Source organism: Corythoichthys intestinalis, chromosome 2, assembly GCF_030265065.1.
Source record: "Corythoichthys intestinalis isolate RoL2023-P3 chromosome 2, ASM3026506v1, whole genome shotgun sequence".
In the NCBI taxonomy this organism is placed as follows: domain Eukaryota; kingdom Metazoa; phylum Chordata; class Actinopteri; order Syngnathiformes; family Syngnathidae; genus Corythoichthys; species Corythoichthys intestinalis.
The window spans coordinates 54809720-54866179 of NC_080396.1; the positions used below are offsets into that span (position 1 = coordinate 54809720).

A 56460-nucleotide genomic window follows, 5' to 3' on the forward strand; every position below is an offset into this window, starting at 1 on the left:
TTGTTTACCGGCATCCCAGAGGACTTAGTTTTAGAGCTCTTTCGTATTACTTAGTGCTGTAGTACGTGACAAAGGTTTGTCAGAGCAATCTTCAGCACATGCGCTTGTATTGGGTTTCCATGTTTGAAGGTTCTGAGTGTAACTGTGAACACAGGTGTTTAGTATAGGCTCTGCTTGGTGCTTGTGTCACAATCCTGTCCCAACTTTCACACTACAAAGAATGAGGTTACATTTTTATTTGTGTATGTGCACTTTGTTATTATGTTAACCCCAAAACAACTTACTTCTAATTAACTTTTTAGAAGGGTTGGCTTGTACTTTATACAAGAACATAACAGAACATAACTTGCTAGAGCCTGACCACGTGCTCACTGTTTCAAATTACTTTTTATGTTTGTGCATCGCCATCTTAAAACCTCCACCCACATGTCCCTTCCATTACCCTGCGTTTCGTATGTATTGATGTTTGTTACCATGTAACTGCCATCTTCTTTGAATATTTTTTTAATATGACAGATTGATCATAAAATACAGTGGGGCAAATAAGTATTTAGTCAACCACTAATTGTGCAAGTTCTCCTACTTGAAAAGATTAGAGAGGCCTGTAATTGTCAACATGGGTAAACCTCAACCGTGAGAGACAGAATGTGGAAAAAAAAAAAACAGAAACTCGCATTGTTCGATTTTTAAATAATTTATTTGCAAATCATGGTGGAAAATAAGTATTTGGTCAATACTAAAGGTTAATCTCAATTCTTTGTTATGTACTCTTTGTTGGCATTAACAGAGGCCAAACGTTTTCTGTAACTCTTCACAAGATTTTCACACACTGTTGCTGGTATTTTGGCCCATTCCTCCATGCAGATCTCCTCTAGAGCAGTGATGTTTTTGGGCTGTTGTTGGGCAACACAGACTTTCAACTCCCTCCACAGATTTTCTATGGGGTTGAGAGCTGGAGACTGGCAAGGCCACTCCAGGACCTTGAAATGCTTCTTACCAAGCCACTCCTTTGTTGCCCTGACTGAGTGTTTGGGATCATTGTCATGCTGAAAGACCCAGCCACGTCTCATCTTCAATGCCCTTGCTGATGGAAGGAGATTTTCACTCAAAATCTCTCGATACATGGCCCTAGTCATTCTTTCCTTTCCACAGATCAGTCGTCCTGGTCCCTTTGCAGAAAAACAGCCCTAAAGCATGATGTTTCCACCCCCATGCTTCAAAGTGGGTATGTTGTTCTTCGGATGCAATTCGGTAGTCTTTCTCCTCCAAACACGAGAACCTGTATTTCTACCAAAAAGTTCTATTTTGGTTTCATCTGACCATAACACATTCTCCCAGCCCTCTTCTGGATCATCCAAATGCTTTCTAGCGAACCGCAGACGGTCCTGGACATGTACTGGCTTCAGCAGGGGGACACGTCTGGCAGTGCAGGATTTGAGTCCCTGGCAGCGCATTATGTTACTGATAGTAGGCTTTGTTACTGTGGACCCAGCTCTCTGTAGATCATTCACTAGGTCACCCCGTGTGGTTCTGGGATTTTTGCTCACCGTTCTTGTTATCGTTTTGATGCCATGGCGTGAGATCTTGCATGGAGCCCCAGATCGAGGGAGATTATCAATGGTCTTGTATGTCTTCCATTTTCTAATAATTGCTCCCACAGTTGATTTCTTTACACTAAGCGTTTTACCTACTGCAGATTCAGTCTTCCCACCCTGGTGTAGGTTTACAATTTTGTCTCTGGTGTCCTTCGACAGCTCTTTGCTCTTGGCCATAGTGGAGTTTGGAGTGTGACTGACTGAGCTTGTGGACAGGTGTCTTTTATACCGATGAGTTAAAACAGGTGCCATTCATACAGGTAATGAGTGGAGCCTCGTTAGACCACGTTAGAAGAAGTTAGACCTCTTTCACAGCCAGAAATCTTGCTTGTTTGTAGGTGACCAAATACTTATTTTCCACTCTAATTTGAAAATAAATTCATTAAAAAATCAAACAATGTGATTTTCTGTTTTTTTTTCTCCACATTCTGTCTTTCATGGTTGGGTTTTACCCATGGTGACAATTACAGGCTTCTCTAATCTTTTTAAGTAGGAGAACTTGCACAATTGGTGGTTGACTAAATACTTATTTGCCCCACTGGAGTTGTTCTTGAAATTCATGTGCTTTTTTTGGTATGGTGTTTTCAGTCTTGTCTGTCAGTCTTGTTTTTTTCTGTGTGAATACAAGTTTATGCATGCCTCTTGCCTCCAGCATAATGACCACAAAACAAAAGAAAGTACAATCAAAATGATTCCCGTTAGCTTGTAAAGGGCAACGATAGCAAAATTCAAGGTTAAAATTGATACAGTACATTCTGCTTTTTTTTTTTTTTTTCGAGCTAATACAGATGAAACTGATTTTCATTTGATTTGTGAGTGTACCTATATTCACATCTTTTGGGTTGACCTGAACAATTTTATCAACTCCAAAGCTGAACCCTCATTGAAAATATATATTTTAACGTTTTGTTTTGGCGTATCTAAACTGTGACAAAATAGGAATGGAGGCTATGTTGTGAATCTTGTTTTAATTTGGCAAAGTTTCACATTCACTGTGTGATGTTTAAATGTCAATGCTATAAGGACCAAAAGACTGAAAGGAATACAGCTAGTGTTGAAAGAAAATAAGACTGCAAACTACTTTTATTTGATTTTGTTCTATTTTGATTTGGCTGAATGTATGTAGACCATTCCCCCTGATTTTTGTATGTGTTTTTGTTAATAATTATAATAATAATAATAAAATGACCACTGAAAGTGGCAGGTGGCAACCATATGTAACGTCCCAGCTTCCAAATTTGCTGTGAGCCCACCCTAATGTTATTGGGCATGTGGTAATGGTTCTGTCTGCATACACAAGCTGACCCACTACCTAGATGTATGGCTGGAGAATGACCACATACAGGCCAGAGAAGCTGCAATGAGATTTTTAGCCTTATATACTGTATAGCATACATAAGTGTTTGTTGGTGTCAGTTGGGGGTTTTCTCTGCTGAGTTTGCGTGTTCTCTCGATAATCTTTGGGTAGTCCACTTTCCGACCACAGTGAATATTAGGTCAGTTATTTTAACACTTGTAAATGGCCTGGAGGTGTTAATAGGACCGTAAATTGTTTTCTGTCTACACACACCACCATTGTGATTGACTGGTGGCGTCCAGGAAGTGCCCCGCCTCATATTCGAGTGCAAAAACAGATACTGCCAGGGGCTTCCCTTGCTATATCTATGTGTTATGAAAATGAGAAGTGGTAAGTGTATGTACTAACAATATTTATTGAAGAGGTGGGCTTATAAGGACGTCTGGTGAAAATAGAAGAACTGATTCTTTGACGAAGTATGTATATTAATGTCAATGATATAAAAGAATAATATTGATCTAAAATTAAAATGAATGTCAATGGTTCAAACTTGTTATGTGAGCACAAGACAACACCTCCGCCACAAATGATTCTTGTGACCGGCAACAACAACAAAAATTATTTAAGGACAATGATGAGATACATCATGCTCTTCTAAATCAGTAATCACAATTGTTGCTTTTTTTTCTGACCAAAATATCACAATCAAGGTTTCAACCAGTGTTGTCAGTAAGTCATTACTAAGTAACACGTTATTGTAAACTGATCACTTTCTTCCAGTACCGTGCAATCTAACGTGTGCATTTTTCCAAACCAGTTATCTGATAAAGTTAGTTTCCTTAGTGTCTGTGTGTTACCATTTTGTTATTGCCTCATAATATATTTAGAATGAAGAATTTTGTAGTCATCTACTAAGAGCATTTTGAATAGAAAATGTTTGTTTGTTTGTTTCCATGGTAACCACTCATAGTTACTTCCTGTTTTTGTCTCAGGTCACACGCGCCAAGTGTTTTGGGACTGAGAAAGGCGTGACGAACGTGGGTGTCTATTCGAGCGGAGTGCAGTCACCTGTTGAGATGTGTGAGGGAATGTTGATCTGTGTACCTCAATGAATGAACGTATTTTTCCTTCATTCATGAAGGTTTCAGCGATAGGTTGGAGCCACGACATGCGCAGCCATTTTGTAGCTTTGCCGTTGCAATGGCAGGTAGTTGTAGTAGCTCAAAGTCAGCAAGCATTGTTTACATCATATTTGTGTTGCACATTTATGCCGTGAGGTGACGTGTTCGTTTAGCGTCTTTGAATTGTGTTGTAGGTCCAATTAAGTCTAAAGTGCTTCGTTGCCGCCACGTTTTGTGGCCAAATTGACCGCGTGTGTGTACAGCATACTTCCGGGTTGTGGGCGCGCATTCGCGCCTGCCTTCCTTTGTGTTTTTTGCACAATTCATTTATGTGTTGTTGATTATTGTGCAGTCAGTTTGCATTGATTTACAATGGCACTGATATGCTGTAAACACAAACTCCTAAACCCTAACTCCGAAGTTCAGAGTTTTTGACATTAGGCTTTAATCTTCAAGTTAGCAGGGGTTTAAATAGTCGGTGGAGTGGATTTCAACAAATTCCATGCAGTTTGTCAGCTATCTGGTAGTTTCAGGGCTCCTGAGTGGCTAAGCTAGTGCGAGTCAATGTTGATTGAAATTCAACAAAACAACTCCATTGAATAATTAAACCCCTACTTACTCGAGGATTAAGCCTTTTGTGAAAAATTCTGATCTTCCCCTCAATTATCGGAAACTCAATTAAATGTGATGACATTTTTCTGTTGTCATTCTTATGTTGAGGCAGCAAAGGGACAAAAATTGGTAAAAAAGTATCTGATGAATTACTTTTAAAGTAACTTGGTTACTTTGATAATAAAGTAATCAGTAAAGTAACTTTTTTGAGAAGTAATCATTAATTAAATTACGTTTTCAAGTAATCTGTGACAGCACTGGTCTCAAACATCAATTATTGTTACTCTCTCCATGCAGCTTTTTTTTTTTTTAATTGTCATAATCATCATCTTTTGAGGTTGAAAAACACTGCAAGCATAATTTGATAAAATAAGGAGTAGAAAGTGAAATACAAATATATATTATTAAATGTATTAAAATGTTTCCTAGTACAGTACAGATAGCTGAAAAATTTACATCAGTGCAGCAAAGCTGCATTTTGTTACTTTCTTTGACAGACGTCACCTATTTCTAGACACTCGTTGCCAAATTCATTTTCGCTATATCATAGTAGCGTTGAAAAAATTAGAAAATCATATTTCACTACTGCTATATACTGTACTATCAACCATCTGTGCCAACTGAAGACTTGGTAGCTTTAATTAGAGGGCCAAGTCAGACAGGAGCGCAGTGGGACGGATGTCTAAATAGGGGCGAATAGTCAACACAGATGGCCACAAATATGTTCTTTTTTGTTATTTTCCCAACATATGCATGAGAAAACACAAACACCTGCAACTGCCAGCTCAGTCTGGTTCGAGCTGATGAAATCTAAGGTAATGTGTGATTGGGAAGAAACTCTTTTCGGTTTGTCATGCACACATGTATTGCCATTAAGTTACAATTATGACCAAATCCATAACTGACATCTCCCCAATTTCTCTTTCCCCGCAGGTCAGGGGCCTGGGTGTCACTGTTGATCCTCACTTTTCTTCCCAATCTCTATCAATAACATCACACACAAATTATGCAACTCCCTCCTAAGATTGGTAAAATTTACTCTCCGTCTTTCTTCAAATCCAGGCTCAGAACTCAGTTCCACACGCATGGAGAGCTGCTAGTCACCAAGAGACCCCTTTCTACAGTGAGCATTTCACGAAGGATAGTTTTGTAAACTTCAAGAAGAAGCAACGGGCTGTACGTGTTATTTTATGCAGGTTTCCTGCCACGACGCCACCTCGTCTTCATCGACTGCACCGCTGTATCAGCTCTTCGGTCAGTGGTGACCTACATCTCCGCAATAATATGTGTAAGTTGACAATTGTACTATCATAAAAATATTAAGGTATATCAGATCATTGTTAATTTATGTTTTGATTTCACTCACCATTTTATACATTATACAAAAGATGGAAATTCGCAGTTTAAAATGACTGACGCAAGATGTTCAAAGAGATATGCCATCAATGTGTAGCACTGTACAAAACGATCAAATTAAAACAAATTATGAACCACGTGATGGCTGTTTGTCTAAATGACGACTAAATTTACTATATTGTGACATCTCACGGGGGCAAGTAGTGGTGGTGCGCTATATTCCTTGGGAGGAGCTGAGGAATCCAGACAAGATGTGCGCCAGTCTAGAGACTACGTCCCCCAGCATGCCGCACAACTCACCCAGGTGTGGCTGCTTCAGCCACTTGATTAAAGCCAGCCTGAATGAGAGTATAAAAGAGGCCCAAACTGAGAAGAGGCATAGGGTGGAGGAGAGTGAAATGAGGTCAAGATTGAGAGCTTGTCCATGTTCCTTTAAAAATGAGGGCAGGGCAGTGTTGTTTTTGGCATCACATTTAAATTTTCATTTTAGTCTTAGTCTTTTGGATGAAAATACTTATTGGTCTTAGTTATGTTTTAGTCATTTGAAAATGTGTCTTCGTCTAGTTTTAGTCGACTTGAGATGTTTTCGTCTATAAACTTCAAAAGTTTTAGTCCATGAATAAATAAATTAATAAAAGGTTTCCAACAATTTCGCATGAACATTGACAGACGAGCACATAATTGTAGAGTCTACAAGGACATTACCATCTTTGTGAGGATAATACATCAGGAAAAAATACATTATTTTCAATTAATTAAGCATACCTGAACGCCACAAACTGTGTATAAAAATTTTTCCTAGACACTCAACATGCTAATGCTGAGTTACATTTAGTGTGTGATGATCACTCAGCACACGCCTTTAAAGGCTAAGGCAGTGCTTCTCAATTATTTTCTGTTACGCTCCCCCTCCCAGAAGACGTAAACGTTCCACGTCCCCCCCAATTCTCTGTCGCCACTGTAAGTATGTACTGTAGTATCATTTGTAAATAAAATTCTTATAAGTACACCTCTGCATAACATTGTGTTCTTTTTGATATTAAAAAAAAAAGTACTATAAACTTACAAAAAAGCGAAAAAAAAAACCACACATCCAATGTGTAAAAATACACTTAAGATACATTTTTGAACGTTTGATACTGAAAAATAAAATTTAATAAAATCAATGAATAATAATAAATTCAAATTGATTGGCAACATTAACTTATGAAGACGATATGTCGAACAATTAGACCGAAAAAACAAAAAGTAATTGAACAAAACGACAGTTTCATTGGACAGAGGGACAGTTTTTATTTTTGCTGCAGGCAGTATTAGCTCCCTTGCTATGGTGTAGGGTTATTTTGCACTGAGCAACTCGGTATGCCACCTTAGGCTGACAGTGCTTTAGTGATGTAACACTGACAAAGCGGGAGGATTGTTAGCAATATTCGACACTCGCTGAAAAAGTAATTCCTGCTGTTCGCTGCGAACATTTTTAGACAAAGTAAATAGTCTGGTATTTCCTCGTTTCCCACTGTACTAAAAGTCAAAGCCAGAAGAGGAAGAGAGGACACAAGCTTATTCACCGGCCAGTGAGTAAGCATGTGTGTGGGGCAGGGGGTGGCGCAGCACATCACATGAGTGACACGATCAAATACTGTTATGACTACTATGCTGCTATGACTAACTACACATAAAATAAGAAATTATGACGGAAACTAGGGCCGATTTTCTCGTCTTGTCAGACGAAAACTGCCATCCATCTCGTTGTGTTTTAGTCTCCCAAGACAGATTTTTAGCTCGACATCGTCATGAAAATAAATTGTTCGCTGACGAAATATTTTTGTCATCATTATCGTTGACGAAGACAACACTGGAGCAGAGTTTAGAGCAAGGGTGGGCAAACTATTCCACAAAGGGCCGCAGTGGGTGCGGGTTGCTGTTCCAACCCATCAAGAGTAAACCTTTTTACCAATCTGGTGTCTTGCAGGCGCAATCAGTTGATCACAGGCAGGTGCTTCTTGTTTCAGCAGAAACTTCATTGGTTAAACTGTCCTTGCTGGATCAGCTGGAGCAAAGACCAGAACCCACTACAGCCCTTGAGGACCGGTTTGCCCACCCCTGGTTTAGAGAATGTAACAGAATTGTCCCATAGTCTTCAGTTAATCTAATGTAAGTTTTGGGGCGTGGGAGGCAACTCTTATACCCTGAGAAAGTCACACAAATACATGCGAACACGCTAATTAAGCACATGGATTCAAACCCTTAACCTCAGAAGTGTGAGGCCGATATGCCACTCGTCCACCATGCTGCCCCTTCTGTCCCTCACCTCAAAATTTATTTGTATTTCTTTGTTGTGACACTTTTTGTCAATGTCTATTTATAGTGCCTGCTTCCCAATCCGTCCATTTTGGTGTGATTTATTACTGTTCCTCATCTCTTTTGTCCTCATACGCTTTCCCACCACAAACACAATAAACTGGGTCAAAAATCCTATTTAATAGATAATTATGAGGATTTATAATTCATCCAAGTCCTCTAGTCTCTGGAGTGCTTGTATGGATAACACATTATCAGCCTTGATATGATTCAGCCTCAGTGCCTCGTCTCCATGTCTCATCCATATTTAAGTTCATCTCTGCTGTCATTCGGTGAATGAATGAAACTGGCTGAATGAAAATGGGACATGCCTCTCTCGTCCGGCTGCAGTTGATATAACACGGCAGGGTTTCAGTATTATGCATAGATACAAGTGCCACCACATGTTTATATTTATTATACTCAAAGTCAGTGTGAAATTCTGGAGAAGCAAGCGCATGCTCGCCATACTGGCCTACGCACTCTTTTGTCTATGGGATCATCAGCTAGCCCAAACAATAACAAGAGTATCAGAGCCCGCCTGGCTTGGGCCATGTTTATTCCTCCTCTTTGCTCTTGCCCTCCCATCCCATCCCTGTTGCCGGGGTTACAGCAGGATGTGATGCAGCTCCTGTCCAGTCAGGCTTTGTTCCACAGATGGCCCTGTCCTCTCTGCTTCTTTTTGTCTTCCTCCTTTTTGCCGCTGTCATGTACATCTGCATGACAGCCACGATTTATCAACAGATTTGCAAATATCAGAGGAGTTCAAAACTTAGTCCAAGAGAGCAGATTTTTGTTTATTCATATTGACCTTTTATTTCCAAATATTGGAATTATAACATCCTGAATAGAATGCTGGGTGGTGGGAGACTGCCTGGAATGGAGGCGTGATGGCAGTGTGGATCTGATTATAATATTCAGCCTGTGGGATACTATGAAATTACATAGTATAGTTTAAATTCATAATTGCGGAATGAGACACTGGGACAGGTTGTTATCCACATTATTAGCATCCTGTAAATTAGCTCCAACCTCATCCTTTTCCAGGAATTGTTTAAGTATACTCAAGGGGGATGCAAGCTATTTTCATAAGTGCAACCAGATGTCCATGACCTAAGCCAGCTGAGTTATCCTTCCTTCATAATGACCCACTTCTACCCCCCATATAGTTTGTTTCCAGGCCTGCTTCAGTGCTTTTTTTGTGTCATTCAAGCTCAATGAGCAAGGACAAGCACAGTCTTGTAGGTTGATTTGGGAGTTTGGGTCGGTCTATATTTAGCGTATATGAGTAGAACCCAAATTTGGAGGCCCTTTGTCTGTCTCTCAGCTCTGTCCCAGTGGAGCAACTGGCCCTTTAATGTAAGGTTTATTCAGTGTGCCCTCAATAAGAAAACAGTTGGCCTCAGTGTCCCAATCCTATTGTTACTCAGCAAAGTGAGCATTTTGAAGGCACGCTTTATCAATATAAATACTTAAATTGTTAGAGACCTGAATAAATTGTTGCTAACAGTTTCCTCTCACTGAGTTGGGCTATTTCATCAGGTTTTACAGGGCGCATTGCCTCATTGTGAGAATTTCCCCTGATGTTTTACAATATTTTTGGATGTGGTTATATGGGATATATACAGTGGGGCAAATAAGTATTTAGTCAACCACTAATTGTGCAAGTTCTCCCTCTCCCAAACACACAGCCAGGGCAACAAAGGAGTGGTTTTGTAAGAAGCATTTCAAGGTCCTGGAGTGGCCTAGCCAGTCTCCGGATCTCAAACCCATAGAAAATCTGTGGAGGGAGTTGAAAGTCCGTGTTGCCCAACGACAGCCCCAAAACATCACTGCTCTAGAGGAGATCTGCATGGAGGAATGGGCCAAAATACCAGCAACAGTGTGTGAAAAGCTTGTGAAGAGTTACAGAAAACGTTTGGCCTCTGTTATTGCCAACAAAGGGTACATGACAAAGTATTGAGATGAACTTTTGGTATTGACCAAATACTTATTTTCCACCATGCTTTGCAAATAATTTTTTTTTTTTAAATCAAACAATGTGATTTTCTTTTTCTTTTTTTTCCACATTCTGTCTCTCATGGTTGAGGTTTACCCATGTTGACAATTACAGGCCTCTCTAATATTTTCAAGTGGGAGAACTTGCACAATTAGTGGTTGACTAAATACCTATTTGCCCCACTGTATTTCCACTCCATTGGCATTCACTGATAGATTTACTGTAGATAAAATAAGGACTAATGGTGCTTGTAATGAGTCAAGCGTGTTCACAATGAATATTGTTCACATTCTGTATGGCTCACTAGTTGGATTACTGAAAACTGAGATATACTGAGTACTGGATTCAATTTGTTTAGATTGCATGTTTTTCAAGACGTCATTCGATGATTATCTGGTAAACACAGAACTGGGTCAAGGTCCCTTTGCTTCTTTACACCAATGGATGATGAGAAGAGCAATTGTTCATCTTGTATATCTGGACAGTGTATCAACTCTCTAGCTGTATGCAGTATGTGATCATGAATGATATTCAGCCATGTGTGAATTGTGCTCATATAAGGGTTTTAAGTCTTTCAACAGACTTGACACTGTTTCAGATTTGTATTTGTAGTGCAGTTTTGCAACCAAGTTTAACTATGTTTTATTTCATTCTCATCTTAAAAATCTACCACCACTTGCTTTCACCCACATACACTATATGCAAGGGTGCACCCACATGTGTATCTTCAATACTTTGTAACTCTATTTTTCATCCTATTCTTGATGCGTAAATAATCTTCAATTCTTCTTGCACATATATAAGAAACAACAATCACTTGCTTTGTGTCACAAAGAACACGGATGCAGGTATAAACTTAGTAAATATCAATAACGGAAACACTGCGCCTTCACTTGCAAATGGTCTCACTCATCATAATCATTCCAATGTAATACAATAAATATGGCTGCAGCAAAAATATATTTACACTCATAATGATTTATGATCCACTGCGACCTCCTCCGGTACAATTAACATGAAAAATATCTTTATTACCATGAGCGTCAGTAGAACTGGATAATGCTATTTTTATAGCACGTGCACATTTTCTTTTCATTTCAGAACCTTGGACAGCAGCTCTTTCTGCAACCCTGAAAATTTGTCTAATGCATAATATCAGACCTATGCATGAGTAGTCTGAGGAATAGAAAAGCAACAGTTTCTTTAAAAATGTCTTGTTGGCTGTTGTGTATAGGCATTTGATTAAGAATAGTTTGTTGGCAGACCATAGGCTCTAAATCATGCCACTCGACAAAACGAGCACTGAAGGGGTTTTTTGTTCTGTTTTTTTAGTGTCATGATCAGCAGTGTGTACATCACTTTGTTACACCTGCGATTGAGTGCTTTAGTGTATAACTAAAGTGGAGGCGAGTTAAGATATTCCAGGCAAGGCAATCAAATCGTGTGTTTGCTCCTGTTGTACAAGGCCCTCCTCGAGTCCACATATTTGGACTTCAAGAGAATGAATGACATGACATAAAATCAAAATAGTTTTCTTTTGCCCAATGGTGGTCAACCACTGAATACATTCATGTATGCACCTTATTGTTTGGCTTACCCTTGTGGGTCCACGAATTAAATGCATCTATCATCTAATATGCGAAGGATTTATGGTCAGCCCCTGCATATCATGGGATGCCTTTTGTAAAGCAGCGCATTCTGAAAATTATAAGGCTACAAGGCACTTGTTCAAATATTAAGAAAAAAACAAAAACAAAGACGCACGCACAAAAGTGCTGTTATTAGGGGTCATAACCACTCCTTAGATAGAACATTTTAAACATATTTTTTTCAATGTGTTCATTAACTAATTAAAGTCGCTTGCCTTACAAAGGGTTAAAATCCCGATTGATGTGTGCACGTGTGTATACGTGCGTACAACAAAGCCGAGAGCGCGCCGGGGAGGCGGGCGCGCCCCAAAAGCGTGCCATTTGAATGACGGCCGACTGTTGCTTTCTGCGCGCGTCCTTGCGCGCGCCGATTGGACGAACACGGGGGCTTTGTACTGAGATTCGGCGTGCTGTGGGCGGGTAGAAGGCTTGTTTATAACCCCCGCGTCTCCGCTGGTGGGCGGGAACAGCGGCACCGAAGGGGAGCGAGAGTGGAGGAGGACGAGGGAGACGCCAGACAGCGGGCTGTAGCGGCGGGGTCCGCTGAGGGGGCGAGGCGGCCGTCCCTGAGCCGCGCATGGACGACCACCTGAGCCTCCTGCAATCACCCCCGCCGAGCGTGAGCAAAACTCGCGGCGACAACCTGGTGAACCACGGATACACTGAGTCGGAAGCCGACGTCATGACCGTCGCGGCGTGTGACAACATGCTGGAGGAGTCAGCGGCTCTCCCCGGCCACCACTCGCTGGATCGATACGAACCGGACCACGAGTGTTGTGAGAGGGTGGTCGTCAATATATCTGGTTTGCGCTTTGAAACGCAGCTCAAGACTCTCTCGCAGTTCCCAGAGACCCTGCTGGGGGATCCCAAGAAGAGGATGAGGTACTTTGATCCCCTCAGGAATGAATACTTCTTCGATCGGAATCGACCCAGTTTTGATGCCATTCTTTATTACTACCAGTCAGGCGGGCGCATCAGGAGACCCGTCAACGTCCCCATTGATATATTTTCGGAGGAGATACGCTTCTATGAGCTGGGTGAGGAAGCCATGGAGAAGTTCAGAGAGGATGAGGGCTTCATCAAGGAGGAGGAGAGACCCTTGCCAGAGAATGAGTTCCAGAGACAGGTGTGGTTGCTTTTTGAGTACCCGGAGAGCTCGGGACCAGCTCGGGGCATCGCGATAGTCTCCGTCCTGGTCATTCTCATCTCCATTGTCATCTTCTGCCTGGAGACGCTGCCTGAATTCAAGGACGAGAACCGGGACGTGATCCCTATCGCGCCGGTAATTAATGGCACCCTCCCTTATTTCGTCAGCCCCTTCTCAGACCCCTTCTTCGTGGTGGAGACCTTGTGTATCATCTGGTTCTCCTTCGAGCTTCTTGTGCGGTTCTTTGCGTGTCCAAGCAAAGCCACCTTCTCCAAGAACATCATGAACATCATTGACATTGTGGCCATCATACCATACTTTATCACTTTGGGAACGGAGCTGGCGGAGAGGCAAGGGAACGGACAGCAGGCCATGTCGTTGGCCATCCTGCGTGTCATTCGCCTTGTGCGTGTCTTTCGCATTTTCAAACTCTCGCGCCATTCCAAAGGCCTGCAAATTCTGGGTCAGACCCTCAAGGCCAGCATGCGAGAACTGGGCTTGCTCATCTTCTTCCTCTTCATCGGCGTCATCCTTTTCTCCAGCGCCGTCTACTTCGCCGAGGCCGACGACCCCGACTCGGGATTCAACAGCATCCCGGATGCCTTCTGGTGGGCCGTGGTCACCATGACCACCGTCGGCTATGGGGACATGCATCCCGTTACCATAGGGGGAAAGATTGTGGGCTCTCTGTGTGCCATCGCTGGCGTGTTGACCATCGCGCTGCCCGTGCCGGTCATCGTGTCCAATTTCAACTACTTCTACCACAGGGAAACCGAAGGTGAGGAGCAGGCACAGTACCTGCACGTGGGCAGCTGTCAGCCTCTGGCAGAGCCCGAAGAGCTGAGGAAGACACGCTCATCATCCTCACTCAGCAAGAGTGAGTACATGGTGATAGAGGAGCATGGCATCAACAGCGCCTTCAAGCAGCAGCCAAACTTTCCCACTAGTGCGCAGAATAACTCACAGAACTGCATCAACATCAACAAGAAGATCTTCACCGACGTGTAGTTTTGGTCAAATGTCACATACCATTGAAGCAGAGTTGGATCAGCGCCGGGTGGAAAAAAACTAGAGAAAAAGTCCCACCTACTCACATTCAGAGAATTAGAATTGTTTTCAGTGTGGAAAACCAGAAATATATTATGTGAAGAATATCCATAAAAGCCTGAAATAGAGAGGAAACTTGTTGTAGCTAATGCAGGAAGCTTTATAACTGTGAAAGACTTTAAATGTAAACTCCAATAACCCTGTCGTTCTGTTAACATGAGTTGTGATTCGTCAGTCGTAGCCAATGTGCAATATCCAGGATTGTTTAGATGTGCTCAATGTGTCTTTCAACACACGTAATGTCTTAAAAAAAATCAACAAGTAACCTATATTATATCAATTAGACTGTGCTATGCCTTGATCGTGCGTTAAAGTCTAGTTCAAAGTGCTACCACGTGTGTTAAGACTTAACCCCCATATAGAATAGAGGCTTTTATACATGCCATGTGGGGCCAGTAGACCGCCATGCTGTGTCTCATCACCCACTCAAGACACGTGTGAGATGGAGCGCAAGAGACACGCGTGCATCTCTTTGGACGCCTCAAATATAGCCCGCTGTGATGCAATCTCCATGGCGACGGCCGTTTCCTCGGTAACCCCAACCATCGTTGCCATGGCTCCCCTGTTTCCACAGAAACCTCCCAGATGGCTTGGAAGCTTTCTTGAAGATTAGCATCCAAATAGCATGCCTTCAAGGACTGCTGTTGATGACGTCAGGTGTGTGTGCGTCAACGCAACCGTCCAGGAAGTCAAACGGCAACAAACTATCTAAATTCGCCAATGAAACTCCCCATGCAGTCCCAAATTGAGAAAGTGGATGGCGTGGTAACCTTCAAGGAATTCGAAATGAACTGTCTGGCTGTCCTGGGTGCAAAACGGATGGTGCCCAGCAGGGGCTGCTCTTCACCCACTGATGACACCGGTAAGTATTTCCATGCCCTAATGGCATATGATCTATTTCCATTTCAACACAATAGACTAATTGCGGTCTTTATGATCTGCCACTGCAGACATCCTGTTTGTTTGGAATGTTACTAAAGAGGGTGTGTCAAATCCTCCTGTCGTTTGGCGGAGTAAACAGTCTTTTGCTTCTTTGTGTTTTCACCTTCAGTTGACTTTGTGTACGAATAACAAGCCCACCTTGCTTCGCTCGTCTCCGCCCTCTGGTGGATAGCATCGCCTGCCAGCAGAACAGGTGGCTCATGTCCCTTTGTAACCTCCCAAGGCTCCCCATAGGAAAATGTGCCACTCATCTGTTGCTCAATCTCATCTCTTGAGATCAATTTGGCTTTTCAGATCTGTCTCGTCCTGTGATCATTTGTTTCTGAATTCATTCTTGTAAGGCTAGAAGTAGGAGAAAAGAGGAGACCACTTTTAGTTCTGTTATTCCTATTTCTCAAGTCTGGCTTTTCCATATGCGACTCTTTTGTCTCAGTCATGTCTTGATTTAGCTCATCTCTTGCTCCTAAAGTACAATTAGGAGAAGTATTTCAGAAGCAAATAATCATGAACAAAAGAAATTTTAGAAGCAGAAGTTGATCTCAAGTGATGAAATTGAGCAATAGCTGAATAACACATCTTTCTTATGGACTAGGTTTGCCATTACACCATGAAACAAAAACTGAAAAGGAGTACCTTAGCACTCGGGATTAGTACGACTTCGTATACGTGTTTTCCACAATACTCTATTGATCATATTGGCACATTTATAAACATACAATAGAATTCTTTACATTATCAAAAGTATTCAGCTCTTGTGTAAGGTTGCTCACTTTTCTAGAAGAATTAGTGTGGTTCATTACTACAATGCCTGTGTAAAAAGTGTCCCTGTCAAACTACAATACGTCAAAGGAAAAATGTTAACCGGGGAAAATAAAGTGAGTAATTCAAAAGATTAAAAACTTATAGAAAAACTGCATGCTATATATACATATATATACTGTGCTAGTCCTTCTCAAAAAATTAGCATATTGTGATAAAGTTCACTATTTTCTGTAATGTACTGATAAACATTAGACTTTCATATATTTTGGATTCATGACACACAACAGAAGTAGTTCAAGCCTTTTATTGTTTTAATATTGATGATTTTGGCAAAAAAGTCAAGAAAAAACAAAAATCCCTATCTAAAAAAAATTAGCATATTTCATCCGACCAATACAAAAAAGAGTTTTTAATACAAAAAAAGCTGTACACTCAATACTTGGTCGGGATTCCTTTTGCAGAAATAACTGCTTCAATGCGGCGTGGCATGGAGGCAATCAGCCTGTGGCACTGCTGAGGTGTTATGGAGGCCCAGGATGCTTCGATAGAGGCCTTAAGCTCATCCACAGTGTTGGGTCTGGTGTCTATCACCTTCCTCTTCACCATATCCCACAGATTCTCTATGGGGTTCAGGTCAGGAGAGTTGGCAGGCCAATTGAGCACAGTAATGCCATGGTCAGTAAACCATTTACCAGTGGTTTTGGGACTGTGAGCAGGTGCCAGGTCGTGCTGAAAAATCTTCATCTCCATAAAGCTTTTCAACAGATGGAAGCATGAAGTGCTCCAAAATCTCCTGATAGCTAGCTGCATTGACCCTGCCCTTGATAAAACACAGTAGACCAACACCAGCAGCTGACATGGCACCCTAGACCATCACTGACTGTGAGTACTTGACACTGGACTTCAGGCATTTTGGCATTTCCTTCTCCCCAGTCTTCCTCCAAACTCTGGCCCCTTGATTTTCAAATGACATGCAAAATTTGCTTTCATCTGAAAAAAGTACTTTGGACCACTGAGCAACAGTCCAGTGCTGCTTCTCTGTAGCCCAGGTCAGGCGCTTCTGCCATTTCCAGCACACGCCTGTGCACGGTGGCTCTGGATGTTTCTACTCCAGACTCAGTCCTCTGTTTCTGCAGGTCCCCCAAGGTCTGGAATCGGCCCTTCTCCACAATCTTTCTCAGCGTGCGGTCCCCTCCTCTGATTGTGCAGCGTTTCCTGACACACTTTTTCCTTCCCACAGACTTCCCACTGAGGTGCCTTGATACAGCACTCTGGGAACAGCCTATTCGCTCAGAAATTTCTTTCTGTGTCTTAGCCTCTTGCTTGACGGTGTCAATGATGGCCTTCTGGACAGCAGTCAGGTTGGCAGTCTTGCCCATGATTGCGGTTTGTAGTAATGAACCAGGCTGGGAGTTTTTAAAAGCCTCAAGAATCTTTTGCAGGGGTTTTGAGTTAATTCGTTGATTCAGATGATTAGGTTAGTAGCTTCTTTAGTGTACCTTTTCATGATATGTTAATTTTTTGAGATAGGGATTTTTGGTTTTTCTTGATTTTTTTTGCCCAATCATCAATATTAAAACAAAGCTCAATCTTGGTCTCACACAAAAATACACACGGTCCCAGGCTTCAACTGGGACCGTGTGCTTTGGTCAGATGAGACCAACATTGAGCTTTCTGGCAACAAACACTCTAAGTGGGTCTGGCGTGCCACGGAAGATGCGTATGCTGAAAAGCACCTCATACCCACTGTTAAGTATGGGGGTGGGTCAGTGATGCTGTGGGGCTGTTTCGCTTCCAAAGGCCCTGGGAACCTTGTTAGGGTGCATGGCATCATGAATGCTTTGAAATACCAGGACATTTTAAATCAAAATCTGTTGCTCTCTGCCCGAAAGCTGAAGATGGGTCGTCACTGGGTCTTTCAGCAAGACAATGACCCTAAACATATGGCCAAATCTACACAGAAATGGTTCACCAGACACAAAATCAAGCTCCTCCCATGGCCATCTCAGTCCCCAGGCCTTGTTTTGTTGGCAAAAGGGGGTTGTACAAAGTATTAACACCAGGGGTGCTAATAATGTAACACACATTACTTGATGTCAAATATTTTCTTCTTTATGTGGGATTTTTTCCCCACTGAATGAATGCACTTGTATTGAAGGTTGGATTTTTCTCTTTTTTTCCATTAAGGTCCCATATTATTTGAATTAAAAAAAAATTATTAGAAGCTAAAAAAACACGTCTTTTTCAGGGGTGCCAATAATTATGGAGGGCACTGTATATGAAAGTCTAATGTTTATCAGTACTTTACAGAAAATAATTAACTTTATCACAATATGCTATTTTTTTAGAAGGACTAGCATATAGATATATAGGCTGACACTTTGCCTATTTCTCCTAGAGCAGATCATTTTACACACATGAACAGCCAGTTATTATCTGCCTCATGAAAGTGGCTCCTCCAACCACAGGTAGCTCGCTTTGTCTCACAGAGAAGCGATAATTCAATATCAGAGAGGGAGAGAGGTTTACTTTCTTTATTCTGCTATGATTATAAATACCAGATTACTGTACATTAAATATGTGTGAAGACAGTGAGTAAGAAATATTTTCTCTAGAAGCAAATATAAGGTTTATACTGTATAAATGTGAGAGATTTGCAGGGGGTCCATCCTCCATAGTTCTTTTTGTGACCTTCAGATAGTCTGGTGAAAACCTCATCAGCATGATTTCTCAGGTCACATAAAAGCTCCACTGGGGAGAGATTGCATTTGTTTACACTCTAAAATAATTGGTCAGGCTTGGAAAATGGGCATAAGCTGGATGGGTTGGCAAAGGGAATGAGGACAGCTCAAAGGACTTCTCCTTTGCCATATCTCTCCTCATCGAGCACAGTCGCAGTGGCAATATTTGAATGGGACATCTGCTTTTGTAAAAGGCAGCTTGGCATTCTCGATTGGCATCTCCTCTCTTGACACATTTGAAAGTGACGTTTTGGCAGCAATGTGTTGTTGTTTTTTATTGGCTTCGGCAACACTTTGAAGAACTCCACATTATCATTTATTTGCCTTTGTCTGCCTTAGCCAACCTGATGGATTATTATGTTTAATTATTATTACCGGTAGTATTATTATGTGTATATACTATGTGTCTGCGTTTGCGTGTATAGGAATGCCGGGGTGGTAATCGAACACTATTTTAAAATTTAATGAAATCGTTAATAGATGTTGTTTAGAGATGTTGTTTAGACGAGAATTGTCCAAATTCTCTTTTTTGAGCCTCTTAACACATTGGCTGCTATTGACAGCAATTGACATCCAATCCATTCAAAAAAAATAATATTCAAATCATGATGGTGGTATTGTCAAAACAATATTTCCTTTATCATCACTTTCTCAGGTAGAAGCTATCCAGGCCTCCTGGAAGTCTCAACCCACCCTCGTCGAATGTCTCTCATGCAGGTAACCGTTTAAAAGACAACATCAGACTGAATATATATTGAAAATAACTGATTGATATTTTTTATCCTTTTTAATTTTTCTTCTTTGCAGAGATGTAAAGACTGAATTTCTGTGGACCAAATGGGGTAAACTTGATTGACAAAGGATTCCCCTGAAAGGAGAATTTCCTCATCTGCCTTGTGGCTGGCGTCTTATTACTTGGTGCCTATAGCAGCTTCCCCCTGCCAGTAGATCGTCTTTGAGAACAAAAGTCAGGAAACGACACTAAACTGCTTGTCCAACATTTACAATTGTGTAGCCGCTGTTTTATAACTGCTCTCTGTTTTGTGTGACGCATCATAGCATCAAAATCATCTTGACGTGTGTTTAGGAATTTCTCCACATTGCTTAATACTTTAACTTTCAGGGTCAGTGGTCACTACAGTAGACAGACAGCTAGGTTATTATTACTGATCACGTCTGTAGTTATAAAAACAGTTGAGAAAAGAATCCCGATGAAAGGGTTTAAAGACGGAGAAATTACAGCTCTGGGAGACAGCCAGCAGTTTTAACACACAAAACACACGTGTCCTGGGATTTGTAAGGGTTTTTTCATGTATACTGTCTTAATGTTTCTAACTGATCTCCATTCACAACCTATGTTGTCTTCAGATTGAAAGCTGCAAAACAAAAACAAAAAAAAGAGGCCAAAAATTGAGTGATGAGAAACTGTGATACAAATCAGAGACTGTTAACCACATGCCTTTTGTTAGCTCAGTGTGCTCTGTATTGCTAACATTTTATATACATGTATGTTACATGTGATTGTTGCTGCTATTCCCCTGACTTACACATGGAGAATGATAAAAAGCTGTACACGACACAGACAGACATGTAAACACACGCAGATGCCCGTGGGAACCTCTCGTTCATCCCTGAGCGCTCTCGTGCAGAATGTTGTCAGGGGAAAGCTGCGTTTGTCAGTATTTGTTCTGTATACCTCTGTACAATCTTAAACATGACTCATATAACAAGATCATGAGGTACTTGTTGTCTTTATTTAAAACATTCAGTGACTAACTGGGATAAATGTACTGTATGTTAAATATATAGGAAAGCTTTACAAATGCCCATTTTCCTAAAAGGCTGGTTTCTTATTATGTGACTTTCCGATTAATTATGAAATCTGTGATTCCAGTCCTGTTTTGCAGCGAGGGTTGAAATACAGTAATTCTGTTAGCTGATTTTAACTTTCACAATTCTTGACCCATTTTTTTGGCCACAGCGCGTGGTTTTCAACAATGGAAGCAAACTGTCATGTCTTTTTTGAGACATTAAATTTGAGAGGCATATGCATAATGTCGTGAAATACCCCAGCTCACCAGAGGATGACAGTAGCAAGTCACCATAGCAACAAAATTATGCCGTTGCTAGTACCGTGTACTGTATATGCACAGGACAGCCCTGCGAAACCCTGATATAATTGTGTCCTGTTTACATTTATAAGACAGGAAGTCTGTTGGCTATGTACAGTAACTGCGTGTGTGCATGTGTTTACTTCCTGGGAAAGGAGCAGTGCTTGACCCCACAAGCATACAGGAGACTCCATTTGGACAGGAGGTAAAAAGAATACCAGGATCACATGCAAATACCAATGCAGGACAGCATATTCAATATACACGTTTTCTGCTCAACTTCCACTTCATGAATATTTAGGAATTAAAAAAAAAAAATTAAAGCATGTATGACATATATGTGACCAGATTTAACACGGATCGGCTTCATTTTGGTATTCTACAAGGACCCATATACTAGTCCTTCTCTAAAAATTAGCATATTGTTATTAAGTTCATTATTTTCTGGAATGTACTGATCGGTGTTGGGCAGGTTACTTTAAAAAAGTAATCAGTTACATTACTCACTACTTCTTCCAAAAAGTAACCGAGTTAGTAACTGAATTACTCTATAGTAAAAGTGACTAGTTACCAGGGAAAGTAACTATTTCCATTACTTTAAAAACATCTTGTTGTATGTCAAAGAATTTGACATTTTCTGAGCAGTATTCAAGTCAGTGGAATAGAGAAGAACAGACAGGTAGTTAACTTGTTAGGTGCTTCAGCAGATTTGAATTGCTTACCACAGATGTCGACAAAAGCTTTGCCCAGGGAGATAAATTACACATTACATGCAGGTTCTTTCCTTTAATCTCGACAAACTTGAAATAGTGTCTATATTTCCACCTCTTGAAGGACAATTTTTCTTCTGAATGCTCTGCCATCCCGACCCTGTGCATCTGTTTTGCGTGTGTGTGTTTGCCGCATGTGCTGTTCCGGGTTGGCTTGTGAAATCATCGGCTCTGATTGGCTTACAACGACACATGACTCTAACCCTCAGCCAATCACAATCACTTCCATTGCATCTCTCGAGGGGCTGCATGTAGGTAGGCTCGTTTCCCGACAATTTACGTCACCTTCAAAGCGTCTGCCGTCCTCAAGATGGAAGCAGAATTATTGCTGGCTGACAGTGGGAGAGGAGAACGAGGCTAGCATCAGGTGTAGCAAACAGAGAAACGTTATCAAACTTTGGAAAGCATTGTCTAATTGAATGAGCAGGGACAAACAGCTTGGAGTCAGAAGTACGTGCGCTATTCTCGAACCTGAACGCACCCCAAGTCTTGGATGACAAATCAACAGAGCAGAGAGTCGTCTCGACACGGCTGGTAGTTTCTTCAATTTATTCAGAGTAAGTAACGCACCGCTTTTGACCGTCAGTAACGGTAACGGCGTTGTAACGGCGGAATAAGTAATTAGTTAGATTACCCCGTTACTTAAAAAATAACGCCGTTATGTAACGGCGTTATTTATAACGGTGTTACTCCCAACACTGGTACTGATAAACATTAGACTTTCCTATATTTTAGATTCATTACACACAACCAGGGGCGGACTGGTAATCTGTGGGTTCTGGAGGAACACAGAACGGCCGGTGCCCTGGACGGCCGGCGGCCGCCATTCATTATACATCACTGTTTTTATCCCCCCTATCCTCTGATTAACTACAGTTCGCATCCAATCCGACAGGTGGCAGCAATGCGCCTGGTACTGCCAATCTGATAGAAGAACGAAGAAAGCACAGAGTAGCCTTCATTGGATCCTTGTGGAAGCAAAATAGCAACATGCGTCAATACGAATGGTGGTGGCAAAAAAAGAAAAGAGAAGGGTGGCGCTGAGAAGGTTAGGGAGAAAAAAATTAAAGAAACTGGAGAGCGAAGCATTAAAATGTCATAAATTGACAAATATTTTCGCAAGCTGCAACGGCCACGTCAGGTAACAAGTCAACAGCCCAGCCCCCGGCGATGCTGAGTGTGGGAGCGGCAGCCGCTCTGACGTGCAACCGGTGCAGGGAGAGAGAAAAGAAGAGGGAGGAGGGTAACGATATGGAACTTCCCCAGACAAACGCAGGGAAAGTAAGTAGTGATGAAGAGGGTTACTTGCTCGGTATACTGGCAGTTATCCACCAGGTAGCTACATTTTAAATGAAATAAATGACAATTAAAGGGTTAGTGCCAGCTAGCCCATGTACCCGTTTGCAATCGTGTCAAGTTACAGTATGCTAGTCCTACTAGCACTCTCCTAAGAAAAATATTTTAGCTGTAAAACAACGTATGCACACGCAGCAGCAATATTAATTCAGAAGAAATATAACAAAATATTAATAAACTTTAAAGTTTAGGTAGTTAAATTGATGTTATATATATTAATCATTTATATATCGTTTTGTTTTAAGGTTAATACTTTCCAATGAAGGTTATGTATACAGGATTTGTCTTGAAATGTTTATTGTATTTTCATTGAAATTTATTATTTGTATGGCAAGATCAATTATGGCAAGGCAAATTTATTTATAAAGCACAATTCAACACAAGGCAATTCAAAGTGCTTTACATCACATGAAGACCATAAAAATCACATTTAAATCAACACAACAGGGGTCTCTAAACCGGTCCTCAAGGGACGCTGTGGGGCCTGGTTTTTGTTTCAACCGATTGAGTACCGACAGTTTAACCAAAGAAGTTTCTGCTAAAACAAGCAGCACCTGACTGCAATCAACTGATTACACTTGTAAGACACCAGATTGGTGGATACGTGTTGTCTTGTTTTGTTGGAATGAAATCCCTCGCCCGCTGCGGCCCTATGTGTAATAGTTTGGAGACCACTGAATTATGGCATAAACAATGAAGTCATTTTATAGACAGAGATATATAGAGATATATTATAATCAATTGGATACATAAAACTTGCTTTGAAAAATAAATTCTTTCATTTGTTTATTCAGGTTGATCATAGAGCTAGTACAGAAAATGAATCAAACTCCAGTTCAGCCTTGCAGTACTTTGAGCGCCTCAAGTCAGACAGTCACAGTCTAGACACATTTTCTTCATTTTTTCTCAAAGTGCACGAAATTGATGCATTTTACAATAAAATGTGTAAAAAAAATTTTTTTTTTTTAAATCCCCGGGGGGGCATGCCCCCGAACCCCCTAGGGGGTCGGAGTTTCCCTTCGTATAGCAATTCTTGTGGGCTGGGCTGAGTCAAAGTCCAGGGCTGCTTTTTAGTCCCAGTCCGCCCCTGCACACAACTGAAGTAGTTCAAGCCTTTTATTATTTTAATATTGATGATTTTGGCAAAAAAGTCAAGAAAAAACCTATCCCTAGCTAAAAAAATTAGCATATTTCATCTGACCAATACAAAAACATGCTTTTTAATACAAAAAATGTCAATTTTCAATAAATTATATCAGCTATGCACTCAATACTTGGTCGGGAATCATTTTGCAGAAATGACTGCTTCAATGCGGCATGGCATGGAGGTAATCAGCCTGTGGCACTGCTAAGGTGTTATGGAGGTCCAGGATGCTTCGTTAGCGGCCTTAATTAAGCTCATCCACAGTGTTGGGTCTGGTGTTTCTCAAGTTCCTCTTCACAATATCCCACAGATTCTCTATGGGGTTCAGGTCAGGAGAGTTGGCAGTCCAATTGAGCACAGTAATGCTATGGTCAGTAAACCATTTACAAGTGGTTAGCTTTTCATAAAGCTTTTCAGCAGATGGAAGCATGAAGTGCTCCAAAATCTCCTGATAGCTAGCTGCATTGATCCTGCCCTTGATAAAACACAGTAGACCAACACCAGCAGCTGACATGGCACCCCAGACCATCACTGACTGTGGGTACTTGACACTGGACTTCAGGCATTTTGGCATTTCCTTCTCCCTAGTCTTCCTCCAAATTCTGGCACATTGATTTCCGAATGACATGCAAAATTTGCTTTCATTTGAAAAAAGTACTTTGGACCACTGAGCAACAGTCCAGTGCTGCTTCTCTGTAGCCCAGGTCAGGCGCTTCTGCTGCTGTTTCAGGTTCAAAAGTGGCTTGACCTGGGGAATGCGGCACCTGTAGCTCATTTGCAGCACACACTTGTGCACGGTGGCCCTGGATGTTTCTACTCCAGACTTAGTCCACTGTTTCTGCAGGTCCACAATCTTTCTCAGGGTGTGGTCACCTCATCTGGTTGTGCAGCGTTTCCTGACACACTTTTTCCTTCCCACAGACTTCCCACTGAGGTGCCTTGATACAGCACTCTGGGAACAGCCTATTCGCTCAGAAATTTCTTTCTGTGTCTTAGCCTCTTGCTTGACGGTGTCAATGATGGCCTTCTGGACAGCAGTCAGGTCGGCAGTCTTGCCCATGATTGCGGTTTGTAGTAATGAACCAGGCTGGGAGTTTTTAAAAGCCTCAAGAATCTTTCACAGGGGTTTTGAGTTAATTCGTTGATTCAGATGATTAGGTTAGTAGCTTCTTTAGAGTACCTTTTCATGATATGCTAATTTTTTGAGATAGGGACTTTTGGTTTTTCTTGACTTTTTTGCTAAAATCATCAATATTAAAACATTAAAAGGCTTGAACTACTTCAGTTGTGTGTAATGAATCAAAAATATATCAAAATCTAATATTTATCAGTACATTACAGAAAATAATGAACTTTATCACAATATGCTATTTTTTTAAAAAGGACCAGTATATACTGATGTCACAGCTGAGATACAGGAATGGTGATGCTGTTGCTAGAGCCTCCACATAAATCAGACTGCTGATTGGCCGATCTAGTGTAGTATTGGGCCACAGTTGGCAGGGCAGACTTCAGCTTCAGGTATATTTGCTCTGCAAATTAGCAGAATCGACTCACTAATCCACATATTCACATTATGGAGAAGGGAAAATACAGGCAGACATTAATACCTCTACCCATATGTCTATGCAATATGTGTGTATTCCAAATTAAATATGTAGCATAACGAAACGGATGGATCGAAAATAGGGTGAAGTGAATGAAATATTCCCTTCTGAATACCTTACCTCACTCATTTCCCCCATTTTCCACATTTGTATTCCTTATACACTTTCACAGGTGCTGACGACTTCCTTACATCATGCTGCTCCTCGACTCTCCTGTAAACTTGACACTGACATACTGTTACCTCAATAATGCATTTCCCACAAAAAGGCACAGTCACTTAAAACAAACACAACCATGGCTGATTAGTGCCGCTGTCAGACCTCAGCTAGTATGCATTAACTGTTGATTTGATTGAACTGACCAGACAGTGAGCACTTAAGTGAACCCACAGCCTGAAGAGCAAACATTTGCTGTGGGAATGATTCCATCATGTCAAACACAGTCTCGCTCAGTCTGCTCTGAGCAGTGCAAGGATCACCTCACACAAATTGATACAGTACCTTTGAATATAATTGGTACGATACTTCTACGATAAGATCGATACTTTTGATCCTCAGGTATTAAAACTGTACAATTTCATTTCACATATACTGTAAATTCATTCACAATTGATATCTTGACTAAAATATAGCGTTTAGCACTTGATGGGAACAAGTTTTTCTTCCACTTGAGAAAGTGCAGATAGGGTTGGAGTTGTTCAAATAAACAAATGTTAATTATGAAGTGCACAAAAAAATTAAACATATATGGATTAGAAAATGTATCATCATTCAAAATTGGACTAAGTAGGCCTGGTGTTATTGATTTACTCTTTAAAGCAATTTTCATATGGAGAAACATTCTCTATATCTAAATATACTTGTAGTATACAGTATGTACACACATAATCCAACTTACGTGTATTCATTAAAAAAAAAATATATATATATATATATTTTTTTTTTTTTCAAATATGGGCATTGGTGTAATTACAGAGGCACTTCCATTATTTGTACTGCTTCTCCTGTCAAGGGTTGGTAGGGTGGAAGGTGGGTGCCCATCCCAAATGCATACCTGTCAAGTTGTACGATTTCGGCGTAATTTGTACAAGTGAGCACCGATTTTTAAACGTGTACGCCGTATGTTCAAAATCTGTACGTTTTTCGTGCATTACGTTTTTTTTTTCTCCGCTTGGATTTTTTCACCGTTTTGGCAACGAGACAATGTGCGTTACTACGTTGGTTGAATGACGCGAGAAAAGTCAGAGAGTGTTGTGACGCTGTAGCAAACGCGATGCTAGGCTAGGTGGCTCCAATATTTCCTGACTGTAGCCGACAGCCTACAGTCTACGCCTAGATATCAAATGCTTACAGAACTACATGCGAAATGAAAGAGGGCGGCGTTAAAAAACAGCCACCATTTTGAAGTAGTACACTTCTCAGAAAGGCTCTCTTGTAGTGAACCTTCAATGATAAAACAGTTTTAAAACTTTCACATGTCGAAAGTAGACAGAAGGGAACTAATGCAAAAACGGGAGCAATTTTAACAAATTTAACAGTTGATTCACAACATTAAATGACTTCCAAACATAGCAAAGGTTACAACGAGTTTAGTTTTTTGTTTTTTTAAATGAAAAAAAAAAACATGAAAGGTAACACCACTTACTTTGCCAAGTAACTAAGTTACGAACTCAATTACTTTTTGGGAGAAGTAATTTGTAACTCATTACTTTTTAAAAGTAAGATTAACAACACTGGTCATAAAGATGAAGTCTGTGGAATGAAAAGTGACGAAAGCAGAGATTTTATTCTGCCAATTTGTTGCTGAACACAATTTGCCTGCAACTATTGCTGATCACGTCTCAGAATTAGCAAAAGAAATGTTCCCTGACTCAAAGATTGCATCGGTAAGTTCATTTAATTATTATTAATTGACCTTTTTAATTTATAGTTCGACACACTAACGAACTACCTTCAAATCAAACTGAATTGCGAGTTGAAGTGCCATGAAGTGCAGCCATCAGAACATGATAGAAATTGCCAAAAGTGCTACATACAGTTATAACAAAAGTCACTGTTAAATTTTAGTAATCATGATGTAACTGAAGATATTGATTGTTCTTTGATTGCACCAGGTTATATGTGACAATATTACCAATAAATTCATATTATTTAAAAAATTGAGTTTTATTTTTGTTTCATATTGCACGCTATATACAACGTTGTAAGATTAGTCACCAATTTGTAAGGGCATACGTTACTATTTGTAAGATTGCCAACGGCTTTTACTGACTATACTGGCTTGAAGTTTACTTGGTATCAGATTGCAAAGGATTTAATACTGAACATCACTAATATGAGTTATATTCATATAGACAAGTTTCCGAGGTACTTCCGCTTTACTTCTGCATTTCTGCCCGCAACTTCCGTTTTACAATTTCTCCATCCTAAACAACAGTGGAACTGGAGTAACATTAATCATCAAAATCCCTTTAAAAAAAGACAATTTGGAAATATGGCATCCATCTGCCATCATCACGACAGAGGAGGACAATATGTTCATGAAGGCAGATGTGGAACCAAGCTCATGCCACCACAAATACTGGGTATTTTTATAGGCATGTTGCCACTGTGTTATGGAAGGTATGTTCTTCCTATCCCTGCATTTTCATGTGTCCAGTGCTCAAAAATATTAAGCTAAAATCTTGCGTATGAAACAACTTGTTGCCTTTAATATTGTTTTTATGATGATGATTGTATTTATGATGATCTTTAATATTATTTACTACAACTACTGTACTGCCGGGACTGCTAGCCTGTTGCTAATCAGTACATGTAGGATGACACAATTATGTCAACACATAAATGCAAGTGTTAAAAGTTTTTTGTTCGTTTGTGTACAGGTGGAAAATGCTGTTAGGCATGGGAAGACAAGTGGATGTGCCTCACAACACTTACTGTACCTTGATGGACATATATCGAGACTACGTGCATTCCATCCGGGGGCGGCTGAGAGGCTGGGGCTAGGAGACGGTGGCTCGCCTGGCAGCGGACCGTCAGCTTGATCCCGGGATCCAACTAGGAGCTTTTTAAATGCAGCTACTTTAAGATATGCTATTGGAGCTAAAATTACCTAGAAAAGCAGGAGAAAGCCAGTCTGGAGGCCGCCGAGTCTCCGTAATGTCGGGTGAAAGTTTGGCGAGGCGCTCCTAAGCTCTGCTGTCTGATAACACATTCCTCGTATGCTCAACCTTCGTTAATATGTTTCTAATAATTTTATAAATTGTAATTTATTGACCTGTTTTGCACATGCACCAATTGTTTTAAATAAAACAAAAAATGTAATCATGATGTCCAAAAGTCTTACTGTGATCAATGTCTGCAATAATAAAAATTCTAAAACATGACATACTATTTTTGTTTATATGTACTTTATCTTGTGGTATTTCCTTGTAACGACAAAACCCGCTTCAGCCCTTCTGGATTCGGCAAATGTAATATTATTTGTAATTTCACCTCATTTTGGTCACTCAGGTGGCTGGCGTATCAATCTACACCTCACGTCAACACAGGCTAATGGGTTGTTATAATTTTGTCCACGAATGATGAACGAAGTTATAAGAACAATCATACAATCTTTTAGGTATATCCGTAGGTTTAAATCACATCCTTAACTTCTTGTCTGCAGCTGGTTTCGATTAAAACGTATGGTGAGGTAGATCCACACTGGCGCATTGTAGCTACTAGCTGGTCGCTGATCAAAAGATTCCACTTCAAACCATATATTTTGGCGCTTCCACTCACAGCACAGAAAGTCTCAGAGTCGCATCTACGTCGTGCTGAATCCATTTTTGGAGATTCCGTGGGTTCCTCTGGTTTGATTTTGCAACTTTGTCAACTCACTACTTACTGTACTTCAACCGCAATTCAGGTTGTCTAAACCTGGAGTTCGGAGCTGAAATTTTCCAAGATGGCACCGCCCATGTTTCGCTCAGGAAACTTGTCTATAATACACCCAGAAATTAGAAATAACAAATGCACAATGCATTTCCACCAAGCAGTTGCATTGAGTTTATTTGAGAGCAGTTTGTAACACCCTTATTTGGTTGGCTTTTGCATGGCTGCTGTGGACGGATGTGTTATCAGCACAACAGATAGGTGTTTGAGCTCTGTAAACAGTCTAACATATGGCATATGGCAGGCAATTCAACAAAGCAGATTCAAAATACACAACAATTATCTTATCGCCATAATACCCAATACAATTTTAAAACAACCACTTTTCACCTTCAAGCATTCCCAGCATACATACAAGGAGACCTCTAGAAAAAGTAATAACACAAAAAGAGAAAGGAAAGGAAATATAGGTCAGGGAACCAGCTTTATTATAACAAGCCCATTGCACACGCATTTAAAATGTTTACTATGGTTAATTTAAAAAAGGACTTTGGCAGAAGAACACATGTGCTTATAATGTTTATTTGGACCACATTCTAAGTTTCTTTTTTGACCTCGAGAGCAGTTGGTGCATTGATTGCTCTGTCTGACTCTTGGACTAACAACTCACGGTGAAACCACATCCAGAATCGATAGAGTACTCTACTGTGATGGTAAGGACATACCTCACCACGAGAGCAATGATGGCCACCAGCCTGGCTGCTTTACAACAGGTAAATTGACTGCTGCAATTCCAAGGACAATGTCTGAAAAAAATTAAATAGATGACGTTTAAGAGATGAATAGATTAAAAAATTGTGCATATCAACAAAAAAATACAAACATTATTATCTTGAGGGAAATGAAAGGCAGTATTAATCTATAAGGGTGAGTGTATATGACCATGTTATTGCTTGTCACTGAGTGATCACCTGCTGCAGCAGCCGTAGAGGTCATCCAGAACTCCTCCCTTGCAGTGTGTTGTCATAAGTTGGCCCAGCGCCCTCTTCTCGCCTTTTTCGTGTCTCTTTCACTCACTTCCTCCCCCTCCTCTCCTCCAAATGTCCTCCTGTGTTGATAAGTGTGGAGATGAACTGCAGAGCCATAATCAAGATTATCTATTATTTATATGCTACTCTTACAAAGTGTAGTGAAATGTGCCTTCATATGCCCTGAGCACATCCACATTAAAATGAATATGCAACATTCAAGAAACAGACAAGACCTAGTATAATTGTCCCACATGTGAAAAATGCTTGATCATAGAATGCAGGTCACAAATTTAGTAGAACTGAGATAAAGGAGAAAATAGTCCTTAAAAGGGAGGGTGGGGGTTCACAGGCAAATTTCACTTTTTTAAGCTTTTAATATTGTTATTTGGTCAATAAAACCCCGAAACCCTGACATTACCACTGTAGTCGCCTTTTTAAGGGAGCGGGTTTTAGTGTCCTATTAAACAAATGATTGTTTTATTGCTTTATTGTTTCATTTATTAGACCAAGCGGATCAGGTTCCGGTTGCAAAGTTACCTCCCAACAACACTTGCAAATGACTTGTTGAAAAGGTTCAGTATTCATACGGTGCCAACTAAGAGTGGGAACCTCTTGTTACCTCACGATACGATACGATTTGCGATACAAAGCTCACGATAACGATGATCTGACGATATGGCGATACAACGATTATTGATACATTGGTCAGGAAATCATTCTAGGATGTTCTACAAACAAGTAATTAACAGAAAAACAAGCTTCGGCTGTGAATTGGAATGAGTTTATCACTAATAGACGTCTAATCCATTTGAAGTGGGAGGGATGGCATTCGTTCATTCGCTGCCACCCTCCCATGGCCGTCAGTGACAGCCAATGCCAAGCAATTAGGTAATTTTGGGCCATTTAAGGTCATTTACCTGTTGATTTTCACTTACTTCCTGTTGATTTTGGGGTATTTCATGGGTCACTTCCTGTTTATTTAGTTACAGAACAGGAAGTGACCTGGGAATCACCCAAATGAATGGGCAGTGACTCATACTCAACAGGAAATGACCTGTAAATGCCCTAAAATGAACAGCAAGTGACCTGTAAATGCCCTGAAAATCGGACAGAATGAATGCTCTGAGCAGAATGCTCTGGTTTCGAAATAATATCCCCAGTCTAAATGGATTGGGCGTCGAGCACCGTCAATGCAGCCTTAGAGTTAATTGAGACACTATTATGGTGGAAGATTTTGGTAGCAACTTGTTGGTTCCTTTTTTTTTTTTTTTTTTTTTATATTGACACCTTTTTAAAATGATATCTCGATTCTTGGCAGGAGCATATCGATAACCTTTTGTGATAAGGGGTATCACAATATATCACCATTTTGATATTTTGTCACACCCCTAGTGCCAACCGAACTTTCTGAGGAGCATCAAGTGGACGAAAGGCGTACTCATTGATTGGACAATTTTAGAAGAGGAAGTTGCTCCTTCCTGGGGAGGAACCCCCCCCCCCCCCACACACACACACACACACACACACTGGAAGCCGCCACACACAATGTAGCATAAGGCCAGTGTTCCAGTGTTCTGTCAACCTTTGCTCCCTTGTCGAAGCCCGCTTTTGTCGACAGTAGACAGCGGAGTACCAGTGCCAGCAATTATCATCGTCGCCTAAATTGTGCACCTAGTCAATATTTTCAGTTGGAATCTTACAAAATCACTATTGTATAAAGTAACTTTCCTGAATATGCTCAAAAAAACACACTTGCGAAAATGAAAATAAAAGTGGTGTAGTCATGGCGGCGCGTTGGGGAGGGGATGAGCTTCTTAAAAAGACACAGTCCGATTTCCAGCAGTTTGAGACAGCCAGGATGCAAAGACAACTTTATATTAGGGTGTTTAAGAAATATATATATCTTTCACAAATCAACTCAAGGTAAAATTGTTAGTTGAATGTGCTTAAAGGGAACCATGGATAGAAAGACATGTAGTTCCTAAAAGATAAATGTTAGTATGAGTTATGATTTGATATTAAACCCCTCTTAATATTTTCATTTTAATAAAAATATTAGCAATTATTTTAACTAGTTGGCAGCCATTGTTGTTGACATCTCATGGGTCCGCTGCCGCACTTCTAGAGTGTCACTTTTTAACTACATAAACATGTGGTCGGTTCTGCCCTTCCCAATTTGAACCTGAGTGGAATAATATTGGGTAAGATAGCCCTGTCGACGGGATGAGACGAGTAGTGTACATGTATCAAGTTCGCTAGTGACAGCACTCTCCTTTTATAGTGACAGAGCAGGAGAGAAATGTTTACAGATCTTCACGGTAAACTATTGTGTGATCCAACATAGTCCAATATTATTATGAAGATAGTTAGCATTCAGAGCAGCCATGTGCTTTAAATATCATTAGGGTATACCCTGACACACAGCAGTTTGATTATTTTTTGCAGATTCCCCGTACATCACAGCACACGAAAACGTTGATGCCGTTTGCCTCTACTGAGACATCTAATGGCGTCTAATGACCTTATTTTTGTCAGGTAAAAGCGCTGTCCAGATCGATCATCCTCCTGCCGGTGTTCAGATTTATCAGATGTTGCTTCCGAAGCTTGAGCTCAGCTCAGCATCGGATTTAACGTCTTCATTGGGAGAAGAATCAGCCAATCAGAACAAAGTGACGAAGAACTCAATGGTAGAGAAAAATCATTTATCAATGTTAGGGCTGTCAAACGATTAAAAATTTTAATCGAGTTAATCACAGTTTAAAAAATAATTAATCGTAATTAATCGCAATTCAAACCATCTCTAAAATATGTCATATTTTTCTTTAAATTATTGTTTGAATGGAAAGATGAGACACAAGACAGACATATACTTATACATTCAACATGCTGTACTGTACTGTATTTGTTTATTATGACAATAAATCCATAAGATGACATTATCATTATTAACATTCTTTCTGTTAAAGGGATCCACAGATAGAAAGACTTAGTTCTTAAGAGATACATGTGAGTACAAGTTGTAGTAATTTTATGTTAAAACCCCTCTTAATGTTTTCATTGTAATAGAATTTGTAAAATTTCCACCAATCAAAAAATAAACTAATAGCTCACCATTTTTGACGTCGTAGAGTGGGACGTCACATTGGCTGCCTGCCGTTCTTCCACAGTGTGTTTAACTATGTAAGGTAGTGATTGAAATACACCTCAAGGAGTCAAATGCGAGTTTTAAATTAATTAGAGATCTAGCCTAGGCAAAGTCTGAGTAAGTTTTATGTGTATTTTACATAGCTATTTTGATTGGGAACAGTGTTGGAAATAACGCCGTTATAAATAACGCCGTTACATGACGGCGTTATTTTTTCAGTAACGGGGTAATCTAATTAATTATTTTTTCCGCCGTTACAACGCTGTTACCGTTACTGACGGTCAAAAGCGGTGCGTTATTTACTTTGAATAAATTGAAGAAACTACCAGCCGGAGCGAGTCTATTCTGCTCTGTTTATTTGTCATCCAAGACTTGGGGTGCGTTCAGGTTCATGGCAATGAAAATAGTAAACAAACATAGCCTACCTTTGCAAGAACGATGGAGTTGCCATTTGATACGGTCATAATGTGCAGGTCCTGCACCCATCCGCAGCAAAACTGTTCGTAGCTTTGTAGCGATTTGTAATTTCAGAATCGCTGATGAGTTTAGTAACATACACCAAACAATAAATACAACAGAATGTCCATTTCGCGTAATTGTGGAAGCCCGTCGACATCTTTACTCCATTTGTCTTTGGCTTGCTCGTAAGGCTCAACATTGTTCACATCCTTAAGTTTGAACACAGATCTGTTCTTCGCCTTAGTAACGAGTTGGTCTCTTTATCGAATTGGCAAGTTAAAGTTTAATGTCCCGCGAGCCAAACCTGCTTCCAATATGGCTGCGTTGTTGTCAAATCTCACGTGATCCCCCATTCTGTGACGTAAACCCTCGAGCCTAATAGCGCACGTACTTCAGAGCCAGTGTTTTCACACACAAACCGGAACAGCGCGTGCGGCAAACACACAAGCGCAAAACACATGCAGAGGGATATGATGGATCATTCAGAGGAAAATTTGTCCTTTACGAGGTGGAGATATAAACATTATTTCAAGTTGGTCGAAATTAAAGGAAAGAATGTGCATGTAAAGTGTAATTTATGTCCCGGGGCAAAGCTTTTCTCGACATCTGTGGTAAGCAATTCAAATCTGTTTATTTATGTTGCACTTCAAGTGTAGGATAAATCTGTTGCTGGTGAGGTGCAATAAATATTACAACACACAACTACCTGTCAGTTCGTCTCGATTCAGCTGACTCGAATACTGCTCAGAAAATTTTAAATTCTTTGACATACAACAAATTATTTTTAAAGCAACGGAAATAGTTACTTTCCCTGGTAACTCGTTACTTTTACTATTGAGTAATTCAGTTACTAACTCACTAACTAACCCTTTTTGGAAGAAGTAATGAGTAACTATAACTAATTACATTTTTAAAGTAACGTGCCCTACACTGACTGGGAATGCCAGTTCTCTTTGCATTGAGCGCTTTTCTTTTTGTGAACATTATTGTTTTGAGGGATAGGATTTTTTTTTTTTTTTTTTTGTGCTTTCACTAAATGCTACTGTAGCGACTTAACTGTTCCGCCCAAATGAATGATGGGAAGATGGGCAACCATGACTGTCAGTGGTGGCTGCAAATGGTATATGTTCTGCGTTGTGTTCCATACAGCGTGTTACGAAAAAGATAATCTCCTGTCATTCTTCCCCACATTGCTCGCCACAATAGTTATGTTTGTTGTGAACAAGTTGCCAAAGTCTATGCCAATAAAAGGCGCGATCCAATAAGCGCCTGTGCCCATTTGCATTTCACTGACTTTTAGCTCTCAATGTGCAAAACCGAAGTCTTTGTAATCTGTTATAGGCAATGCATGAGCGGTTCAGTCTGTGCATGCGTTAGATGCATCAAATATTTTTACGTGATTAATTTAAAAAATAATTACCGCCCGTTAACGCGATGAATTTGACAGCACTATTTATCATTTTTGTACTTTTATTAAACATTGTTACATAGATTCTACAATGACTAATATTCAGATGTTTCTGCACTTTTCACAATAAGCTACAACATTAGTAGACACTGTTACTGCATAGCAGGTAAACACTGATAGAATTGAACACAGTAACACATTAATTAAAGTTACTATACCTCATACCAGAATGGTTTTCACTGGTCTGTGTGACTGGCTGAACACAAAACATGATCAATGAATTTCTTTTGGACACTTGGAATCAGGGAACTAGCCATCAAACATAAGAACCATCTCAGCCATGTCTGTTGTTTGCTAAATGTCCTTAGAAATCACTTATTTGTTATGTTCCACATCGAACCTGAGATTTAAGTATGTAAATGGAAGCATGTGTTGACAATAATTAGCAGAAGGTCAGTGACTCACATAGATACAGTATACCATGTCATATCTTTTATATCTTTATTTTTTTCCCCTTTTACTACTCTCCACATTGCTGCTTAAAAAAATCCATTGCACGACAATTAGACAGTATTCTACATCTCTAATGTATGCACACTTTGGTAGCTACACTGGAATTGTAAGTACTACTACTAAAGGTAAAGCATTGCCAGTTGATGTGTAGCTGAATGATCTTTCCTCCAGATAACCATACTCTCAACGCCCTTCACCTCATCACCCGTTCAGTGTGCCATTGATCATCTCTATGAACATTGTTGAAGGGAAGAATTGGACATTGGTGTGTAGGCTCCATTTGCCCTCCATTTCAAGATTAACTTTTTGTCATTTACATTCATGGATGGTACTGTTTTAAGAGTTTTTGGGCATCAATCAGGCTAAGCCTTCTCATGTTAAGTGTCATTTGCTCTCTACAGATCCCTTCAGTCCACGTGAAAAATTGATTACTGGGTCTGTGCCGAGTAAGCTAATGTTACGTTTTCTGTGGTACTATGTCATCATCCCAATCAGGAGGGTGACACTTTGATAGGAATAAGATTGCGCATCACGGCGAATCTTGTCCTTGGATTGTGCAAAATGGTAGAGCAAGGAAGGAGGCTAATGACATGACTTATTTCTCGCTAGAGAAATGTAGGGTTTCCTGATCATTCACTTCAGGCATCCGTTTTCTGCCTGAACACATGCACAACCATTCAAATGTTTTGGACTCACTGACTCATGCTATTTAATGAGAAACTGCATCCAGACTTTTTACTGAGAGTATATACAGTATGCTGTTAATATAACATGTGTATATTACATGTCATATACTACATATAGAACAATATATTGAGATATGAGTGTCGCAAAAACCTGTAATATGACTCAATGCCTGATGCCTTTGAATGCAGAATCCATGTACCATACCCCACTCAATTCAATTAGCTATGATACTGACAAATGCTCAGATTAGAGCTGTCAAACAATTAAAATTTTTAATCGAGTTAATTACAGCTTAAAATTGAATCAATCGTAATTAATCGCAATTCAAACCATCTATAAAATATGCCATATTTTTCTGTAAATTATTGTTGGAATGAAAAGATAAGACACATGACGGATATATACATTCAACATACGGTACATAGGTACTGTATTAGTTTATTATAACAATAAATCAACAAGATGGCATTAACATTATTGACATTCTCTTAAAGCGATCCATGGATAGAAAGACTTGTAGTTCTTAAAAGATAAATGTTAGTACAAGTTATAGAAATTTTATATCAAAACCCCTCTTAATGTTTTCGTTTGATTAAAATTTGTAAAATTTTCAATCAAAAAATAAACTAATAGCTCGACATTGTTGATGTCAATTATTAAACCATGCTCACTCATGGTGCTGTAAGCCATAAAATCAGTTGGACCCAAGCGCCAGCAGAGGGCGCCAAACACCAAAAAAAAAAAAGTAACAAGCGGACATTACACTCTGCTGTCATTTTAATCTGTTTGAGTGCTGCATGTGTGTTAATTGCGTCAAATATTTTATTGTGATTAAAATTAATTAAATTTAAAAAATTACAATTAAAAAAATTAATTACCGCCCGTTAATGCGATAATTTTGACAGCCCTAGCTCAGATTATTACTGGACCTGCTCAGACCAAACCCCACTAACTACTGCCCAGACTTATAGACCAGGGGTGGGCAATTAATTCCACAAAGGGCCGCAGTGGGTGCGGGTTTTTGTTGCAACCCATTAAGAGGACACCTTTTCACCAATCTGCTGTTTTACAAGTGCAATCAGTCGATTGCAGTCAGGTGCTTCTCATTTCTGCTGAAACCGCATTGGTTAAACTATCTGTGCTGGGTCAGTTGGAACAAAGACCAGGACCCACTGCGGCCCTCGAGGACCGGTTTGCCCACCCCTGCTATAGACCCTACTCACGTGACGTCACAGCCACGCCCCCGCGCCATGTTGTCCGTATACTCGTCATGTTAATGCATTAGCGCTTCGTAAATTCCTCCTATTATGGCGTGTTTTTCTGCTCGTTAACATTAATAATCAAAATGGTGAAGTCGTGTGTGGCGGTCGGTTGCAAAAACAGAGAAGATAGACGGAGAGACTTGAAGTTTTGCCGTATTCCGAGAGACCCGGAGAGGAGACCGAGATTGACTGCTGCAATTCGACGAGAAAACTGGGCTCCAAACGACTACCACAGATTATGTAGTAGTCATTTTATATCTGGTAAGATGCATTTAATATATATTTAGAGGGTTTTGGGCTGACAACCACAATTAAGATCATTGCTAGGCTAATCGCCGACAACATACACTCAGACGTTGTGAATGAACTACCTGAAAATATATAATTATACGGGGATAATCAGACAGTTGTCATACAATTAATTTACAATTTCACTATTGAGGTCAAAAGCCAAAAAATAAATTCAACTAGGGACAATCTGGAGTATCGCACTTCATATTTATTACATATTATATATGTATGTAGTGAGAGTGCTATCGCTAAACCATATAAACATTAAAAGCCCTAGCTCCATTGACAAATGACATGAAATACATTAGACTTGACAGTGGATGTTAGCAAGAACAAAAGATTTTGAATTGAAAATTTCATAACTCACCTTCCCGAGCACACGATAGATTCCTGCCGAATTTTCGTGGACGAGGACCTGTTTCACCCAACCAGCAACAAAGTATTTATAAGCCTCCAAGCTCTTAAAGTTTTTCAAACTTTCGTGAGAATAGGCTGATTTTGTGTGGACAAGATAGTTGTAAATATCAGGGTAGCTAGCAGATTTCAGGCAAAGACGGCGAAGACAGCGGGTCGAAAAACATCGATTTAGGCATCAAATATGGATCTGGCGAATGGATAAACTGAAGCTTTTCCACATAACGCCTTTTATGCAACGCATCCAATGAGTTTACAGCGTCAAATAACACCGGGGCTTCCATGAATTGCTCTATAACTTGCACAACTAATTGAAAACAATGAGAATAAGTCTAAAAAATACGGACAATATGGCGGCCGGATACAGCAACACGTCATTTTGTGACGTAGGTGAGTAGGGTCTGTTGTGTAGATGCAGGCATACGTACACAGGAATGAAATACAAGCATGAGCTAGAGTTATGAGGCTTCACATGCATGGTTGGAAATTGACCATCTGCAAAGGCAGATACACTACCAATCAAAATGTTGGACACACCTTCTAGTTCTACTTGATAGGAGACTCACAGCATCCAAACCTTTGACTGGCAGTAAGCTTTGATTGGAAGTCGTGACCTTTCCTGTACATTTCCTGGGTAAAGTTTAGCAATGATAGCAATGCCAACAGGGCAGTGGGTATTTCTAGAGCCAACTTCTGTCAAGGCAAGGTTCAAAGCAGTTAATTACTTGAAAATAAAAATTGAATAACTCAAACCTGGTGTTTTGATTTTTAAAGGAGCACAGTTTGAAGGTCTTGTAAACTTTAAAATGTAAGTTAAGAAAGAAAGTACAGTATATGCAATTAGTCTTATGAATGGTGAAAATAAGGATAGCCTTTCAGATGAATGGCCTCAGACACTATAGGTCAACTGTCATTCAACTGTCTTTCTCTCTCTCTCTCTCTCTCTCTCTCTCTCTGTCTCTCTTTCTCTCTCTACTCGTTACGATGCTACTTTATCTAGCTCATTACATATGCCGTCACAAATCATCTTCCATGCGAATAAGGTTGGCTGATATGTGGGGGGAGCTATCTCTATCTTGGCCACACATTCAAATATTCAGCATGCTTTGCTCCATATCAGCACGTGCTCGAGGAAAACCACAACATCTTGGACGTCATTGGCAGGAGCGTGACGGTGTCACCATCTTGAAACTCATGTCTTTGGGCAACATATTACACACACCAAACTACTACCTCCGTAAAAAACGCTAGGATTATAAGCATAGTTTGCCCGCTAATTCTGTGATATAATGGTTGGAAAAGGGGCTTATAATTAAAAACTATATATATTGTAACTGTTTAGTTGCCAGACAATGTCAACTTAGGATCGGCAGAAGCTGTCTTCCTAGAAATTTAGCTGGCCCTTTGCAAAATTGTAACCGACCGTGACGCATCAAGTGTCAGCCATTGCTGCATGACACACCACTTGCCTGCAGGGCTATTTGGCGTCGCTGTGTCGCAGCTCGGGTCCAGCTGTCTATTTCCCCATGCGTTATTACACAAAGCCCAAATACCACAAAACATAAACGCCCAAGGGAAGATGTCTTTAAGGGGATTGAAATTTTTCAGCATATCTTGATGGCCAGGTTTTGAATAAGGAAGTTGCAATTTCGCCAAATAGCAACCAACAGCACCTTTTCCTTATATCATGGGAGGTATGGCCCAGAAATCGTCCTGAAACAGTATATTCCTATAACTCAGCAATTTAGCACCATTTTTTCTTCCTATTTTTTATAAGTCTTTGAACTGAAATTTCTAACACTTCAAAAATATTTCTTTTGCCCCCGCCACCCTAACCCAAAAAAAAAAAAAAAAAAAAAAAAAAACATTTAAGAAATAAGTTTAGAGGACCTTAAATTAACATCTCCTATCTCATCAGGTTGATTCTGGCTCTTGGAGGAGTCCATAGCCAAAAAGTACCATTTTTGCACCATGACACATGTTGTGTCTGATTAAAACATAAAGATGTGTGGTATTAGCTAAAGCAGACTGTATTGTTCTGACTCTGAATTTAGGTGAAGCTTCCCCTTTAACGTAGAACATTTGAGTGTCGGGAAAGGGGGGAGAGCAGCAGTGTGGGGCGAGGCGCGCCATGCAGAAGCTCTTAGTATGCGCCGCGATGCCCAACTGCAGCCCACGCATCTCCATGCTGGTAAATGTAAGTGACAGATGAGAGACGCGGGTCGAACAGGCTAGTCCACACTGCCGTGATGAGATGGCACAGCCGCTGGACGTGCAAGTCATATAAGGAGGGAAAAAAATGAAAGATGAAGGTTCTCTCATCACTGCTAAAGCACAATAAGAAGAGTCAAACTGGATGTAACCCTGTGCAGCTGCGCATCAAGAGATACACGGTGAATTCCTGCATGCAATTAACTGAAGCTATAACAAATAATTATATACTCTGCTTTGCTTAGTGCATGGACTTAACAGTGGCTGGATCAACAGGAAATGGCTGCAAATTGCTTAAGCATGTTTGTCACCTGTCACTTCCAACTAACTCTCCTTTGCGTGCGTCCCAATCATCATTTATTCCAAATAATCAACAATAACAGCCACTCAGTGAGCTGGTGCATGAACTTTTCTGTTTTGCCTAAAACGACATGTAGTTTATTCAACCTACTTGGTTAACCTCAGGAGTAGGTATTATGTTGATTATATTTCTAGTCAAATGGATATTTACAATTCAGTGGGGGAGAAATGGTCAGGAGAACAATGGTCAACGAGATTCATTTGAGCTAAAAACAACGTTTCAGTGTTTCATGCATGGATTTGCATCAACAGATGCTTTTGATTGCAATTACAAGTATACATAATGGCATCAGCGTCCCCCACAGCTTTTCTTAATCAGGTCTGTTGACATGAGGCTTGAGGACTTTTTCTGCTCCATCCTTGGCCATGCCGGATAGAAAAAAGTTGGCTGAGTGACTTTGCTCATGTTTGAATTTTAATAACACCAGTAGCTCTCCAACCTGTAGAATATACAGTTGTTGCACCCCAGCATGTTTCTGTGACACAAAGTGAGGGTGGTAAACTCCTGCACTCTAATTCCCGGTCCCGTCTCCTATTGATACTCTCTGCTGCAGAGGTTTGGGTTATGTATGGCTGGAAGAAAAGGAAAGGAACTGGCTGGACGGCAAGGGGTGACTTTGGACACTTCTGCTGGTCCTGATGCACTGTACAGAACTTGGGGCCAGTCTTCAAAAAGGTAAACCGTTTTATTCTGTATATCTTGTATTTCTAATCAACTTCCTTTTGTTATCACAATCATTAAGTATGCTATAAAATCAACATATTGTGGACAAGAGGCCACTCGTTATCAAACAAGCATAGAAAATTTACTTCGGGATTGTATGGAGCACTTAGCATATAATCGGATCTATTGGTTGTAATTGCACACTGTGAGAGCTGATATAATATTACTGGCTGGCATATTGATCCAAGAGCACACTCATACTGTACAAGAGAAAGCTCATAACCTAATACTCGGAGACTAAGTGGAGCCGGTGTGCTCGATCGGTCAGGCCCCTCCTTGCTTCTGTCTTTCAAATGCTCCAAAGACTTGCTTGGCTGCAGGAATGTTTGACTAATGCAATCTTTGTAAGTGTTATTGTCAATAATAGTCTGTGACATTTAAAAATATTGAAATCAGAATTTTCCCTTTTCTACCCTTTAGCTCTTTCTAGGCACATCTTCCGTGGCCAAACGTGGTGGCCACACCCAAGTTGAACGCTGCAGGTTCCATCAGCTTCTAGCATGACGGTTGCGGCCAGCGACACTGCAGACGAAGCGGCTGCACATCCCGGCCAGCCTCATGAGCACTACGACCCAGAGCCAGATCATGAGTGCTGCGAGAGGGTCGTCATTAATATCTCAGGCTTACGCTTTGAGACACAGCTCAAGACCTTGTCGCAATTTCCAGAGACGCTCCTTGGTGATCCCAAGAAACGGATGAGGTACTTTGACCCCCTCCGGAACGAGTACTTTTTCGACCGCAATCGACCAAGTTTTGATGCCATTCTTTACTATTACCAATCTGGTGGGAGGCTGCGCCGACCTGTCAATGTCACTCTTGATATTTTTTCTGAAGAGATTCGCTTCTATGAGCTGGGCGAGGAGGCAATGGAAATCTTCAGGGAGGATGAAGGTTTCATAAGGGAAGAGGAACGCCCTTTGCCAGAGAATGAGTTTCAGAGACAGGTGTGGCTACTGTTTGAGTACCCTGAGAGTTCAGGTCCAGCTCGAATCATTGCCATCATCTCTGTTATGGTAATTCTCATCTCTATCGTTAGCTTCTGCTTAGAAACACTGCCATTTTTACAAAATGAAGACGAGGACATATACAATGATCCCTTTCAAAGCAATTCCAACATTACCACGACCTATGAGACCTCATCATATTTTACTGATCCTTTTTTTATCGTGGAAACCCTTTGTATAATCTGGTTTTCATTTGAGTTCCTTGTCAGGTTCTTTGCTTGTCCCAGCAAAGCTGGATTTTTTGGCAACATCATGAACATTATTGATATTGTGGCAATTATTCCTTACTTCATCACCCTTGGCACAGAACTAGCAGAGAGGCCAGAGGATAGAGAGGCAGGACAGCAAGCTATGTCCTTGGCAATTCTACGGGTCATTCGCTTAGTTAGAGTGTTTCGCATTTTTAAACTCTCACGCCACTCCAAGGGGCTACAGATCTTGGGGCAGACTTTGAAAGCCAGTATGCGTGAGTTGGGACTCCTGATTTTCTTTCTCTTCATTGGTGTCATCCTTTTCTCTAGTGCTGTTTACTTTGCTGAAGCTGACGAGCCTCGATCCCAGTTCAGAAGCATCCCAGAGGCCTTTTGGTGGGCTGTGGTTTCCATGACGACAGTTGGCTACGGCGACATGGTCCCGACAACTATGGGAGGAAAAATTGTTGGGTCTCTTTGTGCTATTGCCGGTGTTTTGACCATTGCACTGCCAGTGCCGGTCATTGTGTCAAACTTTAACTACTTCTACCACAGAGAGACAGAGGGTGAAGAACAGGCTCAATATCTAAATATCCCAAGTGTGCCTAAAGCGAGCTCAGTTGATGACCTGAAGAAGACTGGTCGGAGTGGCAGCGGGTCAACTCTCAGCAAGTCTGACTATGTGGAGATTCAGGAGGCTGTCAACCATAGTGCTGACGATTTTAGACCAGAGGGGATAAAAACAGGAAACTGCACTCTAGCCAACACAAATTATGTAAACATCACCAAGATGCGTACAGATGTGTAATGTTAGCTAGTCCAAATGATTCTACTGAGACTGCAGCAAGAATTAAAAAAAAAAAAAAAAAAGGCTCCAAATTAACACTATTTTGGGACAATGTGCGAGCGTAGAGTGAAAATTCGCTGTAAAGGTCAACAAGAGAAGATCTCGTACTCGCCCACATCTAAGGAACTCGTCAGAGCAGAACTGCAACGTGTCTAATTGGGACATCATTGGCTACTGCACGAAGTTACTATTACTTCCATGGCAATAGTTTTCTGACTGGCAAAAGTAGCCAAATAGTCCTCTAAAAAGTAATAATATGGCCCATTGGGACTATCTGTTTGAAGAAGACAATGCACAATAAGATCGGTATAAGATTTATTTTAAAAATGTAAATTACAGCATACTTGAGACTAGGCCATTGAGGTAACTCAGGCCATATTTTCAGTAAAATTGGTTGTTATAACTGCCTAGATCCCAGCCATACTGTATAGGAAAACCTGAAATGAGCAACAGAGAAAAACAGTGATGATTATACCCATTTGGCTTAATGGTCATTTAATGCACTGTGTGTAAAGGCATAGGCTCCCTTAAGTGCATTCTCATTTCTACTTGGGCCATCAGTTCGACTAGTGGCCTCTTTGGAGATCAAAACATAGACTACAGGGAAGTGCTGTATCTTTGAACCACAACAACACATTACCCCTCTTCCCCCCTGTTTTTCCCCTCACTGACTTTTACGTGGGTATGCAGTATGTACGTATGAATGAATGAATGCATGAATGAATGAATGAATGAATGAATGAATGAATGAATGAATGAATGCCTTATTTTGGACATGAGATGCACAACCAAGACCAGTATGTTTTTTGGTCGTCTCTCAAAAGAGTAAAAGTCTCATGCAATAATCACCATTTAACAGTTGGTATTTAGATTAAGCCTAAATTTTCTGATAAAAAAAAAACAAGGAATACAAAAATATCTATATCGCATTTTGCGTCAGTGCCTATCTTGTTGCTTTGCTTTTGTATTGTGGTTCTTATTTCTACCTTGAAGTGTCTCTTTTACTGCCAACCAGACCAATTGTAGAAAAAAAGTTTGTGTAGTTGAGACACCACTGCCCAACATAAACAAAACTGTCTTTAACTTCAAAGCATTCCATCTTTGTAGAAATAACGTGACAAAAATGTGGTGAAAAATGCGGTGATGCTTTTGCTGTTTTTTTTTTTTTTTTCGTTTTTTTTTTTTTTTTTAAATCTTACATGCTTGTGAAAGCAAAGATAAACAGATTTTTGGATGTTCTGTTAATTAAGGCGCATAGAATATCAACACAAAAGGCCAGAGAAAGCATAACGAATAATTACCAACAAATAGAATCTAGCAAGCTTTTACACAGTATGCTTTGACACTCAATACAACAAAAAATATGTCTTATTTGATTTGCTCTTTGTTGTATAAGAAAAAGATATGCATCCATTTACTGTACATACAGTATATAGCGCTGGAAAAAAAGAAAACTTCAAAATGATCAGTTCCTCTTATATTGGTATTTATAAGTATGTGTTTGAATAAAATTAACATTTTATTTTATTCTATAAACAACTAACGAAATAATTTTCAAATACAAGTTTGTCTGTGCATGGGCTGTGATTGGTTAGTTACTGGGTGTACACCGCCTCCTGTTCATGGTTTGCTGGCCCCAGCACCCTGTGAACCTCACAATGATAACTGAAATGGAATACAAATAAATGAAATATTCTCATTTATTTACAGGACATTTCAAATGGATGGTTGGACAGGACAAAATACACAGACAAAACAAAAATGGTCATTTTAGTCTCCATTTTTTTTCCTAGAGCTTGAAGTGTATGTATCTCTGAATTAGTCGGAAACCAAAGAAATACAGGTTGCCACCTGAATCCACATATTGGGTTGTAAAATAGATGTTAGTTCAGCAATCATATAAAATGTTTAAATGTTTGTACCTGTGCACTTTCAACAATCATTCCAATTGTGCCCATGAGCTATTGCTGACTGTGCTTCCGTTTTTCATCAGCATTTATCAAACCTTTGCTATTCTGCTATGACAGTGCTGCATGTCTTTGGAAATATTCATTGTAGCATGCGTTAATATGAATAACTCTGGCAAATGGACATAAATATAATACAAATGTATTTATAGGCACTGGAAAATATGCAGTGTGTGGAAGAAATGTGTGTCTTGTTGTATAACTATGTGTGATGCATCTTGAACATTTGGTCATTATAGGAAAAATGATATGAGCTTGAAGTCCGGTGAACGCGCCAGTCCATTAATATAAAGCTCCACTTAACCATAAGAGGAAAAGTAATGTCAATGTCAATGTTTTTTCCAGTCAAGTATGTTTCCATCAAAATTAGTAAGTGCAAAACATGTCATGCAATTTTCATGACAGCACTGCAAAACAGCTGTTCTTACACCGATCCTCTCTTCATATTCTAATTCATGTCAGCACACAGTGTACAGCATTAGTTTGTGTTCTGCACATGCATACTGAACACAATACTGTGAATGGGTAACACAGCTTGGTATGGGAGATTGTTTGAGAAATAATTCAAATGCATAATCAACCAAATCCTGCAATTGAATGAATGATAAGTACCAAAAAAAGTTAAAAGTAAAAAGTAAAAAGTTAGAGACTAACACTGGCCAAACAAGGTTTTACTCCTAATGTGAATTTTTATGACACTGTTCACTAGTGTCTTTCTAGTATGTGGTATGCAAAGACTCCATGTATCAAAAAATTGTTCACATACAAAATGCACTATTGTACTGTTCAAACCAAAATATGCTATTTGAGCATCCAATGTGGCGGGCAAGACCTATAGGTACAGTGCATGAAAGTCACTGCTGTATTTTACATCAGCGGACCATTGCACAAAGAACAAGAATCACTTGTATGGATGTTTAAAAACAGTATTGCCAGTTTGCTCATGCATGCCGAAGTGGCTGAAACTGTAACATTTACTTTTGCTATGAAATCTACTGTCAAGGCTGACACTAAAATCGAATGGAAATGTAAACAATCAACACACATGAACAATACACATTAAACACATGATGTATTGTAATGTAGGATAAAAATCTGAAGCTTTGGGTTTAAATTATCATTGTTTTCCTGGTACTTGGTAGTATAAAGTAAATGTGTATTTTCATAAATTATAATTCATAGTGTAGACAACTGAGGTATACTGTATTTTGTACATTTGGAATGCTTTGTGAAAGGAATATTTTGAAGCCATCATTAAGAGAGTAAAATTTCATGGATATCATAAACATGAGAAATTGCATTGTTTTGCACAATTTGACATTGTTTGTTCATTGTTATTTTAAAATTAGCTTATGCCATGCCTTCAGAAGGATTTCCAGTTAATACGGTCCCTAAAAACCTACAAGAGACTGTCTATTTAATATTTATTCATTCAAAATGAAATGGGCATTTTAAATGTAATATGAATTATATCAGCCTTGATGATAAAACAATAACACAATATGAAGCTATTGTGTCTTTTTCTGATGTTTTACTCCTGTTCACATTGCTAAATTGATGAACAACTCAATAATTACAAACACATGAATCAATAATACTAAATTTTAGGGCTGTCAAAATTGTCGCGTTAAGGGGCGGCAATTATTTTTTTTAAATTAATCACGTTAAAATATTTGACGCATTTAACGCACATACCCCGCTCAAACAGAATAAAATGACAGCACAGTGTAATGTCCACTTATTACTTGTGTTTTTCGGTGTTTTATCGCCCTCTGCTGGCGCTTGGGTGTGACTGATTTTATGGGTTTCAGCACCACATGAGCATTGTGTAATTATTGACATCAACAATGGCGAGCTACTAGTTTATTTTTTGATTGAAAATTTTACTAATTTTATTAAAACGAAAACATTAAGAGGGGATTTAATATAAAATTTCTATAACTTGTACTAACTTTTATCTTTTAAGAACTTCAAGTCTTTCTATCGATGGATCGCTTTAACAGAATGTTAATAATGTTAATGCCATCTTGTTGATTTATTGTTATAATAAACAAATCCAGTACTTATGTACCGTATGTTGAATGTATATATCCGTCTTGTGTCTTATCTTTCCATTCAAACAATAATTTACAGAAAAATATGGCATATTTTATAGATGGTTTGAATTGCGATTAATTACGATTAATTAATTTTTAAGCTGTAATTAACTTGATTAAAAATTTTAATGGTTTGACAGCCCTATGAAATTTCTTTTGGCATGAAGCATATCCCCTTTATTTAAACATTCAAATAACAAACAATTTATCACATATTCTAATTTAATTTAATCTAATTTTCCTCCAAGAGCATAGTCATCCACATTGAAAGTGAAAGTTCCGGTTAAGTATTGATAAACATATCTGGGAGTTGTGTCCATTACAGGAGAATCATTTTCGCCAACTGTAGACATTCACCTTGGCTTTGTCATGCACTTTTCTTAAGTGAATCTTTATGCTGCTTGTCTGTGATTTATAGCGAAAGCAAAGTGCTCTATTTATAAACCCAGGGGAAGTAAAGCAGAGTTTGGCAAAGAGGAAAGGAAAAACCTTCATGTCTCATGATTCTACAGAAACTGGGACAGGTATAAACAACCTCAGAACCTGTGTTAACTGATGGTGTACTTCTCGTGATGCCAGAAAGTGCTTGTCTCTTGTCTTTTCTGCTTGGTCCAGCTGAGCTCATCTGGTCTCTGTGTCCATCTCACGTTTCATCAAGCACACATTTCATCTCATGTTTCTCTCTTTGTGATAGCTTCCTAAACACAAGAGTAAGCCTCTAAGACCCAGGCCTGCTGACCACATTATCCGGAGTGATGCACCCGCGACCCATCACAATTGGCTTGCTTCCAGTAAGTCAACTAGGGATAGCGGCCAAGGCAGTAATTGGAAGTTTACTAAATCTGTTTAAATGTCCTTGAGCAAGACATTGGACCTCAAACAGCTCTACTGATATACACCAAGAATTACAATGATGGCAGCAATAACTACATTAGTATTTGGACAAATGCCAGCAAGGGCTGGACAACAGAGGGTGTCAACCTACCACTCAGCACCTTAGCTGAAATAGGACTAATAAACAACAAAATTCGAACTAAAATATACTAGTGTATACAAAGTATATAGAGAATTCCTAATGTGATCAATGAAAACGTTAATAAGCTCGCAATTCTCATTAGGATAAGCAACTTGGAAGATGAATGAACGAGAACATTCGTACATGCATCCATATATAGGCCTACTGTACATACATACATACATACATACATACATACATACATACATACATACATGTACATACAGTGGGGCAAATAAGTATTTAGTCTAGTTTAGTTCTCCTACTTGAAAATATTAGAGAGGCCTGTAATTGTCAACATGGGTAAACCTCAACCATGAGAGAGAGAGAATGTGGGGAAAAAAACAGAGAATCATATCGTTTGATTTTTAAAGAATTTATTTCCAAATTAGAGTGGAAAATAAGTATTTGGTCACCTATAAACAAGATTTCTGGCTGTCAAAGAGGTCTAACTTCTTCTAACGAGGTCTAATGAGGCTCCACTCGTTACTTGAATTAATCACACCTGTTTTAACTCATTGTCGGTATAAAAGACACCTGCCCAAAACCTCAGTCAGTCACACTCCAAACTCCACTATGGCCAAGACCAAAGAGCTGTCGAAGGACACCAGAGACAAAATTGTAGACCTGCACCAGGCTGGGAAGACTGTATCTGCAATAGGTAAAACGCTTGGTGTAAAGAAGTCAACTGTGGGAGCAATTATTAGAAAATGGAAGCCATACAAGACCACTGATAATCTCCCTCGATCTGGAGCTCCATGCAAGATCTCACCCCGTGGCGTCAAAATGATAACAAGAACGGTGAGCAAAAATCCCAGAACCACACGCGGGGACCTAGTGAATGACCTACAGAGAGCTGGGACCACAGTAACAAAGGCTAATATCAGTATAACAATGCGCTGCCAGGCACTCAAATCTTGCACTGCCAGACGTGTCCCCCTGCTGAAGAAAAGTACACATCCAGGCCTGTCTGCGGTTCGCAAGAGAGCATTTGGATGATCCAGAAGAGAACTGGGAGAATGTGTTATGGTCAGATGAAACCGAAATAGAACTTTTTGTTAGAAACACGGGTTCTCGTGTTTGGAGGAGAAAGAACACTGAATTGCATCCGAAGAACACCATACTCACTGTGAAGCATGGGGGTGGAAACACCATGCTTTGGGGCTGTTTTTCTGCAAAGGGACCAGGACGACTGATCTGTGTAAAGGAAAGAATGAATGGGGCCATGTATCGAGAGATATTGAGTGAAAATCTCCTTCCATTGTTAAGGGCATTGAAGATGAGACGTGGTTGGGTCTTTCAGCATGACAATGATCCCAAACATACAGCCAGGGCAACACAGGAGTGGCTTCGTAAGAAGCATTTCAAAGTCCTGCAGTGGCCTAGCCAGTCTCCAGATCTCAACCCTATAGAAAACCTGTGGAGGGAGTTCAAAGTCCGTGTTGCCCAACGACAGCTCCAAAACATCACTGCTCTAGAGGAGATCGGCATGGAGGAATGGGCCAAAATACCAGCAACAGTGTGTGATAAACTTGTGAAGAGTTACAGAAAACGTTTAGCCTCCGTTATTGCCAACAAAGGGTACATAACAAAGTGTTGAGATGAACTTTTGGTATTGACCAAATACTTATTTTCCACCATGATTTGCAAATAAATTCTTTAAAAATGTGTTAAAAATCAGTTTTTTTTTCTTCACATTCTATCTCTCATGGTTGAGGTTTACATACATACATACATACATACATACATACATACATACATACATACATACATACATATTGTGCTGTATAGTTAATGAAAAGTTGTTGCTGTATGGTTGTGATGTGTTTTTTCAAACAGCAACTAAACATGAAGTGACAGCATAAGGCCAAGCAAAGCCTTTTAAGTAAACCCTCGATCACATCCATCCATTAACTGTACTGCTTTTTGTCACATGGGTTGCAGTAGTGTTGCAGCCCCATCAGCTAACAATGGGTAGGAATAAGTGTACTGACCTGGTCGCCAGCCAATTGTTGGGTGCATACACACAAATAAATTTTCAAAGAGAGTCACACTTATACGAACAATTATAAGTGTTTAATCAACTTTTAATAGTCATGATTTTAGGATGTGGAGGGAAACTGGAAAACCTGGAGAAAACACACACAATCCACAAATCACATATTGAATGTGAATTTGACTGCATATTGTTACGATAAAAGAACATAAAACTATTGTGCTAAATTCTAAAAAGGAAAATTCATTGCTAAATATAAATTATACCCAGTATGTATAGGCACCCATGTCCTGCTGTACATTACATTACGCTTTATTTATTTAAATATCTTAAAGTAGGCCACCATATAACCATAGATGTAGTCCAGTGCCCAAATGTGCCCATAAAGTGTTGTATTAAAGCCATCCTCAATGGCCCCAGGGAATGCATCACACCTTGACAGCATTAGATCAGCGCAGTGAATTCTAGTTTACTATATAACATGATACATGCCGCATTTTAATGAATTGTCAATTCTAATTTACTATATAACATGATACATGTGCATTTTAATGAACTGTCAATGTGAACTTTCTTTATAGCAGAAATGGTTTCACAGCAGAAACCTGGACAGTTTATGAGTGCCCACGCAGAGGCAAGAGAAGAAGAGGAGAGGTGTGGGATTGTCATCATTTCTGTTGAAACGGTGGAAGCCCCCTTGCAGTTGTGTTCTATTTATAGCAAATACGTCTAACTCTCTCTCTCTGTTGGCAGGGAATGCCTGGTCCTTGCCTAAAATGGATCAAAGGCTGTTTGGTATGCGTTATGTTCAAATGTATTAACCTGACATGAGCTATATTTTATTATTTCATTTAAAAGAAAATATGCAAACAGTTTTCTCTTATAAACGAGGGTTAGTATAACGAAAATATGCAAGAAACTGTGTTGAACAAGAAAGGAGTACCGTAGGTGGACATATGACAGTAGAAAAACCTCACAATCTTGGGAGCTCAAACCTGAAGATTGTGTTGTGAGCCCAATTGATTAGTGGGTTAACCTACATTGTTCTGGCTGCCTCCCAATGTTTATTAAATGTATAAACACAGAAGTGTGCATGAGTTTACATTGGTTTTGATTTGGTTTTTGTCTGACCTATTTTTTGCCTTGGCTTTATCTGATATGAGGCCACCTCATTCTCATGAACAAAAAAAATATCCTGATGAACTGCTGTTTTACTACTTAAACACTGCAGAAAGTAAAACTGCAGTGTTGTATCATACTAGTGTCAAAGAATAAACATAAAATATCATTTCTGCTATTCAATTAATTAGGCAACATTAGCATATACGGTACATATGTTTGTGGATTTACTGAGTTGAATAGAAACTGTGTACCTTATCACATCTACTACCAGTACCAACGATAACAATAATGTTGATACGATACTATACCACTACTGCTGCTGCTACTACTGCCACTACTTCTACAACAACAACAATAATAATAATAATCATAACAATAATAATAATAATAATAATAATAATCATAATAATATTTCGATGGATCATGATGTCGGCTATGAAATAAATCAAGTAGGAAGCTCTTATTATTCTGCACTTAATCTTTGCTGACCCCACGTGGCCACAAAGAGGTATGAAACCGGTGAAACTGCCAAAGCACCAATATAATGCCAAGCATTACTTACTTTCTAGTCATATTTTTGAAACATGTAATTCCATATATACAGATATCAATCAAGATATTTGTCTCAGATGGAAAAGCAGCAGATGCTGGTTGTATTTGCATTTTATCAAACTCACGCCGATACTGAGTACACCTTCGGAACCAAATGTACGCATAGACGAATTGTTTCACTGAATAAGGCTTCTACAATGGTGGTAGTTTGGTTTCAGAACACTGATGAGGTGCCCTTGACTGTTGGGCCTTTTGTGTCGCATTCTCTCTCTCTCTCTCTCTCTCTCTCTCTCTCTCTCTCTCTCTCTCTCTCTCTCTCTCTCTCTCTCTCTCTCTCTCTCTCTCTCTCTCTCTGTCTCTGTCTGTCTCTCTCTCTCTCTCTCTCTAGAAAGCTCAATAAGCAGATAAGAATTTAGGATTTTCCTTTGCTTTCAAAAGTACAATGAAGGATTTTATATATCCTATAAATGCAATATTAAACAGTCTATATCATTATCATTTATGCCCCTGAATATGGTAACAATCATTTCATTTGAGCATGTTCAGTTGCATGTGAGTGCATTCAGAGTCTTTCAGACAAGGCTATAACATAACAAAGGCAAGGGTTGTGTTTAGTATTCAAGTTGTTGTTACAGTGACATACAGACTTCTCCTTTTCCACCTGCCTTCTATTATAGACTGCTTATAACCATGATATAGAAGAGCTTTAAATATCTGAGCCCCATGAATAATTCATGTTTTCTGAAACAGTGTTGCATGATCCCCCCTCAAATCTCCAGTGCCGTCATCTCCCAACAAGTTTGCAGTCTCACATTGTGCCAACTTCTGCCTTTCCACATCTTTTTAATAACCCTTTATAGAGTATTGATCAATTCCGCAACACAAGTGGATCACATAATGGAGTGGTGACTGTACAGCATTAGTAGTTGTTGTATTTCTAATTGTTTCTCAAGCGCAAGGGTTTATTGACTCTCACTCCATTAGCGTCCTCCAACCTAAATAGCACTTCTTTAACCCATGTAAATAATTATAATCATAATAATGATAATGAAAAAATCCTCTAGTATATTAGCTTTTCAGTATGTTAAAGGCATACAGTTGAACCTCCTGTTCTCAAAACCTGCCAGAAATAAGAAAATATTTCTACCACACCTTTTAGTTCTTCACTTACTTTTCCTGTGACACGGGCAGGCTACAACTAAAAACCGGAGTTTAAAATAACCACACAATGAAAAAACTCTAAGCGTGAACAGTTTACTGGTTTTTGGTGCCACCAGTAACAGCCGGACTGCTTACTTCAGACCACAGGTCTGGGTGTTAAGCTGTGACAGGTCAGATATGTAAAGAGTTTGACTCAGACTGGTCACCATGGGTGGGCCATTAGAGGCTGTTCCCACCCCCCAAAAGAATTCCCTAAGTTGTCCAACTTGTAATATACTTTAAAGACAACATAACATGCAGGAGCTCAGAGTATAGTGGTAAACCGCTTGCATTGAAGCAAAAATGTGCCAACGATGGGTCGCAGATTCGAATCCCTCTGTTGACGCTTGACAGTTTTATTTATATATTTATTTTATGACCAATGTTAACAATTCGTTGCAGTTGATCAGAAAAAAAAAAAACCGCCTCGGACGTGAAAGTGATGATTAAGTGCTTCCTGAATGAAGACTATTATACGCTTAGTCAAAATATAGACATTGGTAATGAATATTGTGACAAATATGCATAATTAAGACCCCTTAAGATTAACATCTGCTGACGGGCCTGCCTTGACCATGCAAGCTTTGAAAGTTAGGATCCAAATTGTGTTTAAACCAGAGGATGGAGGCCAACACATACATTATATTCATTTGTATGTATAGTGGTCTTGAAAACTGTTTGAAAATTAAATAAAAAATAAAAAGACAGTTTCAACAGTGTCAGGATATACAGTGCCTTGCAAAAGTATTCGGCCCCCTTGAACCTTGCAACCTTTCGCCACATTTCAGGCTTCAAACATAAAGATATAAAATTTTAATTTTTTGTCAAGAATCAACAACAAGTGGGACACAATCGTGAAGTGGAACAAAATTTATTGGATAATTTAAACTTTTTTAACAAATAAAAAACTGAAAAGTGGGGCGTGCAATATTATTCGGCCCCTTTACTTTCAGTGCAGCAAACTCACGCCAGAAGTTCAGTGAGGATCTCTGAATGATCCAGTGTTGTCCTAAATGACCGATGATGATAAATAGAATCCACCTGTGTGTAATCAAGTCTCCATATAAATGCACCTGCTCTGTGATAGTCTCAGGGTTCTGTTTAAAGTGCAGAGAGCATTATGAAAACCAAGGAACACATCAGGCAGGTCCGAGATACTGTTGTGGAGAAGTTTAAAGCCGGATTTGGATACAAAAAGATTTCCCAATCAAATTAAATTATTGGAAAAATGCTATTTAGCCTAGATGTGAATAAAGGGAGGGTGTAAACTTGCACATTTTAGGATGATAACAGATAATAAAACTATTGGTGAAATTCTGTGATATGATGAGTGCTGGGTTCATTCCATGAAGCTCTTATGGCTTGCCACCCACTCTTTTGCGACTGGGATATATGTAGAGTAACATTTGAAACTTCTTACAATTATTTTTATTTGAAACCTGATTGGCCTGATTGGTGCGGCTGTCAAAAATGATGTGTGTGGGTATCACGACACTATGATACCATATGATAACTACTAATACGACTAACGCCACTCATTTTAAAGTTTAGATCAGGGGATGTCATCTTTTTTTATTCAATGGTGGGTCTGTGAAGCCATTCGAGACATTGTTGTGATTAAGGGCTATATAAAAATGCATACAACTTTAAAATTAAAGTTAATTATGAAACAGTTTTAGAAATGCAGACACTGTTTTCAACTAAAATAGAGACATTATACCCTTGTGAATTATCACTCAATTTCAGAATCAAAACATGGTTTGTTCCACTTTCTGTTCTGTGTCAATATCCAATTTAATAACATTAATTGATGATTGGTTTTAATGTAGTTAATCATTTCTGTTTCAACAATGTCAAAATGTATTCTATTTCTGTATGTGTAGGAAAGGTTTCGGTACCTCAAGGTGAGCCATCCACCTCATGGACTTCTGTGTGAGATGCTAGCAAAAGACAGCAGAGAGCAGCATCCCCTCACAATAATTTATGTGATGGTGTTACACTATAGGCGTTTAATATGAGACAAAATCGCAATTAAATGAGTAGATCTTACTGACACACACAGTATGTTTAAACCTTCCAACCTCAGTGGTTCACTTACAGAAAATAATTGCAACAGTAGGCTTTATAAGAAAAGTCTTTCATTTTGAAAAATTGAATGAATGCAGTCGAAACATGAGGAGAACTATTTCGTGTGGGCTTTTTGTTGTTGTATCCATGGTATGTTGTCTATCGTCTTTCTGTGTTTCTTTTTATTTAATTATTATTATTCTTTTTGTTGTTGTTTAAATGAAAACTGTTTTTGTGATTAATTATGATTGCCTCATTTTGACCTTTCAGATTTTCTGAAAAGGCCATTGTGACAAGTCACACAAGTGAATCCCAACCAACGTGCTGTGAAAAATTATCAGAAGTGAAGGAAAATGATCAAATTTG

The 56460-nt window shown here is 39.6% G+C and overlaps 2 protein-coding genes across 3 annotated transcripts; both read left to right on the forward strand.

The window, feature by feature from the left end:
- The first annotated feature begins 12306 nt into the window (after window positions 1-12306).
- On the forward strand, window positions 12307-20507 carry LOC130912436 (potassium voltage-gated channel subfamily A member 3). Of its 2 annotated transcripts, XM_057830530.1 has the most exons (4): window positions 12307-15085; window positions 15275-15358; window positions 19324-19385; window positions 19476-20507. In XM_057830530.1, the coding sequence occupies exon 1, from the start codon at window positions 12547-12549 to the stop codon at window positions 14122-14124; it is 1578 nt and encodes a 525-aa protein (XP_057686513.1). In that variant the 5' UTR covers window positions 12307-12546; the 3' UTR covers window positions 14125-15085; window positions 15275-15358; window positions 19324-19385; window positions 19476-20507. The 2 variants fall into 2 exon arrangements, with proteins under 2 accessions (XP_057686513.1, XP_057686512.1); XM_057830529.1 differs by lacking the exon at window positions 15275-15358.
- Window positions 20508-40903: 20396 nt separating this feature from the next.
- kcna2b (potassium voltage-gated channel, shaker-related subfamily, member 2b) lies at window positions 40904-47537 on the forward strand. Its single transcript, XM_057830456.1, has 3 exons — window positions 40904-41135; window positions 41868-41989; window positions 42458-47537. The coding sequence occupies exon 3, from the start codon at window positions 42538-42540 to the stop codon at window positions 44038-44040; it is 1503 nt and encodes a 500-aa protein (XP_057686439.1). The 5' UTR covers window positions 40904-41135; window positions 41868-41989; window positions 42458-42537; the 3' UTR covers window positions 44041-47537.
- The last annotated feature ends 8923 nt before the right edge of the window (window positions 47538-56460 follow it).

Bases quoted from the DNA above. Each gene is read 5' to 3' on its own strand.
- LOC130912436 (XM_057830530.1), top strand. From the start codon at position 12,547: ATGGACGACCACCTGAGCCTCCTGCAATCACCCCCGCCGAGCGTGAGC.
- kcna2b (XM_057830456.1), top strand. From the start codon at position 42,538: ATGACGGTTGCGGCCAGCGACACTGCAGACGAAGCGGCTGCACATCCC.